This window comes from Haliotis cracherodii, unplaced genomic scaffold, assembly GCF_022045235.1.
Source record: "Haliotis cracherodii isolate W230 unplaced genomic scaffold, xgHalCrac1.p SCAF_3, whole genome shotgun sequence".
NCBI classification, from domain to species: Eukaryota; Metazoa; Mollusca; class Gastropoda; order Lepetellida; family Haliotidae; genus Haliotis; species Haliotis cracherodii.
Genome location: NW_027266286.1, coordinates 49,323,490 through 49,377,747, shown reverse-complemented (window position 1 = coordinate 49,377,747; position 54,258 = coordinate 49,323,490). Strand labels below are relative to the sequence as shown.

The 54,258-nt window shown below is 40.0% G+C and overlaps 1 protein-coding gene across 1 annotated transcript; it reads right to left on the bottom strand.

The window, feature by feature from the left end:
• Window positions 1–14,456: 14,456 nt before the first annotated feature.
• LOC139474867 (uncharacterized) lies at window positions 14,457–48,529 on the bottom strand. The gene is made up of 3 exons (XM_071258052.1): window positions 47,640–48,529; window positions 17,327–17,582; window positions 14,457–17,005 (listed from the first exon to the last, which is right to left on the bottom strand). The coding sequence occupies exons 1-3, from the start codon at window positions 47,730–47,732 to the stop codon at window positions 16,728–16,730; spliced, it is 627 nt and encodes a 208-aa protein (XP_071114153.1). The 5' UTR covers window positions 47,733–48,529; the 3' UTR covers window positions 14,457–16,727.
• Window positions 48,530–54,258: the final 5,729 nt, after the last annotated feature.

Below are 54,258 nucleotides of genomic sequence, written 5' to 3'. Positions count from 1 at the left end.
AATCCAAACATCCGCGGCTTCTATTGATTGTGTCGGTTATGAAATATGTTATAACTCAAATACGTCTTGAGAGAATCAATGTGCATCTGCATATCAATACTCGTGGATTGCAGTAATGATTTATGTATTATAAGCCATGTTCCTGCCACTATATTACTACTCAGTCTTGAAATCTGTGAAGATCCCTTTTAGCATTGGTGTTCAGCGGTCCATGCTTGTCTTTAAGGGCGACTAACGGGATCGTGTGGTCAGACTCGCTGACTTTGATGATGCATGTCAATGTATCACATTTGCGTGGACTGATGTTCATAATGTCAATTCCGGGGTAGAATAGGTCTTCAGCAACCCATGCTTGCCGTAAAAAGCGACTATGCTTGTCGTAAAAGGCGACTAACGGGATCGGGTGGTCAGGCTCGCTGACTTGATTGATGCATGTCATCAATCCCAATTGCATGGATTGATGCTCATGATATTAATCACTGGATTGTCTGGTCCAGACTCGATTATTTACAGACCGCCGTCATATAGCTGGAATATTGCTGAGTGCGGCATTAAACAATACATCAACCAAATCATAATGTCAATGACTGGACTGTCGGGTCCAGACTCGATTATTTACAGACCGCCGTAAAGACCTAAAAAAACCAACACCAAACTGCTCATGGGGCTAGAAATGTTTCTGGCAATAGAAGGAGAGAAGGTGGACTGGGTAGTGTAATTTTAAGATATTATTTGATCCTTGAAGAATGAGAGTGATGTTGTCAGTTGGATATCTAAAGCTGATTCAGTGACGACTAAAACACTGCGTCATCATGTAACTTACAACATTTAATTCTGACAGGGGCGTCTTTGTGCTGTCATGATTGTGTGTCTTTTGTAATTGCCACTCATGATTATGTGAATGGTTACTGAATAAAACGTGTTTAGTTACATTGCTGTGTACATAATTATCCCATTTCTTTAACTTCTTGGATTCACCGACCTCACGTTTCCCTGAAGTAGAATATAGAAACATTTGGAGAAGAGGAATTGTTCTTCCCATCGTGCCTGTGAAATTATTCCAGTAATGACATTTTTAAGTAGACGAATTATAGGAAAATGGAATTAACCATTTTACTGGTTATTCCCAAACCAGTTTTTCTTTCATTTTATTTTGACCTTATTCCTTGCAATCGGGAGTTTAAGGGATCACTTTTTAAAGAAAAAAACGATTAATAACAAATTAAATTCGACATCCGATCTTGTGGTTTTGCTGAAAAATTCGTAAAAATAGATGCCAATGGTGAAAAGGTTTTTTGCCTGTTAAGTTGCTTTTATAATATCGAGTAACTACCAATCCACCTACCTGTGGTTTGAAGTATTTCAGTCAAAAGGTGTCCCGTCGACAATTTTACAGGATGAAAATTCGAATGAAAACAGCAAGGTCGAAGAGGGCAGTCCTGTCATGTCAAGACAGGATGAAAACAAGGCATTCCACAGTTTTCTAAAACGAGCCAAGGATGTGAGATATGATCTCAATGTCGGTGTTAATTTGTCGGTGTTGATGGTTCTGTACTGCTGGACGGTACAAAAATGAATGTCAACCAAGCGAAGTGCCATATGAAGTCGGCCCAGACCAGTTTTTAAAGGAGAGGCTATCTGAACGACCGCTGCATCGAGTTTATGTGCAGTGTGTTGAGAAAATCAGCAATCCCGAAGAGTCCTTCGCTTGGATGAAGTCGTCTGGCCTGAAAAGAGAAACAGAAGGCTTTCTGTTTGCTGCTCAGGACCAGTCACTTCCCACTCGAACCCGTCAATGTGTGATTTTGCATCCAAATGTAAATATGAAATGTAGATTGTGTAATGAATTTAATAAGACTGTCCAACACATTGTCAGTGGATGCCCAGCTTTGGCACAAACATGGTATCTTAAACAACATGATAGTGTAGCTCGATCATTTTATTACCGTCTTCGCCATGCTTGTGGTTTTGACACAGAAGTCCATCCATGGTACGACCCGGAATATGTAGAGGGCGTCATGGAAAATGATAAATACAAAATTCTTTGGAATAGGCCCATTTACAAATTTACAGCCTCAGACGTATCCAGGCCAACAAACCTGATCTTGTCCTTTTTGATAAATCCAATGAAATCATTTATATCATTGAATTTTCTGTCCCCTTTGACACCAATGCGGTTGACAAGATTCAGGAAAAAACATGGCAAATATGCGGATCTCACTTTAGAAATGTCACGCTTGCATCCCAAGTACCAAGTTGTCCGACTCCCCCATTGTTCTCGGTGCCTCGGGTTTGGTACCTCCCAATCTGTTGACTGACATTGGGAGAGTACCCGGGTTTGCTACCAGTAACACAGCCCTTCTGACAATCTGGGTGATGTAGAAGGCTGAAGTTTTTGGGAGTCTCCACATTCTAGGTGGGTTTGAATAGGCAGCGCTTCCTGGGAGAAGTCCCATTCGCTGTCTGGGCTGAGTGTTGAGGGGACAAGGGCCCTGGGCTGATGATGAACCTGACCAGCCTGACTGTGCCAGGAGCACCCAAACCCTCTTTGTGGCATTTTTTAATTTTAATCTGTAAATAATAATAATAATAATAATAATAATAATAACAACAACAACAACAACAACAACAACAACAACAATAATAATAATCATCATCATCATCATAATCATGATGATGATGATGATGATAATAACATTGCCTTCATAAAACATCTAATTCACACACAAAAAACAAGTCATTATGGGAAAATTCTAGATGTGCATGTTAGGAATAAGAAAATGACGCTGCCTTTCTTTTGTCAACACTGTTCCTCCCATGATGCATGTTGCATTACACTTGCATAGCCATAGCCATAGTAGACGACATGGGGTCTGTAGTAGGAAATGAGGAAAAACATTTATTAGTTTCGATCGGGTGTATAACCGAACTGCCCAAGCTCTTGGGCTTTCATACCAACAAGCCTACAGTATGTAGGGGTCGTCTCTTAAACAAAACTGGGACGTAAACGGATGTTAGACAGCTTTGATACAGGGGTTCTTAGGCGTACAGTTTGATACAGGGGTTCTTAGGCGTACAGTGTACAGGCTTAATCAGCAAAAGGTACCCCCGGTTTGGTGAAGAATTCGGGAGGAAATTAAAAACACAATTAATGTTTCCCGGACGACATCAATTATTGCTCTCAACGAGATGGGATTTCGATACACTGCAAGTATATTCCATCCTGTCTATGAGGTCACTTTATCTCCGCACCTTTCATGACTATCGGAGTTTGGTATTCCAGACCATTTACCGTGATGGAACCTGGGTGACTAAGAATCATTCCTCTAACTACATGTGGCTACCGACAGATGGATGAAGAGCACCCATGGTACCATCAGATAAAGGTAGTCGTGTCACTGCTTTGCACACCGGAACCCATGATCTGGTGCTTAATGGTGGACGTGAGCTAGTTTTCAAGGCGAAAAGAAAACTGGTGATAATCATAAGGAAATGAATGGTGATGTGTTCATAGACATAGACCGGATACTGTCGCGCCAACCATGAATAGTCTGAAGGCGACCATGCAGGAATATCAGACATGTTGCAATGTCGACTTCAGACCATCGGAAACCGAAAGTTCAACTCATGGAGAAAATTCGCCTGAATAAGAAGCCAGTGAAGTACACGACAGATGTCCTGGTGGCACAACACTGTCACATTGTCATATGTTCGCCAGTCAGACATTGTGAGGATATATAGGCTAACTGTAAAGAGTTCATGGCAAGATATAACACAACACTCAATCTCTCATATGTCAAGGGTTGATCACAGTTCCATTGCCGAGACTTCTAAAGATGTGTGCTATAAAATGTTTAAAGAAAATATAACCCTTGAAAAATATCATTATCTGCCTAAAAGTTGATCACCAAATCTTACAATTCAGAACCACAAACCAATTGAAACTGGACGCTGGTATCCCAAGAGTGGAACGTTTGTGGAATTTATGTAGTTCTCAAGCGGTTGGTGACGATTTTTATTACCTGTTTAGATGTAAAGCTCTTCTCTAGTGGCGGTCTAAGTACATACCTAAATATCTCTCTGAATGGCCTGATATGTATAAATTCAAAACAATGTTTATCAAGCATTAGAGAAAACTTCATCAATACCATCTTTAGAAATGTTGAAGCTGTTAGAAAACGTGTATGAGATTCTTGTTACTTCATTTCTATCATATTTCATTGTAACCTTTGATCCCTATATGATATTTGCAAATTCTCCTGTCATCTTGATATTGATATTTTTATTATATTATGAATATATGTTATACTTTTTCTTATGTACCAACGTTGGTGGGTCTTTCTGAGGAATAAGCTGAACTGATCAACGCAGCCTTTGCTAGAATTACACCAGAGGCATAGTCAAAGGCTGAAGATCACGTTTTGAAATTGACGTTAGTTCCGACAACTTGACGGCATAGATATCAATCTTGTTGCACTAGTTATCATACCTTTTGGTGATAGTACATCGACTGAGTCACATGCCAGATGAAGATAGGTTGGGTTTGTTGTTTTACGCCGCACTCAGCAATATTCAGCTATATGACGGCGGTCTGTAAATAATCAAGTCTGGACCAAACAATCCATTGATTAATGTCATGAGCATCGATCAAGGCAATTGGGATCGATGACATGCATCAACCAAGTCAGCGAGCCTGACCACTTACAACAAGCAAAGTCGCCTTTTACGGCAAGTATGGGTTGCTGAACACCAATTCTAACCCGGATCTTCACGGGTCGCCGGCTGAAGAAATCATCTGTAGAATCATCTGTAGAACAACACATACTTCTTCATTCAATCGCCACCAATCTCTCAGTACTCATCCCGTTTCATAGCTTTTAACTATTTAAACATTTTTCCAAGCAAATATAATGCAGTACATATCTAAATTGCTACCCCGTCAACGCATATCTCTATAAAGTCCAATAACAGCAATATTTTAGGACCAACGCCAACTCAGGTGACATTTGCACCGGCGAGAATGCACAGACCGGTGTGAGGTCATCACCTCTGGACAGGTGTTAGGTAATTACCTCGGGCTATAGGCCGTTTTATACATACATGGCAACACACGAACAATTTCTAAGTTTATCATCATTTTACCTGTACATGTACCTTTTAAGACTAATCACATTGTCAGTTAGGATAGGCCAGATAAGGTAGATTTGCGTTATATTGATATATTTTCATCGCCCTATGATCGAATTTATAAAATGGAGCCAGAAAAGCATTTTTCTAGCATTTCCGACACTATTTAAGTTCTTGTCATTTGGCAATAATTTGACTCTAAGTTTGACTAAAATCAATGTTACATTGATTGAAATCAGTGCAATGAGAAACTTTTTCAAAACGAGAATGACCTGGAAACAGACTATACAGTAAATTATTGTAGATTATGCATTCATTTTAAAGTTCGTGTTTACAGTATGGGCATTTATTTGAGCTCGGTAAATGATAAATTATTTCGGCAAATGTCCAATTCATTTGTCATATGGATCAGCGATAAGCAACAACGGGATTGTACGAGCGCTTCAGTGAATATTGTATCACCACGCGGATTCAACGGTTACTGTTTATTTCTCAGTGTTGACTTGTTGGATTTGGTTTACACTTAACATGCGAGACAGGACGTGAATCTCTTGCACAGAAATAGATCACCTTTGAACTTTTCTTGATTTTGGAAGAATACGTCTTTTTTCGTAATCCGTATGCAAATGTAAGGGAATATTAGTTCAAACAAATAATAGAAAAGATATAACAGATTCATACAAGGTATCGTCCAACAATAAACAGCGGTGTGGAAGGGACACACACACACACACACACACACACACACACACACACACACACACACACACACACACGCGCGCACGCGTTCCTCTTGCACACACTACCTGTTTATTACACTCGGCACGTATTTAGTATTTCGTATTTGCCGTGTGTTTAATTTGTTAGTGAATACAATAATGCATATTTTCTCCTCTGTTAAACCTAATACAATGAATGTAACAGTGTGAAAACCTTTTCACCAATACGTGATTAGACTAATACGATTTCGACTATAATATATACGTAAATTCATATATATAATGAGAAACTGGAAGGAGAGTGTTTTCTGCACGCATTGACTTCAACATGGCAGCTAGTTCGAAGGGAGGTAACTCTTCAAGATCTCGCCGTCAAACTATATGTGTTATGTTTTGTAAGAAACATTTCCCGCGTAGTTTGGGAAGTAAATGTAAGGGGAGGTGGCCGAGGAGTTAGGCGACCGAATGCCAGTCGGTTGTGCAGCGTGGGTTTCAAATCAACGGGAGATGTTTTACCAACAATTATGTGTACAGGCTTTATGTGTGAAATCCGGAAAAAAATTATGTGTTAATGGTTAAGTTTATGCTGTGAAGATTCAATCGTAACTTCATTGTCGTTCTGTATTTGTACAAAGCCTATTTGATTAATACTTTAGTGTAGTGAGGCAAGAAATGTGACACTGTTATTCGAGTTAACACTGATCCACTGACCACTATCACCTAATATTAGTTCTCCTGGGATCAATGTGGGCGATGGGATGATAGCCCAGTGTGCAAAGTGGCACGCGTTGAATATCGCTAAAGGTGCCTTAAAACCATGTTCACTTACTCGAAGGTGTGGTGTGCAATGGCAAGGCATTTTTACATATTCATAATTTTTCATACATATTATATTTATGAATACACAATGCCATTTAGAAAGTTGTCAAATGAAACAAATGTTATATTTGGGATAACACTTTCTTAGTAAAGACTTTTGGGTTGAGTCCCATCCAGTATCCGAACTCACACTGCCAGAGTGAGCCACCTAATCGTATAAATGTCAAGTTCTTTCAGGTGTACAGTTGTTAACGTTACAAATGGTAGGAAAGCAATCGGATCACATGACTGTCAATCCAAGCCAAGGCTACCCATTGTACCAAACGGCTATTTGTTTAATGTTCTAGAGTTGTGAGGTGTTTGGATTCATCTTTATCTGCGTAGAAACACCACAGGGTTGTTTCTGTTGTGTTGATGATTGGGGAACCACATCTGACAGAAATGCATATATCAAGGTTACATTGCTTCAAAGAGACACGCATTAGAATGACTCTAAAAGTCTTCAAATAAATAGCATGGATATAATGTGCAGAGGTGCGTCCCGTAGGAGCGCCACCTGATCCATTTAGTATCTCGTGACAATCACAGGTTACTGGGGACCAATTAACCAGAGCCTCCAGAACAATCGACCAATACCGCCGCAAACACACTTCTCATAAAGGGACGTAACTCTTCCAGCACTTGGTGGCAACTAAGATCAAAACAGCATTTTATCCAACATGAAAACTTTAACAACACACTGTTCGGCTTGGAGTTTGAATCTGTCCCATTACAATCTGAATGTGTTATCAATTCACATGTCTGTCATGTGGTTACTATACAAACTGTTTTACACATAGATAGATTTCGCGTCTTTATTGTTGACAGGTCAGATACGCATTGGGATATCTGCCTAAATCTGGCACAATCTGAATAAGAAATGTGTCGTCTGTACAACGTTGAACGCATTTCAATTCATTCTTTTTTTTGTCAAGGAATTAGCAAAATGTTTGATCAAGCGAATATTTAGAAACAAAACGGAATGATAATAAAACTATTTTATACCACCACCGCAATAAGTGCAGGTAACGAAATCTGGTGACTGAAGGTGACAAGCCTGTGTTTGTTTTGATTACTGCAAATACGTTCAGTACGGTATTTATCTGGTACAGTATAAAACTATCGTGATTCGTCTGTGTGATGTAGAACCCCCGGTGTAGAGTGGGTGCCCGATAATCGTTGGTGATCCTCACATTCTATTAAAATGGACCGGGTGGTCAGGCTGTGACTTGGCAGAATCGCGTCGTCGTGCCACGATGGCGTGGATCGTTGGTCATGATGGTACTTTCAGTCACAGGTTTGCTTGGTCAACATCAAGAGTGGAGTATTACAGGCCGCCGTGATGTTGCTGGAATGCTGCTGACAATATTCACACACTCTAAGTACAGACCGCCTAACCCCAGCCTTCGCACAGTATCAAGATTTAGTTCAACGTTATTAGATGGAGAGAATGTCCATTCACCTCTTTCAGAGTTACTGGGTGTTAAGATGGGAAAGCGATTCATAGAAATAGATGTACATAGCCTGAGATTTTCTCCTTTTATAACAAACCATCATTATCATATTGATTTCATTGTAGAGAAGTCATTCACGTTCGTATTCTGCTTGGTGGGGCATTCACAGCTACATTGCTTAATCAGCTGTGCGCCATTAACATTATCGGCACCAATATCAGAGGCTGTAGTTTCATTTCATCTCAACTTGATTAAACTGATTTTATCACTACACCAGCTACCTTTAGCGACTCCAGACAAACTCTGTCCATAACAATTGTCATATTAATTTGCAAGAATCAATTAAAATGAGGATTGGGTGGTTATAATGTGTGTCTGATTACATGTTTGTGTCATCGTACCTTAAAGTTTGTTTCCAATCTAGCAACCTTTGATTTGCCTGAACACTCTGGATTATGTACAGAACTTCGAGATATTGTTAGAATATATATGATTAGGTTGGAACATCATTCACTCATTCACTCATACTTGACGTGTGTATTATCAAGGTGTAGATCGCACACCTCTGTAAGCTTGTCGCAGGGGGTTAGGCTTGGGCCATTTGGTAGTCCGAGCCAAGTTAATTCAAGTCATTCCAAATTCAAATTGTTTGTAACTTTTACGATGTAAATAAATCAAGCAATTGACGAGTAGCATAATTACACCTACACCGTGTCTCAATACGACTCTAGCCGTCATATAGCTGGAATAGTGCCTAGTGCGGCGTTAAACAACAAACAAACTCAATACGACTCGAGTCGCTAGTTACAACGTCTAGACATATAAACCCTGGACACCACATCATTGAGAATAGTCACCCTTTAAGACAAGATACATACATGTGCTATCAAACGTTTTTTTCTTCTCTGAAAATTTTGCAAGGGATACTATTTAAGTGAGGCTGAGTGAACGTGAAAGTGTTAGAGTTATCCAGTGAAGACGTTTAAGCGATCGTAGTTGATGTTACCTGAAAGTAAATATTCCCGGTTGAATGTTATCACAATGTATTCACAGGACATGTATGCAGAAATGATGTGAGCATGGTTTTGTCACAAGACATCGCAGTGTGGCGTACTACACATCCCGTTCAGATAATAGTTCAGAACTCATCTACTTGCTGGTCTTAAAGGTTTGTTATCGTGATGGCGTTTTGAGGACAGCCGTGGTACTATTTGCACGCAGGATTTGTCGTCAACATGCCCATATCAAGAAGAGTTGTTCGATTGTCGCAATCGGTATTAACATTCACTTTCAAAGTCACATGATTGATTATACATAGCTGTTAAACATACCGGTCATGGCCATTAATTCATGCAATCCCTTTTTCCCTGAAGTAGATGATTTAGCTACACAATGGTATTGGAGATAACAATCACTCCAAAGATTCATATAAGCGTAAGATGATAATCGGTTATAATTATTATTGGTTAGTCCGATACGCCTCTCTGTGACGTTACTATCATACAGCTGAAAGCGTCGTTCAGCCTCACTCACGCACTACCAGTTCGTACCGACAGTGTCTCACGCTGACAATGTACCCGTTTACACCCTACACACAATCGTGTATAGACGACATTAGCAGTGTCTCTGTCCCGACAGTGTCTCACGCTGACAATGTACCCGTTTACACCCTACACACAATCGTGTATAGACGGCATTAGCAGTGTCTCAGTCCCGACAGTGTCTCACGCTGACAATGTACCCGTTCACCACCCTACACACAATCGTGTATAGACGGCATTAGCAGTGTCTCAGTCCCGACAGTGTCTCACGCTGACAATGTACCCGTTTACCACCCTACACACAATCGTGTATAGACGGCATTAGCAGTGTCTCAGTCCCGACAGTGTCTCACGCTGACATTGTACCCGTTCACCACCCTACACACAATCGTGTATAGACGGCATTAGCAGTGTCTCAGTCCCGACAGTGTCTCACGCTGACATTGTACCCGTTCACCACCCTACACACAATCGTGTATAGACGACATTAGCAGTGTCTCAGTCCCGACAGTGTCTCACGCTGACATTGTACCCGTTCACCACCCTACACACAATCGCGTATGGACGGCATTAGCAGTGTCTCAGTCCTGACAGTGTCTCACGCTGACAATGTACCCGTTCACAACCCTAAAACACGATCGTGTATAGACGGCATTAGCAGTGTCTCAGTCCCGACAGTGTCTCACGCTGACATTGTACCCGTTCACCACCCTACACACAATCGTGTGTAGACGACATTAGCAGTGTCTCAGTCCCGACAGTGTCTCACGCTGACATTGTACCCGTTCACCACCCTACACACAATCGCGTATGGACGGCATTAGCAGTGTCTCAGTCCCGACAGTGTCTCACGCTGACAATGTACCCGTTCACAACCCTAAAACACAATCGTGTATAGACGGCATTAGCATTGTCTCAGTCCCGACAGTGTCTCACGCTGACAATGTACCCGTTCACAACCCTAAAACACACTCGTGTACGGACGGCATTAGCAGTGTCTCAGTCCCGACAGTGTCTCACGCTGACAATGTACCCGTTCACAACCCTAAAACACACTCGTGTACGGACGGCATTAGCAGTGTCTCAGTCCCGACAGTGTCTCACGCTGACAATGTACCCGTTCACAACCCTAAAACACAATCGTGTATAGACGGCATTAGCAGTGTCTCAGTCCCGACAGTGTCTCGCGCTGACAATGTACCCGTTCACCACCCTAAAACACAATCGTGTATATACAGCATTAGCAGTGTCTCAGTCCCGACAGTGTCTCACGCTGACAATGTACCCGTTCACCACCCTACACACACTCGTGTATAGACGGCATTAGCAGTGTCTCAGTCCCGACAGTGTCTCACGCTGACATTGTACCCGTTCACCACCCTACACACAATCGTGTATAGACGGCATTAGCAGTGTCTCAGTCCCGACAGTGTCTCACGCTGACAATGTACCCGTTCACCACCCTAAAACACAATCGTGTATATACAGCATTAGCAGTGTCTCAGTCCCGACAGTGTCTCACGCTGACAATGTACCCGTTCACCACCCTACACACACTCGTGTATAGACGGCATTAGCAGTGTCTCAGTCCCGACAGTGTCTCACGCTGACAATGTACCCGTTCACACCCTAAAACACACTCGTGTATGGACGGCATTAGCAGTGTCTCAGTCCTGACAGTGTCTCACGCTGACAATGTACCCGTTCACCACCCTAAAACACAATCGTGTATAGACGGCATTAGCAGTGTCTCAGTCCCGACAGTGTCTCACGCTGACAATGTACCCGTTCACAACCCTAAAACACAATCGTGCATAGACGGAATTAGCAGTGTCTTAGTCCCGACAGTGTCTCACGCTGACAATGTACCCGTTCACCACCCTACACACAATCGCGTATGGACGGCATTAGCAGTGTCTCAGTCAGTGCATAGTGTAACCCGTCTCAGTTTACGTTTATTGATTTTCAAAGCTTGTGATGCATGGAGGTATTGACCTGAGTTCACTGCTGTACACCGACGTAAGTCGTGATCAACTCCATAATAATTGCACCATAAATAAGTCACTAGGTTGTTTGTACGCATTGTATTGTTTGGGTACCGCATTTACCGGTATCCAACATGTAATGTAGATAAACAATAAGCGCAATAGTGACATTGTTAAGACAGGAATATGCATTGATTTCTTACACCCTTTCGATATATACGTGGGCAGTTCAGGCGTCTCTCCGTTTCGAAGATCATGCGAAGGACGTCAACTCATAGTAATACACTGTGGTGTGCACTCTTGGAACCCCAGAGTGTTGTATTAGAAAAGTCTATTGGTGTTATGACATTGTACTGTTTCTGTTTTAACTGTTTCAGATACAAAATAACGACTAGCATTCTTGTTAACGGTAACGTGAATACGGTTCTTAACTTAATTTAAAACGTCAACGCATGAGAATAATAGGCAATTAGTCTGGAATATTTGCCGAATATTGAGCGAAAGGGGCAAAAGAGTGATGAAAATTTTATAAATGGAACACTGTTAATCCGTGTTCGTGACATCTCTTTTTAAGTCACCCTTATCTATTCAGGATATAATCATACCATCGGGGCCATGTAATCACTTTTATGCGTTATTCAAACATAATGCTAATTGCTGCTACTAGGGGGGTGTCTTGATATTTCTCGGTTGTCATGGTAACCGTTATACATGTATTACAATCGTGTTCGAGTCAGAGTGACCCTTCCAAGCTTCAGTAAGCTGACGTAGGTTCCACGCGATAACGCAACACCGTTAGATATAACGCTTCCAATTTCGCTACTCCCCTGTTTGAATAAACAGATAGCTTGATAGTCTGGTGTTCTCTTACACATCGCCTGTGCATGTGATTCTTATGTTATTTCCTTCTCTAAACTCATGTAGACTGCATATCGGGATAACAATGAGCCTTGGTTGTTAACATTTCAGGGATAATTTGTCTTACACATTCACTATCAGCATGTACATGCATATGAGTTGACCAAAGGCTTTAACAGGTGGTTCTTTTAACACAAGAAAGTAGTGTCTGTCTTTGTTTCACGGACAGCGTGTAATGTCCCTTCTGGGTGACCTCAACCGTAGTGTCCGTCCGTCCCATGGACATTGTGTAATGTCCCTTCTGGGTGACCTCAACTGTAGTGTCCGTCTGTCCCGCTGACATTATGTCATGTCCCTTCTGGATGACCTCAACTGTAGTGTCCGTCTGTCCCACTGACATTGTGTCATGTCCCTTCTGGATGACCTCAACTGTAGTGTCCGTCTGTCCCACTGACATTGTATTATGTCCCTTCTGGATGACCTCAACTGTTGTGTCCGTCTGTCCCGCTGACATTGTGTCATGTCCCTTCTGGATGACCTCAACTGTAGTGTCCGTCTGTCCCACTGACATTGTGTCATGTCCCTTCTGGGTGACCTCAACTGTAGTGTCCGTCTGTACCGCTGACATCGTGTCATGTCCCTTCTAAGTGGCCTCAACTGTAGTGTCCGTCTGTCCCGCTGACATTGCGTCATGTCCCTTCTGGATGACCCCAACTGTAGTGTCCGTCTGTCCCACTGACATTGTGTCATGTCCCTTCTGGATGACCCCAACTGTAGTGTCCGTCTGTCCCACTGACATTGTGTCATGTCCCTTCTGGATGACCTCAACTGTAGTGTCCGTCCGTCCCACTGACATTGTGTCATGTCCCTTCTGGATGACCCCAACTGTAGTGGACGTCCGTCCCACTGACATTGTGTCATGTCCCTTCTGGATGACCTCAACTGTAGTGGACGTCTGTCCCGCTGACATTGTGTCATGTCCCTTCTAAGTGGCCTCAACTGTAGTGTCCGTCTGTCCCACTGACATTGTGTCATGTCCCTTCTGGATGACCTCAACTGTAGTGTCCGTCTGTCCCACTGACATTGTGTCATGTCCCTTCTGGATGACCTCAACTGTAGTGTCCGTCCGTCCCACTGACATTGTGTCATGTCCCTTCTGGATGACCCCAACTGTAGTGGACGTCCGTCCCACTGACATTGTGTCATGTCCCTTCTGGATGACCTCAACTGTAGTGGACGTCTGTCCCGCTGACATTGTGTCATGTCCCTTCTAAGTGGCCTCAACTGTAGTGTCCGTCTGTCCCACTGACATTGTGTCATGTCCCTTCTGGATGACCTCAACTGTAGTGTCCGTCTGTCCCACTGACATTGTGTCATGTCCCTTCTGGATGACCTCAACTGTAGTGTCCGTCCGTCCCACTGACATTGTGTCATGTCCCTTCTGGGTGACCTCATCTGTATGATAAAATGTCCTGGTGTCACCCTTTCGCATTATCTAGAACCAGGAACATCTATTTGTTGTGCCTCTTGTCATGTCCAAGAACTGGATGGTGTTTGAATCCAATTTGGAATTGGGTACCCCCCGTTGTGATCGGCTGTCTGTAAAATGTTAACAGTATGATGACTATAAACTATCAACATCGGCATATGCCAGGAAATAACAGTATCCTAGCCAGTTCATAAAGAATAGGGGTGCAATCGAATTTTGAAAAAGACAAACAAGCCAACGCTAAGAAGTGGGTGAAACTGTTTATATAAATAAGAAGCATTGGAGCAACCAATATAACTTTGCTTTCATATATACATTTTGTTGTAAAATAACTTTCTCAAATATTTAATAAAATATACAACTTTATGGACAAGATAAACTCACGCAGTGGTGACAATACAAGAAACTATCCTTGTTGGTCATATTGCCGGATGAATGTTTCAAATAAGTACAACAAATTGTGTCCACCATTTTGACCTTTACCGCAGGAAACGACAAAAGCTCCACACATGGTAAGGATGATGGGAGGAGCTTAAATACAGTCTCGACGTGACTGCGAATGCACAGTAGGACGCGCAACAAGAGGTAAGGTTTGATAACATAACTGCAATGCCCTTTCAGAAGCGTCACAATTTCTGTTATGGAGGTCACTGTCGGAAATGTCACACGGCTAGAATGCTTGACTTGCGTTTTGTTGGTTTAGGCTTTGAAAAAGTGTAATTCAGATTGATACCACACAACGTATCAAACATAATGTCATCTGTTTTCTGTTTCAAATAATTCGGGCGACCCATTACGTTATATATTATTTTAAATGCGACTCAATAGGCAATGGAACATATGACATGTATTATTTCAAGATCGTCTATATTACACTATATATCGACCGTAAACATGATGTTCCAGGTTGTAATTTTATAAGTAGTTTCCTCGTCCATATGGAGCGATACAGTAGCCCAGTGGTTAGTCGGGTCAGCGATCTGGGTTCGATTCCTAGTATAGCTACAATTTGTCATTCTTGGTGTTTCCCGCGATGTAGGTGCGCTATTGCCAAGTCGCGTTAATTGCGCTCACTCACTCCTCGCCCGCCACTGCACGTCTATATAACATATCACAGACATGTTTAAATGTCTTCTCATTAATTCGTGAGTTGGTTTTACGCGCCATTGAACAACATTTCAGTTATAACACGGCGTGTCAGCTTGAGGTGGGAGGAAAAACCGCATGATGCAATCTTAGACGATAACCACTAAGGAGAAACCCGCGAGCTGACTAACCTAGAAACAGGGCCAATCTGGGATTCGTAGCTTTACAGCGGATTGGGGCACCTTAGACGATTTGATCAGCCATCCTAACGTCCAAGGCAGATGGCCAGAACGCGCAGGCTTTGTCTGGTGTACACCTTCAGGAGGAATTCCAATACCTCAAGGTGAACAAACTTGGTTGCGTTCAGCGTCCAAATTCCAAATAGTTCAAATGTCATCAGGTTGAAGTCGCGCAGACATACGAAAATCTTACCCAAATTTATACGTTACTCTCAGGTAGAAATCTGAAAAAAATAATTCCATATTCATCCTTACGTTCATAAAACAATACCTGTAAGTTGCTTTTTAGTCATTCTAAATAGCAACGTAGAATAAGACCTTCTTCGTGTCCTTCAAGAAAAAGTTGGTGGTGTTAAAATTGTTGGCCCGTGACCCCGAAGACATGTGAATACTGGTGTCCTATATATTTCTGGAACAGTGCGGCGTTAAATCAAACTCACACAGCACGGGTTTCTATTCAATTAAGGCACTCCCACACATATATAATGCGATTATGGGTCAAGGCAAACGTGCAGTAGTGTTCAGTGGTTCTGGAATGATAGTGTGGTTAATATCCAAATGATCTGGCATATTTGTTATAGACACTTTTCAATATCTGCTAAGGTAGGTTTCCTAACGAACGTTTAAGACAAGTTAACCTGCCATTCACAACCGTTTTCATAACTATCACTGTCAGCGGACGTTAGAGGACGTACAGAGCACTCTCAACAGCTCAAACATTACATTATTGCGCGTATATTTGCCATGGAACCACCCACATCTGGAGGTCAGTTCTAGTCAAACTGTTTCTGAACTGATCGCCAACGTTAAATGTTGTTCACCATTGCACCTTTTTACGTTCATCGGAATACATTTCAAAATGTGGTCTTATTGGTCTAAGCATCAGTCTATTTTATCTGAAACCATGCACCGGTGTAACTGTCATTGGGTCTTGGATGTTTCTTGGGATTATCTCAGAGAAGAGGTACCCATCGCTTTGTCACATTCAATCAGCGTTCAATCTTGAATAAACAAATCACTACTATAAACATCTTCCCCTCTTCCTTCTTTCCGTGTTCATGTGCTTTCTAGGTTCATCAAAACATATCCGATGCATTTCTACTGTCAATACGCCCTCAACTCAATCGAGGATATCCTGTGTTCCGATAACCATCCACTGCCACAGCCTTGAACAATCATCTGATGGTCTTGACATTTCATTGCGGAAGTCAAGCAAAGACGAAGACAGTACCTATGCTGCAACAAATGTCCAAAGGACCCAGATACAAATTCAAACGGGTCAATGGAATCCACTGACTCATTAAGGGTCCACTGACGCCGTGAAGAGCATCACTGAGACAACAACAGAGCATGCTGGTACTCAGGCTCCTATTACCGCTCTGCCTCTGTATCAACTTGCGATGGAGCCTCCTCCTCAAACACTTGGTCATCCTGAGTTTGACTCCACTTCCACAACCTGATGTTCCTCTTCAAGATCTCGTCGTAGGTGGAGTCTCCTCCCGTGAGTCCGTCCACGGGGAAGCTGACTGCAGACACGAAGGAGAAGGAACGAGGTCGGAACCTTTGCTTGAGAAGACGTAGAGATGACGTACTGTCTTCGAGCTCACTACCAGAGCTGTACAAGAAATCTTCTTGAGACCCAAGGGTGTCTGAAAAAAATATGACAATGGAAGTGAAATATTTGACAAGGTAACTCCAGATCCTGTAACATACATGTATATGTATTCAAGGAAGGTCTGTCAACGTCATTATGAATAAATAATGTCAACTCGAAATGAACACGTACCCTAGAATAATGGTATGAATATACCTTAATTTAAAGTTTTACTGCTGAATAAAGCATTTTACCTATAACGCATCTCGTTTTGTAACAACCCACATGTGGTACTGGAGATATACGAGGTTTTCGCGTCCCCGAATCAACACGTGTGCATTAGTATGTCGATGATACACTGATATATGATACATACCCTGCTCACTGGATGTGGAACTGGTTCTTGAGAGATGCTTCTCCTCAAGACAGAACCTGGGCTCACTTTGCTGTCGCAGCAACGGGGGCTTCCGTACAGGGAGGGTAGAATAGCCGTTATGTGAATTGTTGAGCCTGACATTGCAGGAAGAGGAACGTTCATGAAGTTCACGACGGCCCGAACTGAGACGCCGGATTGTCTCGTTGATGTGGATGAGCTGCTTGAGAAGCTTTAGGTCCTGTTCTCGCATTGCAGTCTGGAACAATAAGACAATAATGTTAGAGTGTACAGGAATATTCGACAATGGTAATGATTCCGTACATCAAGGCCATGTCCGATATATAAAATCATACTCATTTAGTATACGTGAACAGGTTTTATTGACATTTAAAAATGGAATCTACAACTGGCTTGACGGACCATGTAGCTAGTAGTGCCTAAATGACACGTAAAACAAGGAAGTATTGATTAGGGTGACTCTCGCAAGCTCCCTGTATGTTTAATACATAAGCAAGGTTCCGAGATAGATAGACGTGTTAGTGTAATAGTCATGTGAATAGTCACTTATTTACTGACCACCTTTCCTAACCAAGTGCGTTCATAGAAAACCATAAGAGGCGATAGACAATAATAGATTTGATGGGTACCCGGTAGGATGACTTGGTATTTTGAATGTGGGGTAATCCGGGCTAATGGTATGTTATGTATTCTGAGCATGCGTCGTATGTAATGAGATAATTACTATCATGATAAAGTATATATTGTCTCGAACGTCTCCAAAGTAGTTATCATTTGTTTTATTGTATATAATATATATATATATGTAACAACCTAACGTATGATATATGACAGAATATGCAGCGAGTGATTTTAATTGCCAGTGACGTCGACACTTAAATGCATGTCATACTTTTTTAAAGGAAAAAGTAATAAACCATCCCCATGCCATTAAATCATAAATCTATTTTACGTGCATTCCTGTGGACGATTGTTATTTTTAACAGCGCAAAGATTTATACTGCCTGTCAGGGACAATGTCAGAAACAAGTATATTTCAATTACATCGTAAGACAGCTGTTTACGGAGGCCTTTTGCGATATCGTAAATCACCTGTGTGACTGACAGCCGGACACCCCCAGGGCGGGGTGGGGGAAGTACACAAAGCTTTAACTGTCAACATAACATTGTTTTCGGAACATTTCGTTGCTTCTTTCTAATGGATAACCGCCGCCAGTCACCGCAAATCTAAATGACGTCGGTGATAAACACTACATCATTCTGTGTCCTTGTACTGATCAATTACCTTGTAAGTATAAGACGCGTGACATGTGTACCCTTTTCTTATTCATTTATGAGATCTCGTTTAACATTTAAGGGAACGCATGATACTTTGTAACTGCTGTCCAAGAACGTTGATCTCCTTAAATTACATATATACTATTTAACACATGAAATGCTTGAAAATAACTTAACTTATTTGACGACACGACACATTAGGGATATTCATGTTCGAGTATCTATCACACATAGAGACATTTTATTTTTTGAACTCCACGAAGTAGAGATATATATTTACTTTATCCCCTCTCTTCTACAACGTTCTCTGTCTCTCGCTCCCTCTCTCTTCTTCGTTCTCTATCTATCTATCTATCTATCTATCTATCTATCTATCTATCTATCTATATCTTGCGCTCCCTCTCTCTTATTCGTTCTCTATCTATCTATCTATCTATCTATCTATCTATCTATCTATCTCTTGCGCTCCCTCTGCCTCTTTCATGCAGCGTTATAACAATTTCTGTGAACATGACATTATACTATATATCTCATATCATCAACGACTGGGGACATAAAACTTTTGTTATCTGTAGCATTAACTCCATTTCAGTCTTGGAGATCTGAACAAACATCTTCCATGTCACTGGAGACCTATTGACACAATAACCATTGACTATTCAAGGTCATCTGATGTCAATATTTACATTGTCCAGCTAACATTCCACTGTTTATGATGGTCACTGTGGATTGATTTATTGTATGACACCCCCCAAAACCATTACAGCGATATCCGCCCAGGGGCACGAATACTGTAGACTGTCACGTCGACACCGCAGCATCCAACAGGATATGATGTACTCCTACATGTAGAATGGGCTGGTACAGTTTATGTACAAATGTACACCTGTCAGTGAATTGTCCACCCCAAATGGTAGGCTTACTTTATCATCTTAATTTGTTAGGTTTGAGTTTGATTTTAAATGAACTAATATTTGTAATACAGAATACGATTTTGGAAATGGTGGGAACGTGAATTGACGTCGAGAATATAAAACCTATAGTAGAGTAAGATAGTTTTCCAAAATCAAAACTAAAAAAGTCAATAAACGCAGTATAGAATATCACAAAAAAAAAAAGAATTCTGAGCAAACAAACTATGTCAAACTCTTCGTAATGTCACTGAGATTTTTTACTAAGAGACGCCAAAACATGTACTGTGGTCAAACGATACCAAATTATTTAAGCTTTAAATAAACTTGAAAGCTCATAAAGATTGCAAGATAAAAGAGAGCAGTTTATATCTTAACCAGGTCAGAGCCTGTTTGATGTGTGTGTGTGTGTATCATGCATCGGGTTTAGATCACAATGTTATAGTATATGCGCATGAAACATAGCCACGGGGTTATACATATTTATGAATGTACCGCTCGGGTTCAAGGCGTGCACTAAGTCGTGTTTTTATAATTTATTTACTACCGTCCCGCGCTCATTTACATCATCAATATTTGCACTAGCAGTGAATATTCTTCATGGTTAATGCTATTGACAAAAGTTGGAAATATTCTGATTTAACTCATTAATGATAGAGGTGTGTTAAACCACACATTGAGACTGTGATAAGGTCTGTATTTCGCAAACATTAAAGAGCACCAGACATATCATATAAGTGTTTTTGAACTGCTTAAGATGACTTGTACTCTTTTCTCGATGTGGAGAATGTACGATGTTTAACACTCATTGTGTCGGTCACGTCCTTATCCTTTCTGTGAGTTTTCGAACCTGTCGCAGATAATTTGCTGAGAGCTGACTGTTTTATCTAATGAACATAAAACACAAATTATGTAACTTTTGACCCAAAGATGCGTTGCCATTCGATGCTAGATTATAGCATGAACAGCAGCATGTGAGGCACTGAGGTGATGATTCCAAGTTAAAACAAGGAATTACATCAAACCTGACTGCACATCATATTTTCTCATATTGCAGTCTTAAACCTGTGTGCGGAATATCACTGACAACCAGCCTAAATTGTAGAGCCGACACCAGACATGGCCGGGTGTGGTGGCATGCATGGTTGAGATGTGGTTATGTGTGGTAGAGATGTGGTCATTAAAGGTTGAGATGAGGTCATTGAATGGCTGAGATGTGTTTATTGTGTGGTTGAGATGTGGTCATTGAATGGTTGAGATGTGTTCATTGTGTGGTTGAGATGTGGTCATTGAATGGTTGAGATGTGGCTATGTGTGGTAGAGATGTGGTCATTGAATGGTTGAGATGTGTTTATTGTGTGGTTGAGATGTGGTCATTGAATGGTTGAGATGTGTTCATTGTGTGGTTGAGATGTGGTCATTGAATGGTTGAGATGTGTTGATTGTGTGGTTGAGATGTGGTCATTGAATGGTTGAGATGTGTTGATTGTGTGGTTGAGATGTGGTCATTGAATGGTTGAGATGTGGTCATTGTGTGGTTGGGATGTGGTCATTGATTGGTTGAGATGTGTTCATTGTGTGGTTGAGATGTGGTCATTGAATAGTTTAGATGTGTTCATTGAATGGTTTAGATGTGTTGATTGTGTTGTTGAGATGTGTTGATTGTGTGGTTGGGATGTGTTCATAGAATAGTTTAGATGTGTTCATTATGTGGTTGAGATGTGTTCATTGAATGGTTGAGATGTGTTCATTGAATGGTTGAGATGTGGGCATTGAATAGTTTAGATGTGTTCATTGAATAGTTTAGATGTGTTGATTGTGTGGTTGAGATGTGTTGATTGTGTGGTTGAGATGTGTTGATTGTGTGGTTGGGATGTGTTCATAGAATAGTTGAGATGTGTTCATTGAATGGTTGAGATGTGTTCATTGAATGGTTGAGATGTGTTCATTGTGTGGTTGAGATGTGTTCATTGTGTGGTTGAGATGTGTTCATTGAATAGTTTAGATGTGTTGATTGTGTGGTTGAGATATGTTGATTGTGTGGTTGAGATGTGTTCATTGTGTGGTTGAGATGTGTTCATTGAATGTTTGAGATGTGTTGATTGTGTGGTTGAGATGTGTTCATTGAATGGTTGAGATGTGTTAATTGAATAGTTGAGATGTGTTCATTGTGTGGATGGGATGTGTTCATTGAATGGTTGAGATGTGTTCATTGAATAGTTTATATGTGTTCATTGAATAGTTTAGATGTGTTGATTGTGTGGTTGAGATGTGTTTATTGAATGGTTGAGATGTGTTCACTGAATGGTTGAGATGTGTTCATTGTGTGGTTGAGATGTGTTCATTGAATAGTTTAGATGTGTTCATTGTGTGGTTGAGATGTGTTGATTGTGTGGTTGAGATGTGTTCATTGTGTGGTTGGGATGTGTTCATTGAATGGTTGAGATGTGTTCATTGTGTGGTTGAGATGTGTTGATTGTGTGGTTGAGATATGTTCATTGAATGGTCGAAATGTGTTCATTGTGTGGTTGAGATGTGTTCATTGTGTGGTTGAGATGTGTTCATTGTGTAATTGAGATGTGTTCATTGAATGGTTGAGATGTGTTCATTGTGTGGTTGGGATATGTTCATTGAATGGTTGAGATGTGTTCATTGTGTGGTAGAGATGTGTTCATTGAATGGTTGAGATGTGTTCATTGTGTGGTTTAGATGTGTTGATTGAGTTGTTGAGATGTGTTGATTGTGTGGTAGAGATATGTTCATTGAATAGTTTAGATGTGTTCATTGTGTGGTTGAGATGTGTTCATTGTGTGGTTGAGATGTGTTCATTGTGTGGTTGAGATGTGGTCATTGAATGGTTGAGATGTGTTCATTGTGTGGTTGAGATGTGTTCATTGAATAGTTTAGATGTGTTCATTGTGTGGTTGAGATGTGTTGATTGTGTGGTTGAGATGTGTTTATTGTGTGGTTGAGATGTGTTCATTGAATGTTTGAGATGTGTTGATTGTGTGGTTGAGATGTGTTCATTGTGTGGTTGAGATATGTTCATTGAATGGTTTAGATGTGTTCATTGTGTGGTTGAGATGTGTTCATTGTGTGGTTGAGATGTGTTCATTGAATAGTTGAGATGTGTTCATTTTGTGGTTGAGATGTGTTCATTGTGTGGTTGAGATGTGGTCATTGAATGGTTGAGATGTGGCTATGTGTGGTAGAGATGTGGTCATTGAATGGTTGAGATGTGTTTATTGTGTGGTTGAGATGTGGTCATTGAATGGTTGAGATGTGTTGATTGTGTGGTTGAGATGTGGTCATTGAATGGTTGAGATGTGTTGATTGTGTGGTTGAGATGTGGTCATTGAATGGTTGAGATGTGTTGATTGTGTGGTTGAGATGTGGTCATTGAATGGTTGAGATGTGGTCATTGTGTGGTTGGGATGTGGTCATTGATTGGTTGAGATGTGTTCATTGTGTGGTTGAGATGTGGTCATTGAATAGTTTAGATGTGTTCATTGAATGGTTGAGATGTGTTGATTGTGTTGTTGAGATGTGTTGATTGTGTGGTTGGGATGTGTTCATAGAATAGTTTAGATGTGTTCATTATGTGGTTGAGATGTGTTCATTGAATGGTTGAGATGTGTTCATTGAATGGTTGAGATGTGGGCATTGAATAGTTTAGATGTGTTCATTGAATAGTTTAGATGTGTTGATTGTGTGGTTGAGATGTGTTGATTGTGTGGTTGAGATGTGTTGATTGTGTGGTTGGGATGTGTTCATAGAATAGTTGAGATGTGTTCATTGAATGGTTGAGATGTGTTCATTGAATGGTTGAGATGTGTTCATTGTGTGGTTGAGATGTGTTCATTGTGTGGTTGAAATGTGTTCATTGAATAGTTTAGATGTGTTGATTGTGTGGTTGAGATATGTTGATTGTGTGGTTGAGATGTGTTCATTGTGTGGTTGAGATGTGTTCATTGAATGTTTGAGATGTGTTGATTGTGTGGTTGAGATGTGTTCATTGAATGGTTGAGATGTGTTCATTGAATAGTTGAGATGTGTTCATTGTGTGGTTGAGATGTGTTCATTGAATAGTTTAGATGTGTTGATTGTGTGGTTGAGATATGTTGATTGTGTGGTTGAGATGTGTTCATTGTGTGGTTGGGATGTGTTCATTGAATGGTTGAGATGTGTTCATTGTGTGGTTGGGATGTGTTCATTGAATGGTTGAGATGTGTTCATTGAATAGTTTATATGTGTTCATTGAATAGTTTAGATGTGTTGATTGTGTGGTTGAGATGTGTTTATTGAATGGTTGAGATGTGTTCACTGAATGGTTGAGATGTGTTCATTGTGTGGTTGAGATGTGTTCATTGAATAGTTTAGATGTGTTCATTGTGTGGTTGAGATGTGTTGATTGTGTGGTTGAGATGTGTTCATTGTGTGGTTGGGATGTGTTCATTGAATGGTTGAGATGTGTTCATTGTGTGGTTTAGATGTGTTGATTGTGTGGTTGAGATATGTTCATTGAATTGTCGAAATGTGTTCATTGTGTGGTTGAGATGTGTTCATTGTGTGGTTGAGATGTGTTCATTGTGTAATTGAGATGTGTTCATTGAATGGTTGAGATGTGTTCATTGTGTGGTTGGGATATGTTCATTGAATGGTTGAGATGTGTTCATTGTGTGGTAGAGATGTGTTCATTGAATGGTTGAGATGTGTTCATTGTGTGGTTTAGATGTGTTGATTGAGGTGTTGAGATGTTATGATTGTGTGGTAGAGATATGTTCATTGAATAGTTTAGATGTGTTCATTGTGTGGTTGAGATGTGTTCATTGTGTGGTTGAGATGTGTTCATTGTGTGGTTGAGATGTGGTCATTGAATGGTTGAGATGTGTTGATTGTGTGGTTGAGATGTGTTCATTGAATAGTTGAGATGTGTTGATTGTGTGGTTGAGATGTGTTGATTGTGTGGTTGAGATGTGTTTATTGTGTGGTTGAGATGTGTTCATTGAATGTTTGAGATGTGTTGATTGTGTGGTTGAGATGTGTTCATTGAATGGTTGAGATGTGTTCATTGTGTGGTTGAGATGTGTTCATTGTGTGGTTGAGATGTATTCATTGAATGGTTTAGATGTGTTGATTGTGTTGTTGAGATGTGTTGATTGTGTGGTTGAGATGTGTTCATTGAATGGTTGAGATGTGTTCATTGTGTGGTTGAGATGTGGTCATTGAATGGTTGAGATGTATTCATTGAATGGTTTAGATGTGTTGATTGTGTTGTTGAGATGTGTTGATTGTGTGGTTGAGATGTGTTCATTGAATGGTTGAGATGTGGTCATTGAATGGTTGAGATGTGTTGATTGTGTGGTTGAGATGTGTTCATTGAATGGTTGAGATGTGTTGATTGAATGGTTGAGATGTGTTCATTGTGTGGTTGAGATGTGTTCATTGTGTGGTTGAGATGTGTTCATTGTGTGGTTGAGATGTGTTCATTGTGTTGTTTCGATGTGTTCATTGAATGGTTAAGATGTGTTCATTGAATAGTTGAAATGTGTCCATTGTGTGGTTGAGATGTGGTAATTGAATTGTTGAGATGTGGTCATTGAATGGTTGAGATGTGTTGATTGTGTGGTTGAGATGTGTTCACTGAATGGTTGAGATGTATTCATTGAATGGTTTAGATGTGTTGATTGTGTTGTTGAGATGTGTTGATTGTGTGGTTGAGATGTGTTCATTGAATGGTTGAGATGTGGTCATTGATGGTTGAGATGTGTTGATTGTGTGGTTGAGATGTGTTGATTGAATGGTTGAGATGTGTTCATTGTGTGGTTGAGATGTGTTCATTGTGTGGTTGAGATGTGTTCATTGTGTGGTTGAGATGTGTTCATTGTGTGGTTGAGATGTGTTCATTGTGTTGTTGCGATGTGTTCATTGAATGGTTAAGATGTGTTCATTGAATAGTTGAAATGTGTCCACTGTGTGGTTGAGATGTGGTCATTGAATTGTTGAGATGTCGTCATTGAATGGTTGAGATGTGTTGATTGTGTGGTTGAGATGTGTTCATTGAATGGTTGAGATGTGTTCATTGTGTGGTTGAGATGTGTTGATTGTGTGGTTGAGATGTGTTCATTGTGTGGTTGCGATGTGTTCATTGTGTTGTTGAGATGTGTTCATTGAATGGTTGAGATGTGTTCATTGAATAGTTAAGATGTGTTCATTGAATGGTCGAAATGTGTTCATTGTGTGGTTGAGATGTGTTCATTGCATAATATGAGAATAGAATAGTGCACGAATGTTTCTTGTTTAGAAAAACGATGCGGATGTGATGAGTTATGCCTAAATATTTTGATTTAAAATAATGTCCAAAACAGGACATTTTAATAATATATAAGCAGACCATTAGTGACGAAAAACGGAAAGGTGTGAAACAGTCTCCCCGGGATTAGCTTGTCAAACAAACATCTGTGTTATCTCCGCCGTCCAAGTTCCCCCACCTCGGGGCCACCCCTCGGGTCATCACTGTCTGCCGGGCCCGGAGATCGGCCAGGCACGTTCCTGTATCTACTGGTCCCCAGATTATGCAGGGGTTATTTAAAAATAAATTACACACCTTTATATTTCGAGATAAAAGAATCTAGTGTGGATGGAGTGAGACGAAATGTTTTAATATACATCGCAACAGCATACATGTACTTGCACAGATGTCACGTTTAGCATATTAGAGAAACAATCACGTTTCGATTTCCTACTGTAGAAAGACTTTCATGTTAGAATTGGCGTCCAGTCACTCGTGTTTGTCGATGGAGCCGGCGAAAAACTGAGTGTTAGGACTCTGAGACTTGATTTTGTATGTATCGTGGCGTATATGGTCATCATGATTTCAATCACTGGTTTGGCCGGTTAAGGAGACTCGATTATTTACAGGTTGTCGTGATGTAGCTCGAATACTGCCAACTGCGGCGTTCAGTAATATTCACTCACTATTCTGTTGATGGTTAAAAATTCCTACGCCTTCACATGCTTCATCAAATGATGATACCTACTTAGGTCACAAGAAATTGTTCATCTGTGGGTCCAAATCGTAGCCATCCTTTCAAAATAATGTATAACTATATTTTTCGTCGGGAGTTAAGGCTGTCACTCAAATGGCGATATTGAGCAACAGAATTCTGTTCAAGGAGATAATTGATTATACTTATATATACCAGTGTTGCAGTTGTGTCATGTGAATATGATGTTTAAACTAAATAAGAGAGGTCATGCCATGACTGATATGATTGATTTTGACGTGTCATACATGACATGGCGTTATTACCGGACATGCAACAAATACCAAGCACGACATTATTAGTTCATGGTCACGATTTCATAGAAAGTTTCAAGTAAATGTTTCCGTTTGTGAAATATAATGCTGTTTTTTCCGTTAATGTCATGAACATTTATTCTTCAGTACAACGAAGTAAGGGAAATACATATGTTTCATGAATATTATTAATAACACGTGCTAGCCAACTTGTGAGTAAATGGACTTGAGAGAAAAAATAACTAACGTTTCTGCTACATCGATCGTCTTTTGCAATCCCGTGTTAAAAAACTTCCCTGTGCTCGCTTTGTTGTAGACTATTTGTTTCAGAACGACCCTTTAATACAACATCAGGAGTACATGTAGTCATCAGCGTGTTAAGAATATATGATTTAAAATGTGTTTATTCAATGAATCTTGATCGGTAAATAATCCAAGAATATATGTTCGTTACATTGTGCGATAAGTCCCTAATAACAAGTGTTATATCAGCAAATGATGTTTACACATTTTATATCAGAAAATTATGGAAAATGGGAAAACAACTAATTGCGTGAATTTTAAGGAAAATGATTTTTTAACAGCTTGGAGTTCCAAGTGATAACTCAACAACAACACACAAACTCACAGACCATTGTAACCACCCGATCCCCAATCCGATATTATGACAAGAAATGAACATAGAGTTTTAAGAGTCCACGACGATTCCTAAGTGGTGATTATCAATGATGTCCAATACCCTTAACACGATAGATAGGGATGAATCCGTACAATGAAAGATGCATTAAAACAAAGTTAATATTTCAAACCAAGTGTAATCGAATAGAACGAAGACTAGTGGATGGAGACTTAATTAATGATATGCCACCTAATGTGTTTCTATCCTATGAAATCAAACAGGTGAGATGCCATTTTTAAATACGTCATGTAAATTTCCTGTTTCATAATTCACAAGCCTTTTTATGCCTCTTTGTTATAACCCGGGTCTGGCAACTCACAACATGAGCTCTCGTTATTGGGTAAATATATTTACTGAGTTAAAAGAAGGTCCTGTTTACACTGAAGTAGTTTCTTTCAGATTGAGAAAAGGAATTTGACTAATGCTTTCATCCTACAAAGTGATAGAATGTCTCTCTGCGCCTGTGTGTCTCATGCACCCAGTGAATACCACGCTTTTAATGTTCATCATCCAAGGCAAAGAAATGGCTCGATTTTTTTTAAAGCTGTAAAATTGCAAATCACCGGTGAGTAACGTTAGTGGTATTTGTGTCCAGTGTTAGCGCGTGGCGGTTGTACAGACACTATGCTGTCACCTATTGAGTGTCAACCTGACTTTTATTATTTCCCATACAATGACTCATAGTGTCTGACTATTTTCAAAATTCAGTTCCGATGTCTTTTGATGCAATCAATAAATCAACTATAAGTTAGCCTGAGATTAACACCACTACCGTAGTTTCGAGCGTTGTGCCGAAGAAAAAGACCGCACGTCATGGCTTTCTACGTAGCCAACGACCCTTTGGCCAAGTTGTGCATACAATGCGATCTGACGCGTTGAAATAAGTGCTGCATTTTGTTTTTGACGCATCGCAGATGAAGTTGCATTTCGAATTCCATTAATAGCGTCGTATTGTGCGCGTACAGTTAAGACTGCTCAAGGCATATGTAGATTTCTGGTGAATATATGTATCTATGCACATATGCTTTTCTTTATGTATGAATGTTTGCGTGTGGCATACTGTCTATATATTAACTATCATGGACTCTATAATTGTAGTGAACATAGTTTTCATGATGCATTACTTATTGTTACGTAATTGATATTATATATAATATAATTACTTCTGTCATAACAAGTTTCCTGTTAAGATCAAAATATTGTATTTGTTAATATCTGTTTTTATATGTCACATTCACCGTACATGTATGTGTCTTCGCATATCTATCTTTAGTGTATTCTAGAAATCTCAGTTTAATACACAGCAGTAAATCCAGTCAAACGCCGCGTGAAAACTTACCAAGATTTAGTTACTGAAATTTAAACACTAAGTTTCTATGTACTGTTAAGGTTCATTTATCATTGATCAGTTGATGTAATTAGACTCAACAGCCTTAACAAAGCAGTGATAGCACATATAGGTTATAAGCGTACTCGTGAGAGGTCATTCTCGATTATCCAGTTTATAAATCTCCATTATATTATGGGAAATATCCTGGTCATTCGTTCCCATAGTTTCGTGTGGACGGTCATTTTAGAGTCGTGTCATTCTAATTAGAGTATTTATCCTTGTGGAATGGAAGAATGGTAAACTATTATAAATCGAAGATGATGAGAAATACGATCCACGAAATTAAATTCAAAAGAAGATATTAGATAAAGACAAATAATGATTTTGTTCAAAACAGGGGACAATAGATAGTTTCAAACTAATACTTTAATCCGCATACTAAAGATTCGGGGATCTGTTATAATCTACTGCCTAGGAGTCAAAATGTCATATCCGTAAATGACAGATAATCGAACGTAGTATCAGAGACTATGGATGATTAAATTAGATCACTGGCAACCTGTCTGCTACGTTCTAAAACCGATACAGTAATCCGTACATAATCATGATCCGCCATAAATTAAGATTTACATACAGGGGCATTCAGAAATTCTGGGCCCTCTTGCACAAAGCGAGCTTAGCTTTGGTGTATAGACGTATGATATGTCACGAGATCGCTGTGTGTCAGTTATTGATCGAAAAACTCATTTTTGATCTATTTAGCGCATGCCGACATACATCGTATCACTATTATTTCCACGTGCATATTACATCATGCAACATGTATGTCACACCGACAGTTGTAATACATAATTTTCATTACAGAGGCGGACATATACATTACTATGGTAAATAAATTCATATCACATAGATTGAACGTTTTGGGTACTGGTAAATCACTCGAGTCTGGACAACTGAGGAAGGTTGAAAAGTACTCTCTTAATGATTCCTGTCTTTGTCAAGGAGTTACGTGTTTGAGTGAGTGAGTTATACTATATTTTACGTCGCTTTAACGATATTCCTGGGGACACCAGGCTTCACGTGTACAAATGTGGGAATCGAACTTCAACTGTAGTTTTTAATGCACTATTAAGTATCTACGTCACAACTGCACTACATATATAGAAGTATGTCACAGCACTATCCTAAATAACAAATTGTGTGGACACAGGATTGCGTCTTTAAATTGTGGGAGCTTGAATTACAATGACAGCAAATATTCAAACAGTTATTGCTGACATAGGCTTGCACCTTTAAGTTGTGTAAACGTCACTAAAGGTCAAGTTAAACATTCCATAAATCCACAGTATTTGCGTTGTTGATTAATTGAGGCAGTTCAGTACAATTATGGCTACGAAAGTCCGAGGTGGCATACTTATTGGTACCTGGTAATGTATAGTACTGTGCACCATATATACGCGGATCAAGATCATCTCCTTGTATTAGACCAACGCGAGGCACAGAGTCAATTAGGGGTTCAGGCGATAAAACACTTTGTTGGTCTGAACAAACTCACTACAGGGGAGATATTTCGGGGTGTTTCGCGTATGGATTTAGTAAAAAATTGGCAAGTATCTTAAAACTACCCCCTCGGGCTCGTTGAGGGGTTCCACGTGTCAAAGAGGTCACGTATTATTTATGTTGCACAGAACTTTGCTTTGAAAAGACCCTGTCATAAAACGTGATTTATGTAACCACTTACTGGACATGCTTTAATGTATGGTTTTATCTTCGAAACGTGTTTTGAGTAAGTTGCTTTAAATAAATAGTTTCGATATCTGGAACGACCCCTTACGAAAAATGTTTTAACATACGTTACTCAGTGTTTCTGATACTTTACATATTCTCTTCTCAAATATAGTGTTCTATAAAATTCATAATAGATTACGGACGACATGACATAAACATGGCTTTCAAAATGGGCATTAAGTGTCGATTACAACTTACATTAATTAACATGAATCGAATTCATAAAAGAAACATAAACGATGTTATATTTACAAATATATCTTTGGCATTCATACACTAGTCGAGTCATTATTTGCCTTACTAAAAACAAGAAATTGTCAAAGATGTATTCTGGAAAGTAAATATAACTCGCAGAAGTTAGGCATTACAGAACACCTCTCAGACTTCGCTCTGAAACGACTGCCAAAGGTCAACTGCTTCATTGGAGAGGCCCTTTAAGTTAATTTCTGTTTTTGTCGCTAATCCGTATACCCCACATGATGATCCCTGCTGTACACCTATCTTATCTGTAATCCCCCAAACTTAAACCTTAAGCGCCGCCATTGATCAATAGACAATGAATAATGACAACTGTAATTTGTAAGGTCGCATTGCCGTCCTTGTTTTCGTATTATGACGCCCTAACATAAACAGGTGAACAGGTTTGCACCGTCACGTAACTATTAGTAAGCAATAAACAAACAAAAATAAACACACAAAACTTTTGAGATGGATTGAAGGGTGCAATCTTCGCCGGTGTTTCCTCGATACAAACCATTTCTTTTTTCTGCATCTAGTTTTGAATGACGCCCTTGAATTCCTCAGTGTTTGACTAATGTCGCAAGCTTATCTGAACAAGATAATAGTTTATCTGAATATGTGTGATTTGATGTTTTTTTTATCACTTGGCAATTGTTCGAGAAACTACGATGAGACCAAAGGGTTTCTGAGGTGTATCAATGTGATAACCTCAATATAGTCCCCTATCTTATCCGATCCTACATGATGTCTTAATAGAGTCACATTGACAGCCGAAGGTGTGTATGGTTATCTGAAGTTCACTGAACAGCAGTTGCCTTCACCAATATGACAAGTATATCCCCGCCATTGCAGTACCTGTTAAAGTGACAATGGGGTAGTCTCGTGGTTAAAGCTTTGGTTCGTTGCACTGACCACCCGATTTGAATTTCCACATGGTACAGTGTGTGGAGCCTGTCTCTGATGTCCTCCGCCGTGATATTTTGGGGATTCTGCTAAACGCTGCGTAAAGCGGATCCTCACTGACAGTTGACCATGTGAAATCTATAGACGTTTGAGTATAAATTTGTTTCCTTGATTATGCGAAGAGTTATAAATTACTGAAAAGAAAACCCAGCAGAGTTAACAGACTATATTTCACGATTCCATTACAGTTTTACTCTTAGATCCAAAAAATCATTTCGTTATAGCCTCCATTAGTTATTCTCGTATGATAAAATGTCCGTCAATACATGATGCATCCCTCTGTGTGATAAGTATGTCAGTTCGATTTTCTGATTTCGTTTCTGATTTTGCCAATAACAGCATACGTCAATCACGTAAAATAATTCTTCTTTTTTTTACTTTCGTCGCCACCATTAAATGCCACGTATTCATTGTGCACACATGCAGGAAAAGATGAGCACATAAAATTGATTTGTTTTGTTGTAAACTAACATGCATATGTTTCTAGACAACACTAAGAGGTATGAACAACCATGTCTACCGTGCCCTCGTGTCAGGGACATTCGTTTCTCCTAGTGGCAGCCCATCCCACCCGGCACACCCCAGTAACACCGTAGTAATACAGGGGTAGTTGTTCAGTCTCTAGGTGCGTGTGACTCATCCGGACATTTGAATAACAGGCTTAATCTTTCCCCATTCTGGGGCTTCTCTCCCTGCTGCAGGTTCTTTTAGCTGTGTAAGCACATTTATCAAGTTCAACAAAGTTAACTGTGCATATCAACAACTGCCATGGATATATGACAGACCAGCACGAAGACATGCTTTTTTCAAACATGTTTCCATAAAACCATTTGACGAAAAGGGATGTTCACACATTTGTATTAATCTAAATATTCCTAAGGGTGTCTTTTTTTGTAACCTGAACTACTTTTTAACAGATCGTTTGCCTTTGAAGATGTTACGAGGTATGGGATTAATCATGTGTGATGTTGAGCTTGAAAGCTAACAACTAGTTTTGAAATTCCTTTTTCTGTTAAAAAATCAGTATCAAATGGATTGAAATAAACATTATGCTCTACATATCTCCGCCCAGACAATAAACATTAAAGTGAGATTGATCTCCACTGCTATACGTAAAGGACACATGGATTTTTTCTACATCTCTATCATAACGCTTATAAAGGGATCAAAATCTAGTTGCTATTATGAATTTAACAGACTTTACAACCCAGAAAAAACAGTTGCCATATGGTATATACAACCATCAATTTAAGCGATGACAGATTAACAGTCACGTATTTCATAATCATGAACTACAAGGGGCGGTCGGGTAGCCTAGTGGTTAAAGCGTTCGCTCGTCACGCCGAAGACCCGGGTTCGATTCCCGACATGGGTACAATGTGTGAAGCCCATTTCTGGTGTCCCCCGCCGTGATATTGCTGGAATATTGCTAAAAGCGGCGTAAAACCTTACTCACTCACTCACTCACTCATGAACTACAACAGGAACCTTGAATACATCAACAAGGCCTGGAAAAATTCGTGAAATCCAGCGTGACAGAGAACAAACGACTTTTTCATAAGAGGGTAAGTGTATAATAGGTATATCAAATCCATCTGCATCGTTATGGGCTATTAAGTGTGGTCACTGGTGGATCAATAGAATGTCAACTCAGTAAATGTGCTGCAGTAGTGAGGAATGTTCGCCCATGTTGCTGACTCTCTGGGAACGAAGGGTATCGAATAGTCGCCCAGTTTAGAATCGGTTCACAATCAACACCTCTGATTAATTCAAACCAATTTAGGACCGTCCATTTGATATTTTGAGGCTGAGGGTTGGGGGGTTGGTGGGAATGGGAATGGGGTGTTTGGCTTGTGTCTCATGGTGACACGGGAACAAAATAAAGGTGTTGGCATACACAATAATAAATAATATATTGGTCACAATATTCACAACACGGGCACGTAAAACCTTCATTGATAAATATAGCAATTATATCTAATAATGTGAGTTTTCAGAAAGGGCTATTAGAATGCATATATGTTCATTTATGATATTTACAATATAAACAGAATATATGTGCCAGGCGGGCGATGTAACACATCAGCATGGAATACATAATATTATTAACATAGCTGGTTTAATTTGGCGCCCTTACATGCACAATTCCGAACAGTGTACATTTAATTAACCTTATTTCTTTACTCTTGGAAGGAGCTACGTTAAGGTATGTTAACGTTGGGCCACTCTAAAACATTGACAACACATTGATGCAAATATTAACGTTTTAATCATATCCAGAGGGATGCAATAAATAAAAGCGGTATGTTCTGTATACAAATTCCCATTGGGGATATTATAAACGTTGACGTTTGATGTATTCATTAATCTATGCAACAATTATCGTATTGTATACAATTATATACAGATGTACAGTGATGATTAAAAAGCTGCAAATATGCAATAAAACACCACCCATAATGTGTTCTTAATGTCAAATGTTTACATATGCTGCCCGTTTCGCTTCAGACAAGCACTTTTACATCTCCAACCTATGGCGTTTTCAACATGAGCAGAATTTCAATGCTAAGACTTACGAAGCCTGCATATATAATCAAGAATAATTCCAATAACTACAGAATCTTGACGAACCCATGTTTGTATGTGCTTTGTTAATGTGAATACGTGGTCCTCCTTGTGTTCTCGCTTACACCTATATATTGACATATACTCGCAGCATGTAAAGTGTGAGGGTATGTACATAGGGACAAACATGGTTCGTCTTGCTCTGAGGAGATGGGATAGTACATCATATGAAAACAGCCTCTACAACTGTAATAACAATCTACTCAGTTGAATTACACTCGTATAAAATGAGTTTTACAAATACTGTATGTTTTAATTTGAATTCAGTTGACTAAATACATACATGTATATATATATATATATATATATATATATATATATATATATATATATATATATATATATATATATACCTTTACGATGTTGACTGTGGTAATTAAACATAGTTTAACTGTACATTTCCTGAAATGTACATCGAAGGCAGTCATGCAATGTCAATGTTCCATGTGTTTGCTGTAGTAATTAGTGATAACTGACATACGCCTGTAATGACATCTTACCTGAGCCATATATTTGTAAATTACCACCATGTTGACAATAGCATATTGCACACTTACACACGCAATTTACCCGTTGAATGTATACACACAACCATATGCAGATCTATAGTAATGATGATGTTGTAATAACCTTCAAATACTAAATAAACTTCAGTGAAAGAAAAAGCGATACGTTGTCGTCAATAGTTATCCAGGCATGGGGTCGGTGTATGAATGTTCACGTAAACACTCAGTACAACTCTACTGAAAGGGGTACTACCTATAGAGTACAATGTGCTGTCAAACAACACTTCTGAGATCATGACTCTGGACAGTCCCATGGTCTACATGAAGCCAGCAATAAAATGTGAGTCAAATTAACCTGGGCCAAATAAAGAATACACATGACAACTGGATGTCACCATATATTAAAAACGTTATCAAAACGCTACTAGGCTGAAAACAGTCGCCGAAACATTGCAAACTTAAGGTCCAAAACACGACTATGATACCCATATCAAATACATCGCCATTTCTTGTTTGTTGAAATTTTAGCCACCATCAAACGTTGGTGTATAATTCCTTTTGCCCGGCAGTTTATACAGAAACAATATGCGTCCAGTCCACACTGGGAACTACACCGTAGAGTCATCTTATTAAAAAAGAGCAAAAATGAGTTCAGTTGGCAGTCCTAACAAATTGTCGTTCAAACATGGGCAATTAATAATCATCCTAACTGCACACATGGAACTAGTCACAAAGTGTAGTTCTTGACCCATCTAGGCTCCAGGCGGTGGAATACACCTACCTATTGAGTGGATGAGTGAGAAGATGGACATGTACTACATTTCAGTGATAACGTGAATGCATGCAGAGTGTGAGTACTTGTATTTGCAGCAGGGTTAGTAGGCAGTGGATCCAACTCCATGGTTACATGATGACATACTGACATAATCAAGTCAATGTTAGTTTGAGAGTGAGTTATTGAGTGATTGAGTGAGTTTACGCCGCTTTGAACAACATTTCAGTCATATAACATTTTGGCTTGATTTCAGGAGAATGCCCGAAGGAAGGAAGGTGTTAGAGGATGATCACTTTGGTGTTTGGTGCAGACAAACCAAAACTCATGATTAGGATTAGGATTCGAACCCAAGATCATTGGTTTCTGTCATGCCAAAGGGACACAATTCAGCACGGTGAAGTGTGGCCCATTAGATCTCCCATCCTTCGTCAGGTCAATACAAAAACATCAAGGAGATATTAGACGTCACCAAGGTCTTTGTACATTCAACATCTTCGCCATGAAAAGGATAACCTTGTATTTGGTCCCCACGTACATCCGCGAATCATCTACAGTGATGACACCAGGTGTTCGACAAAGAGTGCACACCGTCTTACGATTACGGTTAAATAAACATGTGAGTTTTTGTATTATGTTAAGGGGTACAGCAGAAAAGCACACAATTCTGAACCTGCGATCTAATTAAAACCCCTTTCTCACGCTAGATGTAGCATTAAAACATATTAACGTCAAACCACTATCAATACGCATGCATGACACGTATTACTGCATTGACGCTTATGTTAAAGATGCGTAAAGGTTGACGTGTACAAGGTGACAGACAACCCGTGTGATAGTCCACAAACGAGAACTCAACAAGAAGCAAAGCGTCTGGAAATACAACAAAGAAATCTTTCTCCAGAAATAATCGCAGACACAGACGTTATTCAGCAAAACGTAGCCAGCGTTGGCCTTAAAAAAGCATTATTTATCTTCGGAATTACACAAATATACATCAGACCGAGGTCTGTGTAATTAGAAGATAAGTAGTTCATGTTTATTGTCAATAAAAATGACATACTCCCCTTTCATAATTAAGTCATATCAATCTGTCAGAAATATTACAAAATGTTCTGAAATGATTTTGCAATCAATACGTATATTGCTCTATAGTTGATGAAGTATGTTTACAAGGTGAATAATGTAGAGTGTAAAGTGCTTCCATGGTACTCTCCCCAGACCTAGGGTCTCCCGGTTTGATAGAAATGTACACACGTCAGCGTCTGGGGTGAAAACAAATGCCTACCGCTGATTTACTGCTGTCGCTCATGAGATGTTATCAATTACCCTCTAGACGACTATTATACATCTATAAACCCAGATCCGATCCGTTGTCTTTAAAGGTACTCGTTGTGGGTAAGAAGTGGGGTCCATGATACAAACACATGAGACAGACATATAGGCATAAGATATCAGATACACAACTACTTGGTTTGATTATGTCTGCACAGGAACTGCAATAGTATTTATTACTTTTTTTTTTAATGTAATCCCATTTATTTAAAGTCCCATTTTTTCAAGTGTTTCTGCAGTAACCTGTACTTGTTTTCAGGTGGTGTTAAGGGTGAATGCTCTGGTAATTATTTACATTTCAAGGACGCTAATTTGTGCACACACGTGTTCATGGCGCGTACAGGTATTACCTTGGTCAACGGATAAGCGTATAATTCAAATTACCTTCTCAGCTCCCTGGGGAGTATACAGCTCAAATTTTCTGTTGAACGCACTGATGCTAAGCAATCTTCTGGAGACTTACGATAGAGGGATAATCAAATTCGTGCCTCCGTCACACCTGTCACAGAAGACGTGGCGTGAGTATTAGGGTCAACGCCGCTTTGATCATCAGTTGTATATCACGGTGTATCGGTTTCCCATAAGAAGAAATCCCGCAGTACAAGACGTTGACCAATTGGATGGAATACTGGCGCAAAGGTATGTTACACACATGATCATAATCAAGGCGAATTTGGACTCGAACCCAGAAACAACGTGTCCTTGCTCGACTAAGGGACGCAAATCTGCTCAGAGCAATACGACTCCCAAGGTAATAGACTTGGTCCCAAAAGGGGTCATTCGGATTGTAAACAGGCCGTAGAGAACATACAGCATGACACGGTAGCCCCAGTGTTTAGATCAGCACTTACATTCCAAGTTCATTGTCAATACAAAATTCCTTTCTTTAAAAAGCCCTAAAATATAAATAATCAATTAAGAATATCTCATAAGTAGTTCGTGTCACTTGTTATTTCTCACAGGCCGATGGTTCGGTAAAAAATATGTTTACGTAGTTGGTGGCATATGTGAAATGACAGTTGCACGATATGCGGATTACGTGTCTAGCGACAAAGTAATGCTATTATAAGATCAGCATATAAGTAAAGGCAAGACAAGGACAGCCACAGAACATCAAACGACAAACTGAAGACATGAAAGACTTCCGTGCGCGTATATGAAGGAAGGGGATGTTGACAATATGCAAGACGGGCTGGTGATACCGAGATGCAAGCTCCGCAGAAACAAGGACATGTTGTTCTTTTGCTGGCCTTTCCACAGAACACAGGGCTTAACTTCAGAATTACGCAGCAGGAATTCTGTAGGTGTCTTAAATTCAACAAATAAGCTTGAAAACTGCCACTGAAATAAACTTTCCACACAAAAAACAATCTTCAAATGTCATTTTCCTCTCTGGATTTGCGTACGGGCTTCTGGGCATATTTGAAGTTTCTACGGATGTTTTCCACACCCATCCATTTCGTGGTTTAACAATACTCAATTTACATGGTGGCTCAAAATTTACCTAAATTGCATATAAATAGAAGCCGAATATTTACGGTATTTGAAATTTTAAGACGTCTTTTTGTTTAACAGGAGTAAGAATTTACAGCAATTGTGTCCTTCGTTGTGATGCTATTCATCATGTGTGATGCAGGCAAACAAACGGGATCGTTATAGGGATACAGAGGGCAGGAGGGCAGGAGGAAGGGGCAGGGGACGGAGGAATAGAACTGTGAGCGATAGAGGTATAGACTGATGGAAAGACAGAGGGGTAGAAAGAGAGAGATATAGGAGAGAATGAGAAATGGAAATCGAGAGAGAGGGATAGAAATTTAAGCACAGAAATATACGTATTGAGAAATGTATATAAAGAGAAAAATATAGGGATAAACAGTTACTGTAATAATGGGAGTTAGATTAAGGGATAGTGAAATAATTATGGGGGTAGTACTGAAAGGAATCGATGGTTAGTGAGAAAGGTATAGGGTAGATAGTTGTAGTGGCAGAATTGAGATAGATAGTTGGAGGGGAAGTGATACAGAAATAGGGGGATAGAATGATAGTCATTGGAGTAGATATTCAGGGATGACAGATAAAAATAGGACAGATAGGTAGTTATAAGGGTAGAGACAGAGGGTAGCAAGATAGAAATAGAGGGTCAGAGAGATAATTATAAGGTAGTTGAAAATGCAAACTGGAATGAAACGGGTCCATCGGTCGGGGAACAAATAAACAGCATTTGAGCAGATACTAGTACCTGAATAAGTGCGGTATATTCATGTATAGAATAATGATAATATAATATAGATAGACGGACATGGAGATAGTTGTGAGGTTAGAGATGCAGGGGAAGCGAGATAGTTGTGAGGTTAGAGATGCAGGGGAAGCGAGATAGTTGTGAGGTTAGAGATGCAGGGGAAGCGAGATAGTTGTGAGGTTAGAGATGCAGGGGAAGCGATATAGTTGTGAGGTTAGAGATGCAGGGGAAGCGAGATAGTTGTGAGGTTAGAGATGCAGGGGAAGCGAGATAGTTGTGAGGTTAGAGATGCAGGGGAAGCGAGATAGTTGTGAGGTTAGAGATGCAGGGGAAGCGAGATAGTTGTCAGGTTAGAGATGCAGGGGAAGCGAGATAGTTGTCAGGTTAGAGATGCAGGGGAAGCGAGATAGTTGTTAGGTTAGAGATGCAGGGGAAGCGAGATAGTTGTCAGGTCAGAGATGGCGACGACCATGTAAGTTTCACAGTATATTTCCGATCCTTTTGTTCTTAGGCAATACCATATATTTCAATCAAATTCTCAGTCAACCAAGTCACAGAGCCTGAGCACCCGAGCCCCTCTTATCTAGTCTTACGACAATGGGTTCTGGGAACTATGCTTCCCCAGGGAGTAAGATGGTGGGTGCGGGGATAGTAGGGTGCAAGGATAGAGGCGTGGAGGGATAGGGAGATACAGGGATGGGGGATAGAGTGCTAGTGGGGTAGGGGGATACATACTAGAAAATATATGATGGATGGATAATGAAAGAAGCCCGGGGTTTGTGGGTTCGTGTTGTTGCATGGACAAGCCAAAATATACATTTTTTCATATACATTTGGTTCCATACATAATACGAGACCGCCTCCGTGGTCTAGTGGTAGAGCGTCCGCCCGGAGAGCGGAAGGTCCGGGTTTCGATCCCGGCCGCGTCACACCAAAAGACGTTAAAAGATGGTACTTGTTGTTACCCTGTCTGGCGCTCAGCATTAAGGGGCTAAAACAAGGACTGGACGGCTCGGAGTCAGTATACTGTGTCTGAGTGGGGTATTCATGTTAAACTGCGGCATGGTATCTCAGTGAGCTAGCACTATAAATCGGCATCAGTCCGGACTAGTACAAGCAGCCACACAAACACACACACACATACACGTACACGCACGGCGCTATATAAGTGCAATAATCTTGGACGCGACGTTAAACCCCTTTTCACCTCACCACATAATACGAGGGATGGCTGAAATGTTCTGGGCCTAACTTTGAGGTCCACACACATTTACCAACATTGCTGGAGCCAACTTGTGTAGAAGGCTTCTTCCTGGGGACAGTTGTTTCTTTTGAGAGGTGGAAATATGACACTGCCAAATATATTGAATGCAGAGGATGTAAATGAGCTCAATGCCACAGTCAATGTGCACAAGTGCGTTGTCGTGGTTTAACAACACATCTTTCGTGAATTTGTGAATTTTCCATGTCATTTAGCCTTGGTATTCTCACGAAGTTGCCAAAGAAGATTAGCATAATATTGGCCATTAATGGTCTAATGTTTCGTGCTGAAACCCTTGTCATGCCCAGTTCATTACTCAGAATGTTGTCAACTCTCTCGTGAGAGAAGCCTCCTTTATGAGCTATGTCACGTGTGGTGTGTCGTCGAACATCCATAATCATATCATGTAGTTACATAACTTTCCTAAGTGGTGGCACTTGTTCTTAGATAATCTTCGAGGTTCTCCCTTCCCCTCTTGAAATCTTCCAGCTCTTAACGGGCTGGAAGGAGCAACGTCCATGTAAACTGTTAAAGTGCAATACATACTCCGCAGTTAGGCTCATACCTTTTCAGTCACTATTCTGATACATTTGAAAATATCAAATTTGCTTTTACAAATTCAATAATAGTGACTCGAATGTTGTTTATCGACTCTTTATGTATATGGAAATGTCAGATAATCTGCATGTACCCACTGATCCCTGTAATTGCATGACAACCCCTCATTTATGTCTAATAATAGATCGTTTCTACACACTTATCGTATTTCAAAACACATGAACTGTTAGCTTTTCGGTAAGGAAGTCTCGCTAATTACCTCTCCTATTAACTGCTGCGTAAAAGGCGCAACAACACCGTGAACTAGACCAGTCAACATACACCATTCGGATGAACGTATCCGACTGTTTAGTTTATTTACTAATTTAATCAGTCAGTTGTGTTGCTATAATTGAACATGTCTCGCGTTTAATGAAACCTAACTTTTCAAGCTCCTACACAGATAAAACATGTGTGAGTTGGGTACTATAGTACTATATCCAGGCAGTATTTAACATGCGAGGTTCCATGCTTGTTAAAGGACGTACATGTGTGAGTTGGGTACTATAGTACTATATCCAGGCAGTATTTTTCTGTTGCAAAAGTGAAACTGTGTAACGGGGATGAGTCACGGGAGCGGTGAGGACGGAAGCAGTCCAGTTCCTATTGTTATCTCCACAGCACCAGGAACTGACGGTGTACAAGGTCGTGACATCATTTAAATAAACACTGGGTAAATCATAAACTGTCTGGCCCGCTACAGCTGGGGTCCGGGGTAACAGAGAACATCTGCAGCTGTTGTCAAATATGTGAACTTCATATGGGCAGTGGTGTCATAACACGAAAATGTACGCATCATATAACCCACATGCATATACCAAGCAGTGACATCATATAACGCACATGCATATACTCAGCAGTGACATCATATAACCCACATGCATATACCAAGCAGTGACAACATATAACGCACATGCATATACTCAGCAGTGACATCATATAACGCACATGCATATACTCAGCAGTGACATCACATAACCCAGGTTTATGTACCCAGAAGGGAAATCACATGACCCACATGCATATACCCAGAGGTGGCATCACATATACTACGTGCATATACACAGAAATAAGATATACCACGGGCATATATCTATTAGAAACATCGCATAACCCATGTGCATATACCCAGCAGGGACATCGCATAACCCACATGCATACACCCAGAAGTAACATCACATCACCCACGTGCATATACCTGTAAGTGACATTACATAACCCACATCATACACTACATAAAACCGGTATCACATAACATACAGGAAGCCACATATCATTTCAATAAAGTAACGAAAGATATATGATCTGTCGACCATTGAAGAATAGAACTCCGAAATAAACAGATGTTATTACATATGAAATAGCTTAAGTATATCCATATGTATTGTATTTCTTATCGTGGTAACAAAATATGTCACTGTTATCATTGCACTAGTAACGGAATTACCATTGTAACTTGACGAGTTCAGGGCACCTGCTTGTGACAATATATACAGTAAAGACAAGACATGATGTCTTCAATCACAGTACTACTCAGGTCTTCTCCATCATCGATCAGCCAGTGTTTTATATCTACATTCTATTATGATAATATATCCACTGGATAAACGAGGATTGGCTTTCTCCTTAACATTACAACTGTTTTACTATGGTCATGCTCACAGGATATCAATGTGTCACACAGGGCCAGTGTTACTGTAAGCAGTACAACAGATGCATGGAGATTCAGAGTGGACCAGTCCTTGAAGCTTTGTTGTCGTGACATAAATACACCCGAGGAGGACGCCCAGGCTATATTGAATATACTTCACAAGGACAAGCGTCAATTTCCTGTGATTTATAATGCCCTGGAATGTGTTATACAAATAGTGATAAATTACCCATTGTGGTAAATATGTTTCTGTTTACAAGTACTAGTGTTTACAAATGAAGGCGACGAGAGTAAGTAAGTGCAAAAATAATACTGGTAATGATAATTGACTCTGTCCATACTTTTGTCAGTCTCAGAATTCTGAAGAATTTGGTCCTTCACTGAACAGGAATTCCGTGCGTCTAATTTATTAAAATAAATTCATGGATATGAACCAGTACTGCCGAGTTTAATCATCTATTGTTTCCCGCGTCGTGCACGTAACTGATTATATATGGAAATAATTTATTTAATCATGAAATATTACTAAAGAAGAGAATTTATGGATGTCAACTTCTTTATTATGGGGAACACACCGTTTTGGAATATATATTTACTCCTCCAATTGATGAAGGAGTAAGTATATGCTCCGAAACGTTGTGTTCCCCATAATAAAGAAGCTGACGTCCTTAAATGTTCTTTCTTATGTGTATCACTTCTAAATGTCATTCAAAGACATGAAGTTTTCCATTAACCTGCCACTACAAGAAGCATGATTTACGAATACACGGTTTCGACATATAGCTACAATTTGGAAGTACCCATCAACTTGCAAGAGATTGTTCCAAACCTCTAATATGCATCGACAAGTATAGTACAAAACTTGTGTTGAAGGAATCACTACCCTGAATACAAAGCATTTCCACATATGAGTTATGTTTACAGTCATGCATCATTCATATTTCATATCAATACACAGATTCAAACTGTTCCTTTTGTGAACCCTCATTTCTTGGCCAATGCTTCCACATTTCAGAAACTGTATCATAATTAACACTACACCCCTATGTTCTGTTGATGATTGATATATACAACCACGCTTACGTGTAATAACACCAGCTGCTAGTATACATATATAACATGTCATGTTTAAATTTTCATCTGTGAACCACATGAGTCAAACACCCTCAACATGACGCGTTTTGCACGTGCCTCCATTTATTAACTGTTATACATCTGTGTCGCCTTAGCACTACATCTGAAAGATATTGTATATAATCGACAATGTAATCATCAAACTGCCTCCTAAAATTCACGCTCATGCCTCGAGGATAAAGTCCCCTACAGCTGTGGGTACAATCAATATAACATGAACACAGTAGTCAGAATCTGGCTCACTTTTCATAGAACTGATGAGATTACTTCTGATTATCCTCCAAACCTCACACACACACACGCACGCACGCACACACGCGCACGCACGCACGCACACGCACACACACACACACTCACTCACTCTCACACACACAAATCCACACAATCACACACACAATATCTTACACACAGACGCTTTCTTTTCATTTGATAAGTATTATGTTCAATTGGAGTGAGTGAGTGAATTTGGTTTTACGCCGCTTTTAGCAACATTCCAGCAATATCACGGATGGGGGACCTAAAAATGGACTTTACACCTTGGCATTCAACTGGCACCTTACAAAGATGAATGTCGTGAATTTATATCTTCCTTGCATTTCACAAGTTTTCTTATCTGTATCCCTTAATCCTAATCGTGGAAAGGTATAATATATTAACCCTATATGATATAACGGTTACTTTATTCTCAGCAATATTGCAATCGTACGTATAAGAATAATTCTCTGAAGCTGGATTCGAAATTTACTCGTATGTTAAAATATCCATGGAAACTCGCATGTTAAAGGAGGTACGTAGAACCTCGCATGTTAAAGGAGGTACGTAGAACCTCGCATGTTAAAGGAGGTACGTAGAACCTCGCATGTTAAAGGAGGTACGTAGAACCTCGCATGTTGAAGGAGGTACATATGGAACCTCGCGTGTTGAAGGAGGTACTTATGGAACCTCGCTTGTTAATGGAGGTACATGGAAACTCTCATGTTAAAGGAGGTACATAGAACCTCGCTTGTTAAAGGATTACATGGAACCTCGCATGTTAAAGGATTACATGGAACCTCGCATGTTGAAGGAGGTACATGGGAACTCTCATGTTAAAGGAGGTACGTAGAACCTCGCTTGTTAAAGGATAACATGGAACCTCGCATGTTAAAGGATTACATGGAACCTCGCATGTTGAAGGAGGTACATGGGAACTCTCATGTTAAAGGAGGTACGTAGAACCTCGCTTGTTAAAGGATAACATGGAACCTCGCATGTTAAAGGATTACATGGAACCTCGCATGTTGAAGGACGTACATGGAACCTCGCATGTTAAAGGGATTACATGGAACCTCGCATGTTAAAGGATTACATGGAACCTCGTATGTTAAAGGGATTACATGGAACCTCGTATGTTAAAGGGAGTACATGGAACCTCGCATGTTAAAGGGAGTACATGGAACCTCGCATGTTAAAGGGAGTACATGGAACCTCGCATGTTAAAGGGATTACATGGAACCTCGCATGTTGAAGGACGTACATGGAACCTCGCATGTTAAAGGATTACATGTAACCTCGTATGTTAAAGGGAGTACATGGAACCTCGTATGTTAAAGGGGGTACATGAATCCTCGCATGTTAAAGGGAGTACATGGAACCTCGTATGTTAAAGGGAGTACATGGAACCTCGCATGTTAAAGGATTACATGGAACCTCGTATGTTAAAGGGAGTACATGGAACCTCGTATGTTAAAGGGGGTACATGGAACCTCGCATGTTAAAGGAGGTACATGGAACCTCGCATGTTAAAGGGAGTACATGGAACCTCGCATGTTAAAGGAGGTACATGGAACCTCGTATGTTAAAGGATTACATGGAACCTCGCTTGTTAAAGGAAGTACATGGAACCTCGCATGTTAAAGGGATTACATGGAACCTCGTATGTTAAAGGGAGTACATGGAACCTCGCATGTTAAAGGGAGTACATGGAACCTCGCATGTTAAAGGGATTACATGGAACCTCGCATGTTAAAGGAGGTACATGGAACCTCGTATGTTAAAGGATTACATGGAACCTCGCTTGTTAAAGGAGGTACATGGAACCTCGCATGTTAAAGGGATTACATGGAACCTCGTATGTTAAAGGGAGTACATGGAACCTCGCATGTTAAAGGATTACATGGAACCTCGCATGTTAAAGGAGGTACATGGAACCTCGCATGTTAAAGGGAGTACATGGAACCTCGCATGTTAAAGGGAATACATGGAACCTCGCATGTTAAAGGGAGCACATGGAACCTCGCATGTTAAAGGGAGTACATGGAACCTCGTATGTTAAAGGGGGAAACATGGAACCTCGCATGTTAAAGGAGGTACATGGAACCTCGCATGTTAAAGGATTACATGGAACCTTGCTGGTTAAAGGCTCGCATGTAGAAGGATTACATGGAACCTCGCATGTTGAAGGACGTACATTGAACCTCGCATGTTGAAGGACGTACATTGAACCTCGCATGTTAAAGGCTCGCGTGTTGAAGGATTACATGGAACCTCGCATGTTAAAGGGAGTACATGGAACCTCGCATGTTAAAGGGGGTACATGGAACCTCGCATCTTAAAGGAGGTACATGGAACCTCGCATGTTAAAGGCTCGCATGTTGAAGGATTACATGGAACCTCGCATTTTAAAGGACGTACATGGAATCAGGACAATGCTGATATAAAAGGTGAATTACCCGATGTAATTTTAACAGTACACGTTACCCTGTATACGAGTACATATCACAGGTCCAGCAATAAACCAAATATCCCTTCCGTGTCAAAATGTCAAGTAAGTGCATAAAAACAGCTGCATCGCAATATACATCTACGTATTCAAAAGAGTTATTTCCTGATACTGTGTCACTATATGAGGTTAGCGTATACAACACAATCAACTATGTGTTCAAATTATATCTGCTTCTGTGTCACAATCAACGATGTTTTTAAAGTAAATCTGCCTCTGCGAGACTCTATGCAGTAAGTTTTAGTGAATAAATACAATCAACCATTTGTTTAAAGTAAACTGCTTTTGTGTTTCTATATGAAGTAATTAAGAGTATAATATCGTCTGGAAGTAAATTCCTTCATTTCATGTCACTATTTGAACGTGGTTATCACATCTCAACCAACGATTAACTCGTTTTAATGTAAGTGTATCACTTAACCAAACCAAAGAATACCTCAATGTGTTCTGTAATCAGTCTCGCTATACGTTAGCCGATATATCCATAGAGACGGTGTGAATAGTGGCATATGCCATAACCAAAGCTGAACTTGAAGTGTAGCCTGATGCTGTATACATATAAGCGTATATGTTAAATTAAAACTTATATAATCAGTTCTTATGTATAATATTAACTGATTTCGGTCATTATACATTTTAACTGATAATATACGATTTAAATGTAAAATATACATTTTATCACAAATGTTGAATTCTCAGTACTCCCACATGTGGGTACGATGTCATGATCCCCATTCAAGTGTACGTTAATCATCTCTCTCCTGAGGGTACTGTTATCACAAAGCTTATCTGTGTAACGGAATTGTGCCCCATGTTACAACATAAAACTTATACCTGAGCGAATTTCGGAAAATGAATCAGTAAACAGTAACTATACATGAACACGTATATACGACGCGACAGCAGTAAGTAAAATACTACTTACCAGTTCTCTCCTTAGCGTTGCCAACGCTGTATTGATTCTCTCAGTCGCAGCAACATACTCTGTCCCGACTTGTATAATCTGCGAAGTTTCCATGTTGAATTTAGTTAACAGTCCCGAAACTTCATATACCTTGACGTGAAGGAAGTTGACTCAAAAATGAAAGTACTTGGTTGATCCTCTGAGATCCCCCCTTGATGAAACGGGATCAATGCCACAAGAGTTCGACGTCCCTCCTGTAACTACCAGCTTAAGAGCAGCAGGAGTTGTTGTCATCCAGAAGGCAACACGTGTGTTATGCCGACGCCACAATCTATATCCTAACACTGTGCATTGCGTTCAGGTCAGACTTGTGATAGCGGAGATTCTCCTGTTCTCTTCACACTGGATGCAAACAAATCTCTTCTTCCGGGGACTCTGTAAGATGCAAAGTAGCTAAAAAACATTAACTATGGCAAATATCTCCCTTCAGTGTTAATCTCTGCTGTAAATAAGACACACACAAATAACCTGGGGTGCTGTATACCTTGTTTGATCCGCTATGTACAAATAGGTTTGACACTTCTGGAGTTTGCCAGTCGGTTGCGAGGGAACATTTTGAGTAGAACATGCATTTCCTCAACAGTCAACTCATAAGAGTTTATGGTAATCCCTCTGGGTAGTTTACGTTCCTTGTTTCCTATCACAGCTACCAGAGTCCCAATACGCCGAGTGTTCGACTAAGTCTTTCCTAATCGTCTATGTTTACGCTCAACACACGGCTAACACTTGACACGATCCTCCAAACAGCTGAACACCAGTCGTCTGCGCCGTTCAGCCCTCCCTCTCATACTGTGTCGTCTGCCAGTGGTCAAAACTGTCGCGCTCTCATTTGTCGTCTGCTATGCCTTCTATCACTCACTGATGTTAATCCGCTTCAGGCGACGTGTGCGCATGCGCACAACTACACGTATTTGTTGGCATAATTTCCCGGCAACAAGCAGACGATTTATTCATCCTCGGGCTCCTGTCAGTCATTTGGAACACAATTTAGTATTAATGAAAATGTAAGCGAGAAGTCATAGTGGTTTGACACATACAAAATAGGAGTGTAAAAAAGGATGAGGATTTTTCTTCTCATCCCTTGCAACTGCTGAACTATTTAAAGACGTTTTGAAAGAAATATAACTGTTTCGAATCATTGGAGAAATTGATAAATAAAACATGCCTCACACCTTACACAAGTCCCAAGAGAATATTTAATCAATACGACTTAAACACGCCCACATTAAAAACCAAAACATACTGAATTATTAAAACCCAACCGTGCGTTATAATGAACTATTTCATCAATCACCATAACAGTAAATAAACAACATTGAGAAAGCGTGAGAAAATGTAGCGACATGATCACAACGCTTATTACTTCCCATTCACAGCCTAACGTGACGTAGATTGACACTGGGGCAGTCGCTTACCCATGTCGACCCAGCTGAAGTTCAACAATACCTTCATGGTACATTGCTTCATACCTGGACCAGCGGCGTATACCAGCCAGTGTATCAGTTCCACAGGTGCATCAGTCGTTTGGTGGTTAGATTATGAATGGAAATCAAGCTTGTTGTTGTTTTCAGAAAAAGGGTTGAGACAAGTGACGAGTCATTAATTATACAAGCTGCCCCGTGTCAGTATCAATGGGTATATGTGTTGTTTAACGCCGCACTCAATATTGCAGGTCTATGAGGGATGTGTGTAAATAATCGAGCCTGGACCAGACAATCTGGTGATTGAAGATGTTTGTAGTATCACACCTCGCGTCTCATAATTCTAAATTGGTTTGGATATTTTAAATTTATGTTAATAATACATAGACTAAGCATTTAGATATAGTGTAATATCTATGCCACTGTCCAACAATATGACCGTGTCGATAGTGACGACACTGTTTTCTTTTTCAGACTGAGTGATGATAAACAGTATGGCAATGATGAAAGTGGATACACCGAGTATATTGTTTTATTACCGATGGATCAGTGTAAGTGTCCATACCCGTCCCCACACTTGTGATCCCATAGGACATTTATTCCGAACAGTGTTGGTGTTCCTACCATGTTCTCTCTCTTACAGGGATATCAGTGACGACACCAAGTGTCAATCTAACCAGTATATCAGCGATTCTACCAGGTGTTCTACCCTACATGGGTGTCAGTGATGACACCAGGTGTCAATCTAACCAGTATATCAGCGATTCTACCAGGTGTTTTACCCTACATGGGTGTCAGTGATGACACCAGGTGTCAATCTAACCAGTATATCAGCGATTCTACCAGGTGTTCTACCCTACAGGGGTGTCAGTGATGACACCAGGTGTTTTTTCCTACTGCGTAAAATATCTAGTTATCCTTTGGTAAAATACCACAATGAAGATAAGGTCTGGGTAACATCGTCTTAAAGATAAAGGCGTTTACAACGTTTCACAGTCATCTGTCTTGTAGATTCGATCTTCATAATAAGTTGCCTTGTCACGAAACGTTCTACCGGTTCTATTCAATTACCTATATCTACATTTCTCCTGTTCATGTACATATGTTTTAACATTTATCAACATTGTTTCGACAGTCTTTGGTTGAATTTATACAAATTCATATCAATAACACTTGTGTCTTATAATCTTCCCTTTTGACGGTATCAATAACACTTATGTCTGAAAATCCTCTCTTTTGAAGGTATAAAAAACACCATGCATATATTTTCGATAAAAAACTAGTGCCCCTCCAAAACACAAGAGGCATAAGCTGCTGCACTATGGCGGTAAGACACACAGGGCTATATCTGTGATAAACAACGTCTCCCCGGCTGCACCCACCTGTCTAGGACACGTCCCTGCACATAACCCGGAAACAGAGGACAGAGGACAATGCATTATGACCTCGCACCCATTGTCCTTTCACAATCACCTGCTAACAGAAAACGTTATAACATACTCTCACCTCGGTCGCACCCACACCTCATACTGGGATCAGTTTACGCAGTGTTGTCACAGGGAAGAGATTTGTAATATGAACGTAAATGCTACTATTATAATGGAGACCGTCCTAGTACGCCCTCGCGTATTTTATTCACATGCAAATTTCATTTCGATAACAAATTTGATTAGTTTCAGGCGTGTACTTCGTTGTAGTGTTAACCATTTAAGTAATTCATCTTCTTTAAATGCCACTGAAAGAAGTTCTTTACTATCACTGACATAAAAGGTAAGTGCAACACCAGAATCTAAGTGCATCGTGATCATGTGATAATTTACATGGAAAGTGAAATTCGCTCACCAGCCACCAGTCACCTGAAAATGTCCTGTCACCAGCATTGGATAACAAATGACGTCGTTTAACAATGGCGTCACGTTAGAATGCAGTGACGTTAACAATTTTATCTCAGAGGCATATCTAACTACTAGTACTTCTTCTTCTTTTTTTCTTATCTGGGTATATATACTGAAATATACTGCCGATTCGGGGTAGACAGAACATTCAATTTTGTACTCACATTCGTGTATATACGAAGCTAGTTTTTTTTCGAATTTCAGAGTGAACAATTTGACGGATCTGTATATAACGAAGGTTACGACGTACGACTTGCCGTGTAGACGGATTGGTATTTCTAGTTGTGTTAACCAGTGTTGCTGACCACACCACAAATATCATGTTTTATTTCGGCGACAAGAAGTTTCACGCTTCGTATAAACAGCTGTGAATCTCGAACCTTACAACCATCTGCAAACAATGACAAACCTTACCTGCCTGTTCTATATTCAAGCTATGACATGGATTAAAACTCAGTCGGCCACCTTTGCAAACAGTACTCCGTGTCTCAACACTCCTCCCCCTGTATGTATACAAGCTATACCCTATCTCCCGTACCATCAATGGGCATTTGTCGCCTTGATACTTAATTCAAATTGGCTGATGATAAAGATATAAAGGTCTTACTTAATATTTTTGAAGGAATGCATTATAACCCCTATCATCCTATGATGGTGTGTAATAGCCGTGTCTGCTGTAATCTTTGACACCTTTGCTCACAATCCATCTGTCCACCTCTGTGTTATCAGAGCAATCTGTGAAGAACTTAGTTCTGCTCTGAGGACTTAAAAAGGGATTCTGTCTCGTTGATATCAAGCGATCCCGCGTATTGTTCGTTTATCACACACGTGAGCGAGTGGTTTAAGTGCTGTACTGTGTTGGTGGGATACAAGGATTAGGTGTAGGAGTCAGGTCTCGGTACAGTGTCGAACTTTCATTGTGATGGATACTCCGTAGTATGTACATTCAGGGCAACACTTGCTTGAGTTGCTTGCCTCTGTTTGTGTTGAACGGTTACTTTATTTGTTACCCAGGACCAGACTTTTTAAAACTTATTTTATGAATCCGCCGACACCCAAAAATTAAAATTTGAAAATAAATAAATAAATAAAAAGAAGTCTTGTTTTTATACCGCTGACCAAAATTAAGTAAAATGAAAATATCTAGATCTATTTACTTTCGCTCTCAATGTTAACACATTATAATTTAAACTACTAACAACTACTAAACTACTAAACAACGAATTATGATAAATCCCTATAACTCTCAACCCCACCTTTTTACATTTATATATAAAAATACATAAAGTTTAGGGAAATAATGTTATTTATTTGAAATGTGATTTATTTATTATATATCATCCTATCCATATCAGTTTTGGGGCTAAAAATCCGTAAATCAAAAGAGAAAGGTCTGGACCTATGGTACTATTATCCTTGGCTTGTAAATATAGTGTAATTGTAAATGTGTCCATGTGTGATTGTGTAGGTGTGTGTAAATAGTTGTGTCTGTCTGTATGTGTTGGTGTTCACGAAAATACATTAACACTTGAATGTATGTATGTTCGTATAAGCTTGTAGATATTTATGGAGGTGTGTATATGATCGGGTATATAGACGACTGTTGGTCTATGTCTATTTGTGATACGTATAAATGGCATATAAGTATACTTATTGGTTTTGTGTGATTCAATGTTTCTTTTATTGTATCTTTGAGTGTAACGATGTTTCATTAGCCCTTGAGGTCGGGTCCTGTCCATCCATAGTCAGACAATACGTACGCTTCAAACTGGTGTACATAAAGTGCCTTCTTAATGTTATATATTATAGTATATTTCTTCATTTTCTTTTTCAGATCTTCTTCTATATCACATGCATCCTGAATGCTCATTTTATTGTACCTGTCAATTTTCAACAAATGACAATAAAGTGACATTACTTTGTCAAGTCTACCCGACTATCATGTGTTTCATTGTTTTACGTACATCAGTTGAATCTCTTTCTGATTTTAACTCATCCCTCTAACGGGGAGTATATTTACATGACTAGGAAGCCAGCAAACAAGCCTACATGGAGAAAAATATACATGTAAGCGGTAGCGTTATAGTGGGGCAAGTGGGGACATTCTTCAGGAGTGGAGGTTGGTTAAATATCATACGGAATGAGAAGGGGAGGGACAAGTTCCGAACTGAAGTTAAGGGGTAGATGAATCAAATATTGATGGAATCTTGTCTTATGCCGCAGTTGTTTTTTCCCAGTGATATCACGACATACTCAGACGTAAATACCGGTAAACAACCCGATAGAGCCAAGTACGGGTTGACTGATCGATACATAGATCTACATACCGGTAAACAACCCGCTACATAGAGCCATTTACAGGTTGACTGATCAATATATAGATCTACGTACCGGTAAACAACCCGATACATATAGCCTATTACGGGTTGACTGATCGATACATATATCTACATACCGGTAAACAGCCCGCTACATAGAGCCATTTACGGGTTGACTGATCGATACATAGATCTACATACCGGTAAACAACCCGCTACATAGAGCCATTTACGGGTTGACTGATCGATACATAGATCTACATACCGGTAAACAACCCGATACATACAGCCCTTTACGGGATGACTGATCGATACATAGATCTACATACTGGTAAACAACCCACTACATAGAACCATTTACGAGTTGACTGATCGATACAGAGATTTACATACCGGTAAACAACCCGATACATATAGCCTATTACGGGTTGACTGATCGATACATAGATCTACGTACAGGTACATTACGAGACCGATACATAGAGCCAATCACAGAGGCAGATTTGTCATAACAGAGATTTCAATCCAATAGTAGTTAAACGTCAGTGACATTACATCGCATTTTTCGCTGATGAAAACAGTTTAGGACAGCCTTTCAGTGGTCTTTACGTCACCCTATGTGGCAGTGTACGTGTTTAGGAAGAAAAAGCCCGACGTTGTAAACCTTCTGGGTGCCTGTTGAATGTACACACATGGTGTAACGGAAGAAGGGGACGTGAAAAATCGTCACCTGGGGAATATTAGCAGACGACAGTGGAATTCGTCAATATTTCAAAAATAGCACGTCTGGTCAAACTCCTATCTTGTCTACTCTAGAGGAGTGATCGTCGGATCACTGTCGTCTGCTTGGGGGAATAGGGTCACGAGACTTTTCCGATTGTCGTCTGCCACATTTGTTCGCCATCTGAAACGTACGGAGGGAGGCGATGTCATTTCCGGTGTTTGA

Coding starts and splice junctions, on each gene's coding strand:
- LOC139474867 (XM_071258052.1), bottom strand. CDS start 47,732: ATGGAAACTTCGCAGATTATACAAGTCGGGACAGAGTATGTTGCTGCG. Junction 17,583..47,639: donor CAACGCTAAGGAGAGAACTG/GTAAGTAGTATT, acceptor TTATTGTTCCAG/ACTGCAATGCGAGAACAGGA. Junction 17,006..17,326: donor TTCCACATCCAGTGAGCAGG/GTATGTATCATA, acceptor TATTTTTTTCAG/ACACCCTTGGGTCTCAAGAA.